The sequence below is a fragment of the Amblyomma americanum genome, chromosome 6, assembly GCF_052857255.1.
Source record: "Amblyomma americanum isolate KBUSLIRL-KWMA chromosome 6, ASM5285725v1, whole genome shotgun sequence".
In the NCBI taxonomy this organism is placed as follows: Eukaryota; Metazoa; Arthropoda; class Arachnida; order Ixodida; family Ixodidae; genus Amblyomma; species Amblyomma americanum.
This window is the reverse complement of record NC_135502.1, coordinates 123,983,177-124,046,227: the sequence shown is the minus strand read 5'-3', so window position 1 is coordinate 124,046,227 and position 63,051 is coordinate 123,983,177. Positions and strand designations below refer to the sequence as shown.

The 63,051-nt window shown below is 47.0% G+C and overlaps 1 protein-coding gene across 1 annotated transcript; it reads left to right on the top strand.

Moving 5' to 3' along the window:
* The first annotated feature begins 26,712 nt into the window (after positions 1-26,712).
* On the top strand, positions 26,713-62,074 carry LOC144094061 (ferric-chelate reductase 1-like). The gene is made up of 5 exons (XM_077627929.1): positions 26,713-26,803; positions 49,450-49,518; positions 51,908-52,138; positions 60,134-60,347; positions 61,964-62,074. The coding sequence occupies exons 3-5, from the start codon at positions 51,928-51,930 to the stop codon at positions 62,025-62,027; spliced, it is 489 nt and encodes a 162-aa protein (XP_077484055.1). The 5' UTR covers positions 26,713-26,803; positions 49,450-49,518; positions 51,908-51,927; the 3' UTR covers positions 62,028-62,074.
* The last annotated feature ends 977 nt before the right edge of the window (positions 62,075-63,051 follow it).

The window sequence follows — 63,051 nt, the reverse complement described above, 5'->3', positions numbered from 1 at the left end:
ACTGATTGTTGAGCACTACTTTGATTTTCTGCATGTTAATTTTTAGACCCACCGTTCTTATCTGTGTGTCTAACTCATTGATCAGGCTTTGCAGTTCATCCGCTGAGTGACTGATATAGCTGCGTACACCGGTACTCAATTGTTGGGAAGAAACATGGAGACTAACGAAAATGGTTAATCTTAAATTAAGGATAATGTAGCAATAAATGCAACGAAATATAGTAATTGTATCGTTAAGAGAAAGGAAGTGAGCACATTGGACCAGGGATCAAAAGGGGATTAATGAAATCCTAGTCGAAATGAAAGAAATGGGATGAGCAGGGCATGTAATGTCAGGGGAATTTAATTTAATTTATCGGTGGTTGAGGATAAAGGACTGCATTTTAAGAGAAGGCCAGCGTAGGAGGAGGCGGTGGTGGCCGGATGAAAATAGAAGCAGGGGGGGGGGGGGGGGGATAAGGTGGGCGCAGTTGGCACAGGACCGGGTTAAAGGGTGAGGCCTTTCTTCTGCAGTGGGTGTAGTCAGGTTGAGGAGGACGACAATGATGGTGAGACCAAACAATGTTTCAACCCATGACAGTACTGATAGGTGCCATCCAATTAGCGTTAAGGCCTACTGGTCCACTGTTAAAAAAGAAGTTTGGTGTTGTAGAATATAAGAAAAATAATGCTGCTTTTGATTTCAGTGCTTTTCTTGATATGTGATCTTGTCGCTCTTCTATGCTTGTGTTGTGCCATTTTTGCTTGTTATCTTTAAATGCATATTTTGTCCCACTCCACTATAAAACGCAAATGACCCGAGAGAAAAGAATAAACTAGCAAAGAAATTGTAGTTTGTTTAATTATGCAATTTTAGATTATATATTTGACAGTTGTACTGTAGCCATTTGTATTCTTTTCGCATTCCATTCGCTTCGTATTTGAAGTAGTACTAGTAGAAAACATTTATTCCAAAAAGGTAGGATAGAGAGGCGAAAATACATATTTTGGGTGGAGTCCTTATTTCAGGACCCCAATGTCCACCGTAGTTGCTCTTGCTTGGGATATCAGCTTTCGCGGCGTCGCCAAGTCAGAGCTGAGCAGGGCAGACTCCCACTGTTCCTCGGAGTGATGTTTGTCTAGTTCGGGGGGCTTCGGATCGGAGCAGCCCCAAGTTACATGATATGTTGTTGGAATTCCGCCACACCAGGGGCAGATTCTGTCATATATTTCGGGGAAGATGATGTAGTACTTGTGTAGGTTAGGAAAGGTGTTCGTATGTAGCTGTCGCCATTCCCTCGCCTCTGCCGCCGTTAGCTTACGGTGTGGTGGGGGATAGACTTGTCTTTGTGTTCGGAGAAGGAGGTGCTCGCCGTACGTAGAGGGGAGAGGGGTGAGGTGTGAGGTCGGGGAGGAGTGCACAATAACTTCCTTACAGCGACATCCACGGCGTGTTAGAACACTGACTACTGTGCACCCCACTCTGGGTGCCTCATTCCTCTATCTAATATACTCTTTCAAACATCCGTTCCGACGTGGGATTTCTGAACATAAACTTGCATATAGACGCGTGCGTGTACCAGAGTGCGCTGCAGACGAGCGTGCTCTTCTTTACTTCGTAAATATAATTACCTCGTTAAAGCAATAAAAATTACTCCGGCAAGTATTACGAGGCCTTCTAGACTTTCAACGAGGTCCGGAGATACTCGACAAGGGCGTCAAGAAACCGAAGTGCGCAACCCAGTAATCTTAACGGAAACGGAAACAACGACAACACCCAGAAGTTTGTGCCAGGGACACCTAGAGGAAATGAAAGCACAGGCAGTACACCGAGTTTCTTGAACAAGAAGCATAACGTCTGGGGCAAAGACAACCCGCTCATGACGGGCGCTCAGTCGATGCTTGAGAGTCATTTAATAGCCCGTTTGGATGCGTGTGTTCCGTTTGAGACGGACTTTCTTTCTCAAAAGACTTCAGTATAGAACAGTCACTGCAGCGGACTTGATAAGAGAGCATGTGCATTATTCCCATGATGAGGGGTAAGCATAACACCCATGGCTTAAATACGAAGCGTCGTTAATGTTGACGTCTGAGTTCTTTCGTATTTGGTTTCAAGTTAAACATTTTACATAATAATATTAAGCTGGCTGGGTTATGAAATTTCCGCCGGAGCACGTACACTTTAATTATTTGAGGTGCCACTAATATAGGACTCTTCTTAAGTCCACTCACCAGGAGAGCTGAGCCCTTTTCTAGAAAACTGATGACGCAAGGAAAGCCTGCGGTGGAAGACAGGGGAAGTTTTACAGCATGCGACCCGCAGACATAAAAGGACGAAATATGGAAAAGCGACTACTGCTGATATTTTATATCAAAGGCGGGCCTAGAGGACTCCCTCTGCCGCGAAAATGGACACCAATGTTTTAGTGCTGCAAGGATGGCGTGACTGTCTGTTCGTAACCACAAAAGAAGCGTGGACCACTTCCGGCAAGGTTTACGAGTACGCTTGTTAGTTTGGATGCGCCGAGTTATAACCATACCCAGCAATTTTGGACAAGAGAATTTTTGATTGGGAAACCGTTTATAAACGCAATGTTTTCATATAATGTGAGATTTCACTATAAAAATCAACATATCCGCAGATCACCCGACGGCAGCCTTGCCTTTGTTTTTCTATTCACGTTATTGCTGTCGTCAAAAGCGTTCCCCTTTGGCTTTCTATGGCAGTTTTTCTTCGATGCGATCGCTGGAAACAATGAGAAAAAATATTTTGCTACATATCATAATATTGGACCATCACCTTCAATATCTCCATAGTAGTGTCTTAAAATTTTGCAATGCCAAAATTTTTGCCCCAGAAAGCTGGACTTGTGAGCTATACAAAAGCAACCGCATGGAGAGATGAAACCTGTCATCGATGTCATTGGAAGACAAATGGCAAAAACTAAAGGCATCGAAATGAATCCGCAGCGAGTTCTTGCCGCTTCCGCTCGCACTTCGAAGTGAGGCTTGTGTGCAAGAGGTTATTTCGCGGTCGGAGTTGTGGTACCAAGCTCCATTTTTATGTGGCAAGGGTCCAATGAAGCAATAACGTTCCGTCCATCCCTGTCGACAGTAGTGTGCACCATTTTCAGATATGGCTTGAGAGCGTACAGGGTTAGCCTGTGCGCGTGGCCTTTATTGGCGCTGACACTGGGAGGATAATGGATTTGTTGCGCACCTAGAACAAGCACTGAAGGCGAGCTGGTAACTGACCGTTGGAGAACCACGCGCCCGGCTGGGTACACACCAGGCATTCGGCTTCGGCCGCTTTCTTACACTATGCGGTGAACTCCAGGGTTCTCGTTTTTTTCGCGACCGCAGGCTGACAGAGAAGAGAGGGCGCATCTGTTGTTGAGAGCGTGGCTTTGCTCGAGGAAGGGCTTCATTGCTCTCCGTTCAGCAATTTCTTTATTCCGCGCTTGGCCGCCTTGCTCGGCCGTATTATTTAATTACTAATTTTCGCCGAAGAGGTCACTGCTCTCTAGCGTTTGCAAGACAGAGTTCTCTGTAGGCCACATTTGCTGAGGGCATTAAACATCTCAGGCTCAACTGAATGGAAGTGTTTGCTCTCCTTATATAGCATATGGTACATTTTTGCCCGCAAAAAGCGAAGAATCAGCAAAAGCAGTTCGCGGCCGTGAACATATATTTGCTTTTTCTTCCTCAGACACAACATTAGGACTGCTTATCTAAGAATCTTTTTTTGCATACTACTGAGCAGTGTACTGGGAAGCTAAATTTCTCATTCGGCTTTAAGCTAGGATGACGACCTCAATGTTCAAGTAATGAACGGTAATCTCACAGCTGACATTACGGAATGTGCATTAGAAGCAGGCTGTACGATAGGTAGATAGGTTACGGCAACCCCTCTCAGGAGACGAAAGATCTGATTAAGAAACGCAAAAACATGAAAGGCTGTAACCCACCGAGACAATATGACTGGCCGAGCTATCGAAGCTAATTAATGATCACAAGGTAACTGATATAAGGAAGTTGAATAGGAAGAGATTCGAGCATGCTGTAAAGAGCGGAGGTAGCCTAAAAGCGGTGAAGAGGAAACTTGGCACAAACAAAAATGAGATTTACGCGTTAAAAGATAACGAGGGGCAATGCCACTAGCAATACGAATAAGATAGTTAATCTAGTTCATAAGTACTACAGAACTTTATAAAGTAACCATTGTAATCAGGACATTGATGAGAGAGGCCGTAGCGCACAACAATGAAAAATCCGGCCAGTAACGAAAGAGAAACCAATTGAAACCATAGGAGTATTGCAAAGTGGGAAAGCAGATTTTGAGAATCAGGCAACAGCGGATCTGTTCAAGGATGGAGAGGAGATAGTGGTAGAAAAACTAGCCCCCCCCCCCCCCCCCCCCTGTATACGCAATGCATCATCACCGGGAGCGTACCAGTAGTTGAAAACTTCATCTTAATTCATAATGAAGAGAACGTCACAAACTCGACAAATTACATACCGGTTAGCTTACTGGCCATTGCCTACAAGGTATTTCCGGAGATTATCGCTAAAAAACTGAGGACAGCATTTAACTTCCGTCAACCGAATTACTAGGCAGGCTTTCGTGAAGGCTGCATGACAATATATCATATTCAGGGCATCAGTAAAGTGACAGAGGAATGCGGAGTATATAACCAAACTTTGTATATCGCCTTTATAGATAAAGAGAAAGCATTTGATTCAGTCGAAAGCTAAGCAGTCATGAAGGCATTACGGAATCAGGGTGTAGACGAGCCTTACGTAAAAATACTGTAAGATGCCTATAAAGGCTGCCCAGCAACCATGGTCCTCCATAAAGTCAGGAATAAAATTCCATTAACGGAGGGTGTCAGGAAGGGAGATACTATCTCGCCAATGCTATTCACCGCCTGTTTACAGAAGGTATTCAGACGCTCATCAGCAGGATTACAACATCAACCTAGATTAGGTAGCAAAATGCAAAAATAAAACAGGCGCAAATATGACAGAAAACAAGGCATTCGAACACACATAAGTAGCAGAACAAGCACTGATGAAAGTTTGCATCACGTTATACCTCGATAATAAGAAATTCCAGAAGTTAAACCTGTGCAGTGTGTGTTGTTTTAAGACAGCGGTTCAGGTGGTCCAAAATAATCAGAAATGAACTTTTGTTGTCCGCAATAAGTACACGTATTGTATAAAATTAGGTTTTATTTAACGAAAATCTTGTCCTGTTCGTATTTATGATGTATTCGTTAGAAATGAGAGGTACAGGAATCAAATTTGTTGTGAGCCTCACCACGTAAAGGCCTAGATTATCTTTAATATCTTAATTGCTCAATTGTGAAAGGTTTGCAGTGACGAATAATGATGACTGACAGTGTTGCCCCGCGTCAGTATGCCGCATGAGAACAAATGAATGTATGGTACACTGGCATTAGGGTAGATGCAAATAAGGAAGGATGAAATTTAACGAGGTGACATTCTATAAGCAGTTTTTTTTCCTGGGGGGGGGGGGGAGGGGTTCTGGGGGGGGGGGGGGTGGAGGGGAGCTATGTGATGGCCATATATGAGATTTGTGGAAAACCTGTTTCCCCCCTGACTTTCGACTCGGCCGACGACCTTCATCATCGTGCGTCAGGACAGCACCGGCTGGGTGAGGAGGGAAGTCTCCCTCATGGGGGAAGCGAAAGCAGCGACGGGAGCGCCACCTCGAATGGTTACGCGGAATTCTGCAGAACCGGAGACAGTCTCTTCGGGATCCGGCCAGCGTCGTGAGCGGTTGCAGTCGCACGCTCTCGTCACCTTACGCGGCAGGCGCACGGGGATCCGTCGTGCCTTGCCGCTGGACTTCTGGTTCCAGGCAGCGAAGCGAGCGCGGGAAACGCACACTTTCGTCACCTTCCCCAGCAAATGCTCGGGGATAGCTTTGCCCGAATAATGCGGCGCACACGGGAAAACCCGGCCGCCATTGTCGGCGCATACAAATGCTCGGCGCCGATATTTCCGAAGTCGCGCCCCTGTCCAGCCGGTAAGTAGGAAGTCCTTCTTACGTAGCCTTCTACTTCCGAGGAATGCCTCGTTGATGTTTTGTAGCTAGCTGGCCCACTCTGCGCATTAATTGCAAGTGTAATAAATAGCATATCAGTGTTAACGCTGTGTCGTCCCTTCCCTTTGTCCCTCGATCACGAACCCCTCCGCGGTTAGCGAGCGGAAACGCTGCATCCGCGGAGTGGGGGTACGGTGGGGCAGAAGGCTGTCCACCGATATTGCCACAGATTGGAGTTGACATTTAATTGAAGAATCTTTGGCACGAACTGAGGGACAATTCATTGAAATAGAAGGAATGGGATGTGCCAGTGACGGGTGCGAAATAAATAATAGATAATAAGCATATTGCGGTTCGCTTGCAGCTTATTTATTTCACCCCAAGTCGAAGGATTAGCGAGGGCATGGTTGTTTGCTAACCAGAAAAGTGATACAGTGGGCGCTGCTTGAGATTGTGGCGACATAAGCCTATATTATCCAATCAGAGGATGTGAAAGTTTTAAACGTGTGATTAATGCAAATTGAGAAGGGAAGCAGCCCCGCCGCGGTGGCTCAGTGGTTAGGGCGCTCGACTACTGATCCGGAGTTCCCGGGTTCGAACCCGACCGCGGCGGCTGCGTTTTTATGGAAGAAAAACGCTAAGGCGCCCGTGTGCTGTGCGATGTCAGTGCACGTTAATGATCCCCAGGTGGTCGAAATTATTCCGGAGCCCTCCACTACGGCACCTCTATCTTCCTTTCTTCTGTCACTCCCTCCTTTACACTTCCCTTACGGCGCGGTTCAGGTGTCCAACGATATATGAGACAGATACTGCGCCATTTCCTTTCCCCCCAAAAACCAATTATTATTATTATTAAGGGAAGCAATCCTAGTACAGGTCCCTGCTGTGCACATATGCTACTTGTTGATGCCTTTGTGTAAACACCTGAGATACTTATAACATAGTCATAAAAACAGCGATATCAATGTTATAATTACAGGCCTAAGTCGACAAGCTCCACAGTGAGCAAACTGTTGAAGAAAATTATACGGAAGCATATCATTACGTTTGTAGAAGCTAATAACCAACACGGCATTATTAAAGTCGTATCCGTGGACCACAGAACTAAATGAAGCAGCTTATGGCTAGGCCATCGGGGGAGGGTAGATTAGATCGCGTTTCGCAATGTAAACATCATTATGAATTGGTGAGACATATTGCTGCTAATATGATAACTAATTGGTTTTGGCGATTATTTAACGCGCCATTGCCAATACGTATCTACAAATGGTCAATCCTCCGACTACAGGTGTCTGCTGTACAGGTGTCTTCTGGTCTCCCTCAAGGTACAGTCCAGGATCCAACTCTCGTTTTCTATCCTAAGTGATATCGCACAAAATGCCAACGCTACTGTTGGTATGTTTGCATACGACTGAGCCTTATATAAGGTAATAAAGAGCCCCGAAGACCAACGAGCTCTGAACAGCGCACTTGCTCAGCTATCAACCTGGGCGAGGCATGCCGGATGGTGATCAATGTGACCAAAACAGTTTGTATGGCCAGAAGAAAGGAGTCTTTCCTTTCCACTACGGCCCCGAACTCAAAAATAAAGATATTTAACGAATTTACTTATCTTGGTACATTTAATACTCAAGACCAAAAATGGGAGGCACACGTCTCATATGTTACCAGCAAAGCACTCTCCACCCTCTATTCTTTGAAACTTAAACGCGGCCTCACCATGCAAAAACACCCTGCATATAACTCACTAGTTCGATTTGTGCTCAAGTAAGGCCTAGCATCTTCGTTTCTTTATCCAAGCGCAAGGTTTACCACCAATCAGCAAGCGGGCTAAGTTCTTACGCTGAAAACTCCTTTACTAGTTTTACAACGACCTGCTGCAAATAGACAGAAGCAGGTATCTATCTCTATCATTGCCAAGGACGACTAGGCAACAGCACAAGAAGCACCTGCAAGAACACAGCTTCTATATAGGCACATTCCTATTTTTTCCATATCCAATTCGTGAATGGCACGCTTTGTCCCAATAAATTCTTCATTCCCCATCTACTACCACATTCTTAGGCGATCTTTCTAGGTTTTTATTGCCGCGAATCTTTGTACTGCATGTTTTCCCACCGTTCAGAAGTGCCGACAAGCGGCTTTTTCGCATGCAAGACGCGGCAAGATTTATCTCTATCGATCGCATCCAGGCGGAGCCGGCTCTAGGTTGTTCCATAGTGCTGCAGTAACTTTGCACGCCGTATCTCGAAAGTTCGGTATCAGCTTTAATTTGAGTGCGACCAATAGCTTCGGGCATTCCGTTGGACAACCGCCGAGCACGCTTGCTGCTTTCGCCGCCGCTGAGTCGTTCAGTCTATTCTGGGCCCAGGTCAGCCCAAATAAACAGTTTTCTTTTAGAATCACTTCTCGCTGTCTTACTCACTGCCTGGACTGCCTTTACGACTAAGTGACACCTGGCGGAGGTGCTAACCAACGCCCCTGTCGCCCTCACTCCCCATAGAGAGACATACGTAAAGAGCGGACACTCCCGTAAGGCCCTGCGGCCGAGCTACTACACAGCCGCCAGCGCCCCGGGCGGGTGGTCGGACCGCTAATTTCGTCCTCCGAGATTTTAGGATTGCTTCAGCTCCGTTTCAGTTCCGGTTTCTATAGCAATGCTTTCAATTCTAATTTACCTTTGACTATTAAAATATTCAACTACATCGTATGAGTGGAGCACAAGGGCTTTAATATTTCAGTTCTAAGCATGCCAAATATATAAACGTAATAAGCGCTCGGATCGCAGAGGATCACAGAATTTTACTGGAAATACCACCGAGCTTCTCGAAGAACCTACTCAAGCTGAATAAGTTCATGCAGGTTGGAATAATGCAATAAGAGCGGTCCTTACTATAATTTTGTGCCGTCATTACGCCGCCTCTTTCAGTTGCAGACATAGAAGGGAGTGGTTTCACACAAAGAGATTATTTTTTCCTTTTTACAATTTGAACTGTACAGAAAAAAAATACTGGATCACACACATTTTATAAAATTCATGATTATACAAAGAGCAACAAGAAAGAAGTTATGGTAAAGCCGGCGGCCCCATGTCACGAACAAAAAATATTGCACATACGCTCTGCGGGTTTGTCATCTAAAACATCACCCGTGCGAACAACGCAACAGGAGTTGTCACCAGCTAGACACAAGTAAGGGGTTAAAAAGGCACGTATAGCACGCTAGATTCCTGCACATCACCAGCTTTGAGTGATAGGTTCATAGGCTGTTCAGAAATACAAGTACAACGTATTCAATACATCACAGCAACCCAATAGTAAGCTTGCAATCTTCGTAAAAGGCGATTATTGCGATTTTTTGGTCGAAATGTAGACACCACGCAAAAAAATCCACCTTTAGCGAGCTTGCAATCCCAGAATCCTGTAGGTTGAACAGTAGGAATAAGTCTTCTTCAGCGAAGTCATCCCGGGGTCCATCGAGTTATCTGCGGTGATATGGTCCCCGCAGATGCTGCACGTGGCGTAAAGCTGGGTCGGCGACTTTTCTAAGAGGTCACCCCTCTTGGCATACTCGATCCAAGCCTTCGACCTGAAACAATTATGACGCAGTATAACGTGTAATTATTCACTTCACTGCCTGACTAAAAAAAAACATGCGCATAGTAGCCGGTTCTAACAAGAGATTGGCAGAACTGTTTTATATTTTCATTAAAGTACACAGAAAAGGCGTCAATAACCTGCTCTCACGAGGAATGCCGATGAACTTCGTCCCCAGCTTCCTTTGTCTTCGCCAGTTGTTCCGACACCATGAAACGCAACAGTAGTTCCCGTAACTTAATCCACTCCGTGTTATTTTAGTGTGGGCTTTTGTATGTACTGTAAAGATTGCTGCAGTCATCAAACGGCAAAGAGAAATATATCGCAGCAAAAAAGATAGAAAAGAAAAATAAACTCCCTAATGAGTTATTTATAATATGTTTGCAGGCAAGCATGTTAACATGTCGTTCATAAAAAATTCGGTCTAACTAGCTTCAATATCTTGCGGAAGTGAGCTGACGTAAACTAATTTTTTGTTTATAAAGAATTGACTGTTGTCAGTGGTTGTCTCTATGGTTTCCTTCCACACCGTACCTTTATGCGGTACGGCCCTACTGAAAAATGTATATAGTTTTGAACGGGCCAGAAAATAGGATTATGGCACATTTGGTTTGGCTTTATAGGATGGACGTCCCAAAGTGGCTCAGTCCATGAGGGACGCCGTAGCGGAGGGCTCCGGTTAATTTCGACTACCTGGTGTTCTTAACGGGCACTAACAATGCACAGTAGACGTAATTTTCATATTTTTCCTCCATCGAAGTGCTACCGTAGTGGGTACGTTCGAACCCACGACTTGCATGCACTGTGGGATGTAAGTGCATGGTAATTAACCACGGGTAATGATAGTTATACGGAGCCCTCCATTAAGGAGTTACTCAAAGGCTGAATCGCTTTGGAAGCTTCATCCTATAAGTTAAAAGAAATGCGCCATAATCCTATTTGTCTCCTATTCAAACCTGTACATATTTTTCAATAGGGGGACCAGTGATAAACTTTCACTCTAAAGTGATCGCACACTGCCGTAACGATTGCGTGGATCGCAGTATTCGCAACGATTTTCTTATACTCCTTCACGTGGGCACTTTCAATTGTGATCGAGCCCTCGACAGGGATCAGACTTTCAATCGCGATGGAAAATGATCGCTGATATAGTGGTCCAAGAATCGGGAGTAAGAACAGCCCTAGTGCAGCACATGTCACTAAGTAGGTGCGACACACTTAACAAAATTTGCCAAGTTGGCAGAAAATGTTCCTCGTATATTACTTTTCCCAGAAAAAAATTTTTGATTTTGGTATTATCGCTAAACAACATACCTATCAATGCCGATCACATGAAATTCTCTGAAACACATTGTATCGGATTTGACACAGATATGAGAAATTATGCCTGAATAAAACGTATTAGCAATTATTGTACTGCAGTCTAAAAGAACATTTCTTGTTAATATTTTAGGCGTCTCTCTTTTACTGCTCGTTTCCTAGCACTCTATGACAAATAAAAAGCTTATAGTAGGTTTCGAACGCGATCGGGCAGCTCGATTTCGATGCCCCGATGGCGGTCAACTATTCCTAAACGCGGCTCAAAGCTAAGCGAGTGCTTTTCACCATCGCCGAAGGCCCGACAAACGCCGATTGCTAAGCATCACAATGTAAACGACCAGCATGCCGGACCTCTCCGTTAAAGCCCCTACCGTGTGTCGCTGCGAGAACAAGCCGTCCGGGACCAAATGGAAGAAATGCTTCGCGACGACGTCATCCACCCATCGAAGAGCCCCTGGGCGGCACCCGTCTTTGAACTGGAGAAAAAAGACTGCGCACTTCGATTCTGCGTCGATAACCACCGCCTGAACAACAAAGAAGGACATCTACCCCTCCCCCGCATCGGCAACACAATGAACCGGCTCTGCTGCGCCAAATGTTTCCCATCGAGGTACCTCAAGAGCGGCTACTGGAAAATTGAGGTCGATTAAAGGGAGCGAGAGGACCGCATTCACCACCCCGGATGGCCACTTCGAGTTCAAGGTCATGCAACTTGGTCTGTGTTCCGCACCAGCGATGTTTCAGCGAGAAATGGATAATTGCTAGGAGGCCTGAAGAGGCAAATGTTTCTGGTTTATTCAGATAACATCGTTGCCTTCACATCGAACTTTGAAGAACACCTTAAAAGGCTTCGAACAATACGAGCCGCAATCAAGACCGGCCTAACCTCGAAAGCAGAGAAGTTCCACTTCGCCTGTGAAGAGCTGCTGTTTCTAGGACACATCGTTAGCAAGGAGGGAGTACGGCCAGACCCATAGAATACAGCTGCTATCGCACTGTTTCCAACGCCGGACGATAAGAAAGCCGTGCGCGGATTCCTTGGACTGTGCGCATATTACCGACAATTTGTCGAAAACTGTTCGCTCTTCGCCGAGCCCCAGGCCCAACCGACGAAGGCAGACGTGCCATTTAAATAGCAAGCGCCGCAAGCAGAAGCCTTCAAAGAGCTTCAGCGTCGTTTACAGCCACCACCGATACTGGCGCATTTTGTTGAAAACGCCGATACTGAAGTTCATACCGACGCAAGCAGCGTCGGCCTAGGCGCCGTCTTTGTTCAAAAAAAAAAGCGACGGGCTGGAGAAAGTCATCGCATATGCTAGCCGTTCCTTTTCCAAGGCCAAGGCTAACTATTCGGCAACTGAGAAGGAATGCCTAGCCATCATCTGGCCTACATCTAAATTCCGCCCCTACCTGTACGGACGACCGTTTAAGGTGGTCAGCGATGAGCACGTGCTGTGCTGGCTTGCCAGTTTGAAGGACCCCTCTGGCCGCCTCGCTCGATGGAGTCTGCGCCTCCAGGAGTTTGACGTAGCCGTCGTTTATAAGTTCGGACGCAAGCACTCTGACGCCGATTGCCTTTCACGAGCCCCTGTAGATGCGCCGTCGCCGGACGACGATGAGGACGCCTGCTTGGTACCTATCAGCTCTTTTGTACAGCAGCATCGCTCAGACCCCGATCTGAAGCGCCTCATCGAGTATCTGGAAGGCAAGGGTTCTTCGCCCCCGCCCCGTTCAAGCGAGGATTCTCTTTCTTCTCTGTACAGAATAATGTCCTCGTTAATAACTTCGTAGCGAACAAAACAGCCTTCCCCCTTGTTGTACCTGCAAGTCTCTGCGAAGAAGTTCTACAGACATCACACGACGAGCGGACAGCTGGACATCTCCGATTTTCTCGCACCCTCCTCCGCATTCAAGGCAAGTACCACTGGCCCCAACTGTCTGCCGATGTCGCACATTATGTGAAAACCTGCCGAAATTTCCAGTGACGAAAGACCCCTCCCAAGCGAACAGCAGAATTTTTTAACCCTATTTAATCCCGCTCAAGGCCCTTTCAGCAGATCTGCATGGACTTTCTTGGCCCTTTCCCGAAGTCAATGACCGACTACGTGATCCGCTACGCCGAGGAAAAAGAAGGACTGAACGGAACAGCGAGCAGAGGTCGCCAAATCATGGAGTGCATTATTCTTCGACACGGCGCCCCCGATGTGCTCATTACGGACAGAGGAACAGCGTTCACTGCAGAACGGACGCAAGTCATTTTGTGTTACAGCCAAACCAGCCACCGGAGGACAACTGCATATCATCCGCAGACCAACGGACTGTGTAGCACGTGAACAAAACCTCCGCTGACATGCTTGCCATATGTCGGTACCGAACATAAGACCTGGGAAGTCATCCTGTCTTACGTCATCTTCGTCTAAAACACCGCAGGGCTGGAGACCACCCAGATGACGCCTTTTAGGTTCGTTCAAAGCAGGGAGGCCAAGAACAGACTAGACGCCATGCCGCCCAACGTTGGAAAAGAACATGTCGTCGTCGCCGCCTATTTTCAGACCTCAGAAGAAGCCCGAAGACTTGCGCGATTGCGGATCAAAGACAAGCAGCAAGCCGACACCAGAAGCTACAGCCTACGAGGACGCAACGCGGAATACAAGCCAGGAGACCGAGCCTGGGTTTGGACAGATATTCGCCGCCGTGGATTGAGTGAAAAGCTTTTGCGCAGCTATTTCGGCCCGTACAAGGTTCTTCGTCGGCTTGGTGAAATGGACCTTATGAAGTCGGCCCTGAGGAAATGACCGCATCCCAGCGACGCCGGCTATACCTCGTCCGTATAAAGCCCAATTATGTGCGCTAAAGGACGCTGGTTTCCACTTCCCTTGTTTATTGAACACAGTCCGTTTTGTTTATAGTCATCTTATTTGTTTTTAAGTATCTGGTCGCTTCTTTGAGATGCCGCAAATCATTGCAATGTTTGTTTCCTTATGATTAAAAAGAGCCTACACGCGGCTTTATCGCTTTGTTTGTGATTGAAGACGCGACCAGATTTATCTCGATTGATAACATTCAGGCGGAGCCGTCTAGGTTGCTCCAGAATGTTCTAGTAACTTTGCACGCCTTATTTCGAAAGTTCGCTATCAGCTTTAAACTGAGCCCAAACGAAAGCAACGGGGTTTCTGTTTGACGACCGCTGAGCACGCTGGTTTTTTCCGTCGCCACCGAAGCAATCCGTCCATTATGAGCGCACATCAGCCCAATAAACAGTTTTTCCTTTAGAATAACTTCTCGGTATCTATATCACTGCCCGGACTGCCGTCACCATTGCGTGCCAGTATTAACGCGAGAGCGTTAAGGAGCTCGTAAGGCGGAAAATCTGGCGCCATGGCCACATTCTCACCTCCTCTATGGCGCGGAGGCGATGGAGCCGAAAACCACGGCAGCAACGGAGCGGCGCGGTGTTCCAATGGAAAGAGGCGCCGGACACCGGCAAACCAGTTGTGGCGGGCGCTCGCTACTCCCACGTGACTCTACGCTAGGGCCTTTTTTTTCTACTGCGTGCAAAACAAAAAAAAAAAAACAGCCGCGGTGGTGGCGGGGTCTGAAGGAAATGGCGAAGGTGCGGTGAAAGTCGTCTGTCGTCTGCTTGCGTTGCTGTGCTTGACTATTATCGCAGAAAGAACAATGCGATCTCGCAAGCGGTGGCAAAAGGTTGAAGTTAGTTGACAATCTTTGCACAACTCCACAGTTTTTCCAGCGAAACACCACGCGTACAGCACCAAAACATATTTATACGAATATAGCAAGATACATTTAAAGCGCTGCGCGCACTGCAGTCACATTATTCGGGCCAATATGAACGAAGTCGAACATATGTAGGGGTAATGAAATCTGTTATCAATACAGGAATGGTTTGCGAAGGCTTGCTAGATTGGTCTTTATACTAACTTTGAAGAATTAGGCTAGCAAAACAGTGTGGAGAATATTTTATCAATATCGGCTAATACACATGCAAATTCTCAGATTTTTCGCGGTAGCAGAAGTAAATGAGTGTCTGAAATAGATAAATCCGTCATGCTAGTAAAATTCCATACCGGATCGTTTTGCTGATATTCCTGTCTGTTTTGATGCATTTTATTCTGATATGCATCTGTGTGTACATCCCTGTCTACCGCAAATGCTTGTATTTTACAGCTGTGTATTTACTGTATTTGCTCGAACTAGGCAATGTTTTGTTTAGTAAAGGGAGGAATTTTTGCCCTACGTTTCTCTCTCTTTCTCTTTCCATGTAAATTGAACATGTGTCCAGCTAAATGTAACCACGTTTTTGACATTTGAAGTAGTGTCCTAAGCGCGTAAAATGTGTTCAGTACTGCTGAGGGTCATGTGGCCTACTCTGCAGTATCTATTCAAGGCAATACTTGAGTTTCAGTCCGTTGTGCGTATATGACATTGAAGTGACCTTCGCACTTAGCGATTTCATAGTAACAGCTTTAAGTCAGATGAGAAGCATATTTTGACTACGGCCAATGCGATGGTGTCTCCAAATTTGACCCGGGTCGTTTCCGAAATGTTGCCCATCCCACCACGGAAATTTCACCTTCATTGATTTGGACCAAAATCTATTTTCAGGCTAATTTCAACGCGCTCGATACGATGGCAGTCTCTAAATTTGACCTCGGCCGATTTGGACCAACCATAACTGAGCGTCGAACCATATTGAGCGCGCAACCTTAAGTGAGCGTGCCCGACACGACGACGACATCCAAATCTGGCCCGCGCCATTGCCAAAATGCTTTCGCTCGACCTTTGGTATAATCATGATGAAACCCTGCCTAACTTTAGTTTTTGTAGTGTACAGTCGATTAATTAGTTAAGACTGACTAGCTAGCTTTTTAAATATTAACTTCTTGTTCGAAGCAAGGTACCGTCCGAGTAATTTTTTCTTGAAGCTCTAACAGATAGCGCGAGAAATCCAAATACACAACAGTGGTGCTACTTGAGCGCAACCGATGCAGATTCGCTTATCGTATATCCCGCGCCCAGTGCAAACACAAAACTCATAGGAGACTCGTTTACCTGGAACGCCTCGTGTATTGATAAATGAAATAAAACCGTCATCCGCTCTCTGTTCCTTGGCGGCGGGCGCTTTTCGGGGCGCAAGACGCGTGCATCTCCCGACGAAGAAGAGAAAAAAAAAGGGGGGGGGGGATTGCTTCTTTTTTGCGCTCGCACACCCAAGCAACGGTGCACCGTCGGCGCCGAAGCCGCAATACGGAAGCCGCGACGCTCGCCAGCCCCATCTCTCGCTCGCAGCAAGCCGTGGGTCACGTGAGGCGAGCTCGCGCTGTGACTGGCACGTTTTGTGTGGGGCGGGGCTCCGTCGCCGCCGCTCGACGGAAACATAGAGCAGGGCCCAGCGGCACCGGCCGCCCGATTTGTGGGGGAAAGGCTGCTGTGGCTCCGTCAAGTCGTTAGTGCCCGAAAAACCACACGAGAACCAGCGGCGGAGGCCTTGCGCAGCCTGACAGAACGAAAGCTTTCCACTTCTCTTGTAAGCCAGCAGGAGAGCAGTGAGTGAGTGTGACGTCATCGTTCATCCTTGAGGAAGTGAAGTCGAAAATTTCCAATGCGCACGGGGGCCTCTAGGACAAGAGCGGAGTGATGCCGTCATGTTGATAACAGCGGGCGTTGTCGCGTGTCTCGCAATTTTTATCTAAGCAGGATCATGACTTATTCTGAATCTTGAATTATTCTTCTGGTCGTGTATTTATTGAGACGAAATCTCTATCCCTGCACCCCCCACCCCCGCCCCCACACGCCTTGAGTCTTTGTCTTGGTTGCGTCAAAGTGCACTGTCGTTTTCCTGTCTCTTCTGAACGTGCATTTTTAGTGCATTTATTTATTTATGCATACTGCCGGCCCGTATGAAGCTACATCGGGAAGAGATAAAGAATGCACAAACAAACGGTAACAATCAGCAGTATACGAAGTACTAATAAAGCTCGAGGAAGAGCTCAGCAGTAACATCTTCGCTAGGAAAAACTACTGCAAAGGCTACACCTGAATAGGGCCAGGAAGGGATTTCTAATTTTTCTATAGTGTGCGGGAAAACGTAACTTGAACAAGTCAGCATGAGCATTGGAAGGTAAAAAGTTTGATGTTGTACCGGTTTTATTCACGCATTATCACACATATTTTAATAGGATACATAGAAGTACTACTGTACGCGTATGCATCCCTGGCAGCCAGTGAAATCATAGTGCGAATATCATGTTTACTGACATTGTCATTACTCCTGAACTTTAACAGTGCATGAACTAATCTGTACAATGCAATACTGATGCACAATAACGTATTCCCTGACAAATTTCCTTACAGCAAACAAAAGAATAACACAGGAAAAAACCAGGAAGTGGAAGTAATTTACTTTTCATGTTTTATTTTGGTATTAAGGAGGTATCTATTTCTTCCTTCTAATTTGCAACATACAAACATTTAACAACAAACGCCCTACAAATCAGAATCAAATCCATCGTAGATACAAATACAGACATTGAAGCTAAGCGAGAAAAACAGAACGAAGTCTGGTTCATAAAAGTCACAGGTACAGAATCTTTTCAAATACCGTAAGAACTGCAAAAAGGTTGCAAATAAGCGCAACGTATATTTATAATACCACTCTTCTTTTTTGGCTGACTGTATTAATAATACTTCAGATGCAAGTTTATCAGGCAGAGAGGAAGCATAATAGATTCGGCATCTTTTTCAATGCTATATTCAAGTAACTATATAGTATGGTTTAAACATCCAATTAGTGATTTTTAACAGGTTATTTCATTACCTATAACAAAACTAATAATTCTCAGACACCGACATATGTTATTAACTAAAAGACTATCGCATATAAATAGGACACAAACATTACACACACAGGCGCCAGTCTTTTAATTAATGATGACACACCAAATAGCCCGGCTTTCCGCCTTGACCGACATATAGGCCGCACAAATGTAATATGTATTCCAACGAGGATTATCTCAGTCTTTGACAAAGTAGTTTTCTCTGGTGGGCAGGTGTAATGGTTTTTACACGACGCAGCTGCACAGCTATATCACGCAGCTTCGTACACATATAGTTAATTTGGCTCTGCAGTCAGAATGTGTCTTCTGAAATAACGGCCAAATCTTTCGCAGTTCTGCTGTACTCTCTCAGAGTCCATGAAGTATCGAATTCACCAGTGGGCAAATGCACCGGTGTTTCGAATTGAAGTTTCTTATGCGGGCTAGGATTACATGGTAGTTTTTGTTTCCGCCCGGTTGCCAAATGTATATTGATTCTGATAGCACCGCATTATTTTATAAATATCGCACTGAATAGAGTCTGCTGCCGTTAAAACCTGGTATGCGCTATAACTAACGCTGTTTTATCAATAAACTGAAGGAAGGAAGGAAACTTTCCAAGATTCTTCACATTAATGCTGAGTAACAAGGGGCTGAGGGGAGAGTCTGGCGGTACACCATATTCAGGTAATTAAAGTTCGCTAACCTCCCTTGCTATTTTAACATTTTGCTTCCAATTTGCGAAGTAATTTCGCAACCAAGCCCCATGCAGACCTTTCCGTTTTTCCAAGACACCGGCGATACAGGAACACTTCGCCGTCTCCGCGGCAGATTCCGTAAATACAATGGTCTGCTAGCGCGATTTTGAGAGTATCGACAGCCACGGCGTCCCTCCAAATTCGGTCCGATAGTCTGTGTTGCCCTCAGAGGATGTCAGAATTGAGTGTTTAGCGTGAAAGACGCGATTGGGCCCCGACACCCCCCGGCAAGGCAGTCACTGCCGCTGCGGCTCCCGACTACGGCTGCCCGCCCCGGCTTTTCTTCGGCGCTCGCGGGCCAGAGAGATGAGTCGCTCTGAATTTGTTACCAGCGTTTTTGGCTACAGCCGGCAGCAAGCTGGGGCAACTTTCGCTGATTTGCAGGCGCAGCAGCGGAGTACTGAGCAGGTTAGTGCCAACAGATACTAAATAAGGCGATAGTGCTATTGGCTTCTCACTGACTTGCTATAATATGTCGCTTACTGATACATTATTGTGACTACAATAATAATTATCATAATAGCGTTCCCGGTGATCCCTTCCTTAGTTTCATCCCTCACAGTGTACCTTCCAGGCAGGCAATAAATTCTCGTGTTGCTGTTACGCCTTTTCTTAGAACTGCTTATAATCACTGCACACACGCATAAAGTGTGGCAGATAGGGGCTGGAAGGGTCTAGCGGCGTCTTATAACGAGCGCGCGGCCCACACGCTTTCAACGAAGTTTGCACGGTGCATGACTCGTGGCCTCCGATGCGTATACGGGGTGGTCGCCTTATAGTGATGGAGGCTGCTACACATGCTCACTCCACCAGGTGTGAGCCCACGCTCCACCCGAATGCGAAACCACTAATAAAACTAATTACAGTGAATTGATTAGGCTACAAAAAAAAGGACTATTCACATACTCTTAATGACTACCACGGCCCTGCTGCAGATTTGAGGAATTCTCCACTCTTTCGAGAGTATGCTATGCTTCGTGCGGCTCAAATTTATATCATGAAACTACTTCAGTTCATGCATGGGGAAAAAACGCATGCCAGATTCCAACGATGCAACTACGTCCAATTATTGTTTCAGACAGAATATAACACATACTCCTAAGGTACGAATCAGCTCTGGAAAACAAACTTTTATGTAGTAGTGCATTGAAATTACAAACAAAAAAGGACATCTTGTGGATTTCAACTGTGGCACAAGGTATGATTCAAAAGAACGTGAGATAATTGCTGTGAAATGAAAACATATATTATAACCACTGAATCAGTTCTTTTGTTCATGTTTTTTTCCTTTTGGCTTGTGCGAGTGTTGATTTACGACATATGCTTCTTTACCAATTCGTGGTCTATGCATTGTGGTTTGTTAAGCTTGAGCATAACATCTTTTTATGTGTGTTGCAGGTATTTTACGGTTCATAATATGTGTGTCATTTCGCTGATTTATTGTGATACGCTCTATGGTGTAGTACGTCCTATATGCATGTGTAACAATTTGCTGATTTCTTGTAAAACGTTCTCTATACTTGTGCTTCAATTTGGCTGTGTTTATTTCTTGGAATTATGACATTGTAACCCTGTGTCATAAGATTGGCTATTCTAGTAAGTAGGTCCTTGCAGAGTGTGCATATGTGTCAGAGTTTGAGTTCATTCTATGTATTATCACCTGCGTGGTCTCAATGCGTCCTTTTTAACCAACATCTCTGCAACACGTGGCAGACGGACTACTGCTGTCGGACTGTACAGAGGGGGACTAGGGCCTTTATCACGCCTGCAGAGAGCCTTAGCCTCAGCTTGCCCTCGAAAACCGCGAAATGAAATAAAATTGAATTGAATTAAAAATTACGAATACGGTCACAATAATGTTAAAGTATGCTCCCGAACAATGCGTCTTGTGGTCTCGACAAAATTAAAACTACTTTTGCTCGTGCTGAAGCAAAGCGCCGTTAGTGGAATTATTCATTTTTTCGTTACTCAATCACTGATGGCATCGTATTGCTGCATAATTCCTCGGTGTTTGCGCTCTAACTGTGGTGTAAAATTATTTTCAATGGGTGTTGCAGATGAGTTATCATGTTGCTGCAGTTCCTCACTGAAATTTCGCTGGCATTTCTTTCCGCTAAAATATACCTTCTTTATTGATAAATATAGGCTTTGCCCTTTTCGAACGGCGTCTATTTTCTTGATATTGTATATTTTCTCGCTGCTTGAATTTTTATTTTTAGACTTAACCTTATGGACCTCATTTGCTGCCGAATATCTTAAAATGCATAAAAAAGGACAATAAAAATGACTGAAGTGAATCTGCTCTACTCATTATAGGAAAAGAAGTTTTATTTTAGACCTTCCTTACCGGGCAGCTGCTATGCATTACGCCCTTTTACAGAAAATTACCCGCTCGCAGGTGTGGAAACTTGCTTCACCACTGCTTTTCGGCAGCTTGTGAATGAAGAAGTTTTAAGGGCTGCTAGCTTTAAAAGGGGCTCTCGAAGGAGCTCTGAGTATAGTTGCGGTATGCCTCTGGTGTTAAAGGACACTGCTCAACGAGTTTCCTCCAGGAAGACTTTTGAATGCGCTTTATAAGCTGGTCTATATGTAGCGGAAATTTTAGTTTCAATGTCTTCGTGCCTTTCCCTCTCCTGTTGTCACGTTTTGTACGCGTAAAGGTCGGTGCTTCTCCGCCGACACCACTGCCGGCGCCCACGAGAATTCTCCCGGTGGCCTAGCTCCCTGACTCGCCGGCCGCGGCCACGGTAGCTGCGAGTCGTCTGAATTAATCTTATTAATAGCGATATCTTAACCGCCGCACGCAGGAGTGTTTCTGAAACGAATGATGGCGCGAGTCGCCGGAAATGGTTCCCAACATTGGTGCCTGATTGGGGGTTCTCTGCGGCGTATATAATTGTATTATTTGGTTCAGGTGTGCATGACAGCCGAATGGAGTGATTGAGCAAGATTAAGGTACTCTTCTCAGAAGGTGCTTCAGAGCCACTTTAATCTGTGGTTCTATCTCAGTCATGTCTGACGCCTGCGCTTGCGCACAGTAAGGTGGCTGTGCCCTATACAATGCCTTCGTTATCTTTAGCGTGAAGCAGAGCCGAAGCTTCTGCCTGATAATCGCTGATAACAGGCTGAATGAACTTGACATCGTGCACCCTGTGCACAATGTACTCCCGATAAAATGCGATCCGCTGCACGGCCTGCTACACATAGACGCGACATCGGCGTCCAGCTGTCACTAGGCGCGGCTTTTCGCGCTAATCATGCCCATGCTTCACAAAGCTACACTTCACATTGCTGCCTTCTAGCTGTGCGTCGCGTAGATAAATTTTCCCGCCGTTGAGAATGAAAATTTACGGTCACAACACTTCAAATGATTAACGTTCGCAAAGGTCAACGGCTGCGCCAAAGCTCGTCTGAATGCGTACCTGGGCACGGGAAAAAAAATGACAGGCAGCAAAGCGAGCGAATCACCAGGGAAACACAGAACATATGCGAGAAACAGAGGAAGTAGGCATGAAAACAGTTGCATGCTTTTCAGTGCCCCTTAACTCTGCTTTATAGCGTATTGCTTTATTTATACTTCTGCTGTGACCACCAGGCGTGTGACGAGGCATAAAAGGCCAGTAAAGTATGATGTACATTGCTGTACCCATCGGCTTACAAACTTTGAGCTGATTTTTACGCAGTTTCGTCTTTAACCACAAGGTGAAACATCCGGAAGCAGGAATAACATAGCGATGAAAGAAATAACACAGTAAACATAGCTCAGGCGCGGGAAGAACGCAGGACAAAGATGAGACGGGAGAAGCGCTAACTTTTAAAACAACGGATTTATTGCAGACCAGGAGCATATATACGCAATTGACAAAGCCGATAGAAAGATGAAAAAACTTGACAGAAGTGCCACGTGTCGTCATTCCAAGAAATCGGGCTGTTTCGTTGATAATGCCACAGACGGCCTGCTGACGCATTGATCTCCTGCCCGTTTCATCTCACAAGCTTCCCTCATTTCTCTTGTCAATTCTTTATGGTGCCGATACAAAATGACGGTCTTGTCGAACAGGGGATGTCAGGGTGATTCTGCGTCACATTTTTTTTTTTTGCAATGGATCGCCAGGTGGCCGTCTGTGGTGATGTTTCCAACTTGACTGTTGTGCTCTGCTCGTTTGCCCTATGTAGTGCCTACCATATGAAAGTGGAATTTTGTATACCACTTCCTTCCTGCAAGGCACGTGGAGATTTCTGTGTTAAATTTTGCACTGAGGTTTCCGCGTTCGGGTAGGGCAGCTCTTTCTGAGCACACTCGAAAGCTTTCTAGGAGCCGTGAATACTACTTTTACGCCAGAGCGTTGCCCTATACCTTCCTTAGATTGTGAGAGACCTTATGCAGGTAGGGAATCACGGCTACTTTTTCTTTCTTTCTTTTCTCTTCCATTTTCCTTCTCTCCTCCGCTCTCTGTTCGTCGCGTATATGTTACAGAACATTTATTCTGCGATGCAGGCCTCCGGCGACTGAAACAATGATGTATTTGGGAGAACTCGTCGCCTGCAAACGTTCCACCTGCTTTTGTACACTTTATTCCACGGCATGTCCGCATGACTTGCAGTGAGTGCTCGACAAGAAGAAAAGAACAATGCTTCTCTTTACCAACTTTGAGTGTGCAGAGCTGTAAGGCAAAGGAGGCTTGTTGGCTCTATGTTTATAAAACCAGCAGTCATGATCGTGATTGAAAAGCAGCCGCAGATCTAAAAATCTAATGCTGTCCTGCTGCTGGTTGTCATGCTCTCTGGTTCTCTGAGATACTGTGTTACAATTTACCAACCTGCCCAAGCCTATTCCATTATGAAAGGAATATTAAGGAGTTAACATCAATATTCTTGAACCAGGAAGGGGAATATTCGTTCGGGGAGATTTCGGTGGTTACTTTGGTTACGGTGTTTCACACTGTCGAAAAAAATGGGGAGGAGGGAACTATTTAAAGGCAAACGGGACAGTAAATCGTGCAAAATAAATGGTTTCTGAAGGTTCTACTTTCCGCGCCAGGGGCGCACAGCGACCAGTGACCCTGGTTCAGGAGGGAGCGCCTGGTAACCTACCAGGAAATCACCCTCCGCTATGAAACCGGTCGACTCAAATACCCACACCCGCTCAAATCCCTCATCAAACCAGAGCAGGTTTCCTTGAGGTAACTTCAAAAGGGTGCATTCCAAATTTCTTATTTCTACTTCCTTATGTGTCCCGCGGAATACAATTCCCGCTGCACAAACTGCAATCATTCTAAAGCAAACCTCAATCATATCCTATTCGACTGCCCAGAGGATTAACCACCTCTTAGCTTCCAAATCTCAAACCAGAGTCAGTGGCAGACTGCGTTGCCCAGCGCTGACACGGAGGTACAACTCAGGATAGTGGGTTGGGCTCTGGAGGTCACCAAGAATAATGGACTTCAAACCACCTAGCCCCGTCGACAGGGCCCACGCTCCTGTATAAACCTTATCCCTAAACCCTACCTTCTTTGTCATATGACAAATAAAATTTTGTTCCTCTTCCTCCTTCGCAATACGTGCACGCGCAAATACTGGCGCCCAATGATACAAATACAAATAATCTTAGGGTGCGGTTGATGAATTAAAGGATTACCGCTTTAACACGCGTAACCAATTTTTTCAAAAATGACCACACAAAATTTTGGAATTTGCGTGTGCGATAGCAAGAAATGTGCTAAAACATTCTCAGGTGATCTAAGCATAGTTAAAGGTTCAGAAAGTATTGCTCAAAAATTCAATGCATATTTTTACAGTGCATTACCTGAAACATATTTAGGAGGTATGCGAAACAGCACATTTTCCAACATCAGCAGTTAAAGTTATCAGGTATAGATTAGTGCTTTGTTTTCAGAAATTAAGACTTAAACGTCACCTGGTCCTGGTAATTTACAGAATTTCCATTGTTCTGCGCTGTGCAGAATTCATTGCTAAGTTTCTAGTCGTGATCTTTGGAAAATCTTTGGTGCTATAAAAAAATTTATCTCACTAGAAGCGCGCTCAAGTTTTTTCCTCCTTTGAGAAAGGCAACCACTTACTAGTGCAAAACTACCGCCCTATATATTTAACTCCTGCATGCAGTAAGTGTCTAGAACTCATTATTGAAAAATGTATTAACAAATTCTTAAAAAAAAAATGCTCTGTACTCAGCAGTTTTTGCATAGCTATGATAAAAAAACTCTTGATAACAGTTCTGAAACCGGCGTAGTATTTACAGATTGTAGCAAAGCATTCGACTAATTAAGTCATGTAACACCTGTCCAAAAACTAAAACACAATACTCATCTCGATATGTTAATTTCATTGATTGCCGATTCTCTCACCGATTCTCTCAGCGATTGCCGATTCTCTAAGTGTGTTTCAATTAAAAGCAGCCGCTCCAGTTGTCTTCTATTCACCTTGGATGTGCTCAGGGAAGTTTCCTGGAGTTGTTCCTGTTTCAGATGTTCATGTAGGATAATAGTACTGTAGTTACCTCAGTCCCACACATTCTATTGTTTACCAACAAGTTTGTGTTGTTTTTTTTTACCAAATTAGGTGTGCGGGTTGAACAAACTGAACTATATATACTCGAGCCTGGACAGTGCGTTTTATTTGCGCAGTGAGTTTTCCATGGCTGTTAACTACGAGACAGTTTGTTTTCTGATGACATATAAAAATAACGCGTTAAAGTTATAGTTAAAGTTCATATTCCGTTATAAACGCAAATTATGAACTCTACCGCAGGTTAGTAACTGCAATAATCTATCTATGGCAATCACAAACCATCTTGTCTTGAACTTAATTTAGACAACATATGTTCGTCCACATTCAGCAGCTATATTTTTGAAACATCAGCTTTGATTTTCCCCTTCCTTCTCCTACAAAACTACTGACATAGCCGCCGCGGTGGCGGAATGGTTATGGCGCTCGGCTTCTGGCCCGAAGGACGCGGGTTCGATGCCGGCCGCGGTGGTCGAATTTCGATGGAGGCAAAGTTCTAGAGCCCCGTGTGCTGTGCGATGTCAGTGCACGTCAAAAAACCCCCGGTGGTCGAAATTTCCGGAGACCTTCACTACGGCGTCTCTCATATCCTGAGGCGCTTTGGGACGTTAAACCCTCATAAACCAAATCAAAACTTCTTCCTTATCTATAGTCATTGCAAACCAAATTTTGCAAAAAGCAGGCGGGACGTAGGAGAGAAACAGATAAACGCAAACATACAAGTGGAAGTTGTTAAACTTGAAGGTCTGTTTCTCTTTGAAGACACATATATTTTGCGCAAACTTTTTGTTGCGAACATCGTTCACCAACTGGCCAAACAGTCTGGACTACCTAACTTCATATCTACAGTGTGGGCCCCTTTTACTCAGCAAAACATTAATAAACTTGAAAGAATTCAATATAAAAGCTGTTACGCTCGTTTTGTCACAAGTATGAAGTCTCACACTCGCATACTGAGGTCATGACTGGTAACATAAGACTGGTAACCCTTGAAATGCGAAGAAGGAAATATCACCTTGGCTTCCTCTATTTACAACGTTGCATAAGTTACCACTCGTCCCCTGAGTATACTTATGCCTCTAACATCCCGGCATACCTGTTGCCATCACACGCGCTTACTAGCGCATATTTTGCGGTCACTGCTATAAATGCTCGTTTTTTCCGCGCACAATATTCTATGCTGTGAGCACCACTGAATAATTCTTTTTCTGCCAGATCTGTTTGGTTTTCGTGATTTCTTTGCTTTTTGTACACCACAGTTTGCGTTCTTTGTTTTCCAGAGGTTTTTGCCCTGCAGTGGACATGATTATGTTGATAAGGATTATGGTGCGGGTGTGTGCCGATGGAAAAGGGCTCTAATGGAATTTACAGCTGCAGATCTTCCGTCTCACGCTATCTCGGGATGTGCACAGTGATATGTAATCTCCGCATAGCCAGTTCCCGTGCACGAGAGGTTATTAAAAGCGGGTTTTCCAGCGGGCGATACGACTCCAGATATGTGTTCATTTATCTTTGTTGAGGGAAGTTTTTACGCGAGGTATTCAAACTTTTCAGTGCAGTAGGCAGATAGCGCGCGGCAACTCTTTCTCAAGTGCAAGCGGGAAGGTGTATATATAGAGTGAGGGGCTGTTACTCCCGCCGTGGTTTGCTCCAAGAGCAGCAGAAGGAACTACTTCACGAGCGTCCCTGCTACCAGAAGTCTCGGAGACGTCATACGTGGTAAGTGGAACAAAGCTTATTCTTCACAGACCCGATACTCCCGAAAAGGCTTCGCTCTGGAAAGATGAGAAAAACCTCTTAACCTTTCATTGTTTCGAAAAGTAATTTGAGCCTGCGATTAAAGCGCTAAGGAAAAGCAATTTGCCTTTCACAAACCACTGATGTGATTTCGATCACGCGAGCATAGTCTTGTGAATCATAGAGCACCAAAACAGCCGTGAGAGTCAGAGGTCGTCCTTGCTCCTCGCATGGAGTGCAGCTTATGAAGTGCTGCTTATACCTAGTTTTCAGTTGCTTCGAGTTTTTATGCAGTTGCATATTTAATGCCGTGTTCTGACTGATGCTATACTGATTCCTTTCTTCTGTCATAATTTCGCGTCAACATGTGTATCCCCTTCCAAAGTAGACTTATTTCCATATCACGAAACATTGCTTGGCAAGCCCTGGATCTCGTCTGCGCTAATTTCCTCATTGCTCCCTTGTTCACCTTCGTGTAGCGGCGGATAGGCCCTCTACGACATCAAACCGTTTCTCTCCAAGGTGTTTCCTTTTACTGGTGCTTCAGCCTGACCCCCCACGAAATTTTTCCTTGTCTTCCCATGTGTTCCCTGATGTTTCTCCCGGGACTTACTTGATAGAGCGGCTGAATATGTGTGCGCTTCTTGCCTATCACTTCTGTCCGTCTTCTGATACTGTAGATGCTTTCTCCAGTTCAAAGTGCTCTTCGGTTCTAAGTACTGCAGCTTCAACAACGTGAAGCTCATGCTTCCCTATTAGTAGCTGGCGTCTTCATGATTTGAAGGTACATAAGCAATGACCCATCTTGGGTGAATGCCACATGATCTGCTGGGGGACTTATTCACTTCTCTAAGCTGCTTCCGACTTTAGAGGAAGTAAATTTACGCTCACTGCCCTTCACTTTTATTTTTTATGAAATGCAAATTACCTTATTTCCAAGCCTAGACACTTTGAAAGCTCGCCTACCGCCGAATTTTGTCTTCGTCGCCAGGCCTCTGTCTTTTGATGTACAAGAGGGGCCAGAAGTCTCTGACACCCCTCCCCTCGCAAATTTCCGAATCATGCGGCGTTGAATGCGGGCCTCACCTGGCGATGCACTCCTGGCGTCAAGAACTGTGCAGTTGGTGTCGACACCAAGAGGCTGCGCCAGCATGGAGTGTGGCACGGTTTGAAACTTGGAGGGGAGTCAGAGACTTTAGACCCCGCCGTAATTATGCAAACCACGACCATCATGAAAACCAGTCAACTGCAGGACAAAGGCGTCTCCCATTAACCTACAATTATCCATGTCCTGCACCAGCTGTGGTCACCCTATCCTCGAAAACTTCTTAATCTTATTCCTAGGCCTTACTTTCTGCCCCCCTGCTACGCTTTCTTTCTTTTAGAATGCATTCTCTTACCCTAAGGGCCGATCGGTTATCTTCCCTTCATATTACAGTACTTACAGATGCCGACTTTATCTTGATTTCAGTAAGCATATCATTAACTCACGGTTGTGCCCTTACCCACTCTGCTCTCTTTTTGTCTCTTAATGCCGCACCTATACCTTGTTGTAGCCTCAAATCTTTGTCCTCAATTGAATTTCAAGCCTTTACATTCGCTTCCAGATTCCTTCCAGTACTCACCTGCAGGTAGTGATGGGAGGGCTGGGATAAAAACACAAAACATTGTAAAAGCTATTAATGAAATTTTGTTCCGCGCGGCATGGAGGTTTCAAAACACTGGGCACCTTCTAGTATAGTGCTTAGCATACAGTGTCATAGATTGCTCTGTGAGAAAAGCAAAAGCCTTTATTCAGTATTACGCATAGGTTTTAAAACGATTCAGTGTTTAGCCATAACGGCATGCTAACGTGTCAGTTTATAGGAAAAGCTTAAACGACTGCGGCACGAAGTACTGACGTGCTCTATTTACTCATTGCGCCTTGTACTTTCCGTTCTAAGCGACGTGGCGCAAAGAAGATATTTAAAATGTTGAGCGGTTTCTTTCTGCATGAGCAGGCGGCTTCAGTGCGATAAAAATGATGAACCCGGAAGTTTAAGTGAGCTGCTGTTACCTCGCTGCCATTTATCTTTGCATGGAAAGACTTGCTTCCTCAAGGAAGAAAAAGCGTCCTTTTTTTCCGCGCCAGGCACTGCTAAGGCACTTCGGCTTTTCTATTGCAGAATAGCTCATTGTGCCCAACAGCAAAGAAGGGGTGAGGGAGGGGGGGGGGGGGTGATCTACAGAGAAAAGTAAGCAGTCGCCTCATTAATTGAACATTCTTTAGAAAAGTGTTCTTTATACATCTGGTCACACATTTCTCCATCTTAACTTCTCGAAGTGTATTAATTTGATTACGTCAGAGAAAAACAAGTGCGTCGACGCAGAAATCCAGCGATTTGACAAGGGACAATTCTGTATTATGATCGCCCATATGCAGCTTTCAAGTTACTCGCATTGTCTTCAACTATAAGGCAAAATTTTTCCATTCCATGCCCCGAATGTTCTGTAAAATCTCTGGAGATATATGATATACAATCCGCTCGTGATCATAAGTTCCCATGTTACTGAAAAGAATTAGCGCCGACGTAGGGAAGAGAACGTTCATCACGCCCACCCCGTGCTCGTTTGTCCAGGCATCATGTGGTGAGTAAGTGAAGATGCCGAAAGCGCGGTCAGTTTTTATGCTTCCCTCATCACCATAGCTGTCAAATCGACCACCAGGAGCCGAGGCCAGAGCGCGTGCTTTGACAGCTTAAGAGTGCGATCATTCAAAGCATCTAGGCCTTCAGCTTGTATCGGTTATAAAGACCAAAGCTGCGTCATTGGTATAGATCTCATACTTGTTCTGGAAGAGTGAAGCAATTCATTCAAGACAATGATTAGCTTGTTTGCAAGCTCCATTCTTGTCCTTTGTGCTGCCAGCTTTCGACATCGTACTCCCAGATGTTATCTTTTAGTTACATTGGGCCTTAGGGCAACGGTAGCTAGACGTCCTTGAAACGCTCCCTTGTACGGTGCCCACCTCTGGCACCTGCAAGTTTGAGTCGCGTGTGGATTCTAGGCAATGGCTGTGAGTGCTGGCGTACTGCCCCCTACATCACATGAGATCAAACGGCTGTCCTTGGGAAGCCAAAGTAGCAGACAGCATTCAATAAATTGGAGCAAGAATCCATTAAGATACCTTGTTTTCGAAGTTGATCCTTAACTGGCAAAGAATTCTGCGAAGATATTTGTTTCGAGTATTTTACCCATGATTGTAAGATTTCCTTTAGAAAAGTTTTTTTCTTGCATGTTTTTTTGCGACATCCCAAATTTCTGGCAAGTTTACATCCATAACTGCAAGGCAGAAAATATGAGGCAGAAACGTGAAGCCATTAAAAAAAAAATATATGCGCACAGGTCTTGAGCTTCAGCCCCTGCATCCTATATTGTGACCAAACTATCGCAATACAAACACGGTGTCCCAGATTGCATGTATTCTCAGCGCCCGTAATCATGTCGCAGCTGCCGCCGAGCAGCGCGTCAGCGCCCCAGCTACAGGCGAAAACCGGCCAGACGCCCCTCAGAGCCAACAGAGTGGCCACGCGTTCCTGTGCAAGAGATTAAATTATGCATCGCAGCCGGCCGTGAATGTTTCAGAGACCGGCGGAAGTTCAGACAGCACCTCCGGGCTTCCTTGGACTGGCAACTCAGCGAAGCGCTCGCGCTTTCCGACGGTTCCGGCGAAAGACGCGTCCGTGCTCTGGGCTCTCACGTGCTTGGTGCAGCCGGCGAGCCTCATTCTGCATTCCCGCTTGCATTCCGAGCGAATCTACGGCTCAGCTCACGACGCTAATTAGATAGGTTAAGGTTTTTTCCCATCTTTCGACGCAGCATTTTTTCGCCGGCTTGTTTAGCGCACTGCGACTGCGTTATTGCGTAGCTATTTAGCGCGTCCTCACCGTGTCGCAGCGCTTGTTCAGCCAAGCTTATGTGTGCACAGCATATCGCAGCCCGAAAGCTCTATAAGGGCAGTCTGCAAGGTGCAGAAACGATAGGCTTTATCACAAAATTATCAGCGGCTCCTGCACGTTAGGTGGCAGGGATCTACAGACAGGAGACTCAGACGCCGCTTGCTTCGAAAGCGCGTTTAATGTTGGAACAGAGTATGAATATTTTATTCGGCTCAGCTAGAGTGACCGAAGTCTTCATCCTACGACCATGTTGTTGTCCTTTGTTGGAGTGACATGTACCCATCGTTGGGGATTGGTACGGCACCTCTTTCTTGTTTTCTTCTTTCACACCCTCCTTTATCCCTTCTCTAACGCCGCGGTTCGGGTGCCCACCGAGATATATAAGACAGTTACTGCGTCTTTTCTTTTCCTACAAACCAATTTTCAATTTTTTAGGCTGCCTAGTGCAATAAAACAATTGTTGCTAATTTCGTGCTAATTTCGTACAATTTCGTGCTAAAATAATTGTGAATTTTCATTAAGAAACGAGTCTTCCTGGCGCAGTGATTAAATTATGTAGATAATTGCACACTGGTTTTAGGACATGTCCTGGCGCTTGTCCCGAAGGAGAGAAAAACCGGAATAGAAAGAGGAAGCCCTTATCGAGCGAGGGGAGTCTGCAGATAAGCTTTTCGCTGAGAAGCCAGCCCCAGACAGGTGAAGATAAAGTGCTCTAGTGTTTCGATTCCACCACATGCTTCACAAAGGCTCGACAGAGAGAATCCCGATTGGAACAAATATAGATTTAGTTGTGAAATTCTGCTCCGCAAAAGGGTCATAGACAACTCCTATTGCCGTGAAATACATACGCGCGCACTCCAAGGAAATGCGAAGTGTTGAAAATCCGCTGCAGCAAGGAAGGCTAATGACTCAAGGAATGCAGTAGTAGGAACCGTTGGACGCGAGCTATTGCCAGTTTGCACAGTGTTTGGAGTAAATGGCACCATAGGCCCGCAAAGGGCAGCCTTCTCTGAATAATCAGCCATCACATTAGCATCAATGCCGCAGTGTCCTGCTGTCCAGTGAAAGCGCACGTATTTAACATGTGGTCGAATGAAAAATCTTAGGGAACGGCTCAGAAGAGCGTTCCTTGAGCCTTCGAGTTTAGTCAGTACACAAAGGCTGTCAGCAAGTGTAATAACCTCACTAACGTTGCAAGGAACTTATTGTAAGGCCGAGTGAGTCGCTTGAAATTTTGCAGTGAATATAGGCGTATAATATGGGGCCCGAAAAGAATAACTGCAATCAAGGCACCTGGAATAAATGCCAATAGATGCCTTTTCCTTTTGATGACAGGTACCTTTGAAAATTCTAGTATGTGTTGGAAATTTGGCCACATAATCTTCTCTAAGCCCATTTAAAACATTTTCAGACAAATTCCTTGCATTACTTTGGAGGGTGTTGTCAAAGTGAATAACAGCATCGGTCCGCAGGTTGCGAACTTTTACTACATAATTGATTGTGACTGACATTTTTGATAGCAGAAAATTTGTAAACGCGAGCTTATACCAGGCCAAATAATGCCGAAGAACAGTCCTAAATGTGAGGTAGCCAATCCTGGAATAACCTCTGAAGCTCTAAGGAAAGCTCGCACAATGAGAAGCTGATACCTTGAAATTAAATCAGGTGTTCGCGTCTCCAAGAGCAGCACAGCATTTGCCACAGTTTTTGGTAGTCGAAGAGAGAGACGGAGAGCACGTCTCTTCAAAAGAATCAATGATTGAAGCCTGTACCTCGCACAATCAGAAAAAAGAACGCAGCCTAGTTCAAGTAGGGGCCTTAAATAAAGTTTATAAGAAAGAGGAAAGTCTCACGACGCATGCCGAGTTTTTTGTGGCTGATTCGCGCCAACCTGCCAAGGGCGCGCTCACCTTTGTAGTCCCCGGTCGAACTGCGGATTGTAGGTAATACGCAGGCATATTACGGCATACACGTGGGGTATTGTGATGCAGGAAGGAGTTGTAAAGAGGAGATGCCCGCGGGAAAACGAGGGGCGCACTCTTATGAACATTTAAAACTAAACTTAAGACGTCCAGCCAGGCTTCCAGGGCGTTGAGGTACGCTTGCCATCTCTTCGCTTCGTCTTCGCCTCTTTATTTCTTTTACCATAACACATCTAACCATTTGTCTGTTGTCAGTGCTGTAGTGTCACCAGCACAAGGTAAGGGGGTACAATGAAACGAACACTTATGGAGAATATTATGATTACAAAAAAGACTGCAGAAGGATTTATGCTTGAGTCAGGCCTGTAATATTTGCCTTTTGATAGGAGTAAGTGCCTTCAAGAGGAAAGTTTATAAAAGTTGTATCTCGCCATTGGTGCCATATATGAAAACGTTCAAGGATAACCACGGGCTTTAAAACATTTATTAGCAGCATTTTGAGTGACGGAAGGGAAAGTGATAGTGTTAATATTAAGTAACAGGCGAAGAGCAGAATTGATTTGAGAAACAAACGCGAGTCAGTGATATCTTGGGCGAAATTGAAAATGGACATGAGCAGGGCGTGGACAGCGCTTCGAAAGGGCGTCGGCCGTCAGTTATGTTTTCGGCATGTACTTCGGATCGCAGATAACCGATGGTCACATATGGTACTGAAGTGGACTTGCTTGGCATATTTCTGTTGAGGCCAGTGTGACTTCATCTCCAGCGTGTACGTAACCGACATGAGCGGCCAATGAGCAGATGAGCATATGAAAGGAAACCAAATGAAATGACAGAATATATGGCCCCAAAATCCGTACTCGTTTTCTTTTTCCACGGATGTAGCAGTAGTGTAGCCCAACCTAAAAGAAAACTAATCTCGGAAAATAAGACCGAACTCAGTGAAAAAAATTAGTAGAGCAGAGCTTACTGGCTTGATGTATTTTTTTTTCAAGCGATGTTTATTGCATCAGGGTTAAAGGTTATGAAATGAGAGATGTGAGGGATGCTTAAATAAATGAAAAAAAGGTTGGCTTATCTAACGAAATCAAGTAGTGAACGATGATGTGGACCCTGTGTCCAGGCAATATAGGAATCCGGATTGTCCGGTGAGAGACCCACTGCCACCAGGTGCCCAATTCTCGCCGGCTTGAGCGCCGGGCAAACCCACAACAGGTGGTGGATATCCACCTCACAATCTCGGATCTTGCAGACTGGACACCCTGGGTGGGGATATAATCTTGGAAATGCGGCGACTTGCGTGTGACCGCTGGAGTTAGGGCAACCCCTACCCGTATCCTCCGAAGCGCAACCTCCTCTGCACAGGTAAGACCACGGGGGAGGGTTACCGCACACGGAGGGATTAGAGCAAGTGTGCGGCGCTGGAGGTGCTCCTTTCTTGTTAAAAGGAGGGTGGTGCCATCCAGAGCGAGGAGTCGAGGCAAAGACGAGGTTGGGGCGGAAAGGTGGGTCGTAGAATCTGCGCGGCTTTGTGCGCTCAGGAGGTCCCGCGGGACCCACTCAATACGGATTTGTTGCGGGATGTGTGCCGCTAGACGATGGATGTCTTGGCAGATTTCTGGGATGCGACTGACTCGTCGTAGTAGGCGTGTGACGTGAAGGACGTCGGTGCGAATGACAATGCGGGCCGTGGGTAGCATGGGAACGGCGGCCACAGAGCAAAGTGCCTCTTGAACAGCATCTCTGCACAGGAGGAGGAAGGAGGTTCTGAGAGGCGAAACGTTGACGTTTTGTTCAGGGCAAGATTGCAAGGTCCGTAAACTGCCGTTGTTGTTTCGCAGGCCTGGATACTTGCGTCAGCGTATTAATCGGGGCCGAGAAGTCTGGAGTAGCAGGCCTATTTAAGCGTTTCACAGGCCACTGCCTGGCTATGGTGCCTCATGGTCCTTTATTGACGCTTCTACGCTCTCATGCATACTCGGCCTTCCTCCGCTTGCGGCCTTCGGTTCCATCGCGTTGCCGGCGCAATTCAGGGACTCCAGTAATTAGGTCTGTATGTACAAACTCGGCGAGCTTCACGATGCGTCTTATTAATATTGCGGCTACAGCAGTAGTTTAGGTGCACCTCACAGGAAACTGATTTCGGGAAATGAAACAAACTTAAAATTTAGGGGTTATAAATTGGATTTATGCGGTGGAAATCCCACAGCATTCTTGTTTCACTCGCGAATATATTCGAATTCTGAGTCAGTTGTTTTGAACTCCCCAAGGCATTTCAATTCTGATTCTATTCCAATTCCAACTATGCAGATACTCAGTATGTCGCATTCGTAGATCACGGCGAATCCTCATTCCAGTACCGACGCAGTGCCTAAGGTAGCCATTGCACCACAGCACCAGGAGGAGGCGTTTGGCATTGTGATACCCAGGTTGCTCTTTCTGAGCAATGTGAGAAAGAATAGCTCGGGCAAGCCACAGTTTTCCATAGGTAGTTCTCGATGAGGCTGTGTATTGTGCACAAATACCTGCTGTTGTCCGAGTCATTTTCTTCTTGGTCGTTTTCATTCTTTCTGAGTATTCTTCGTGCGATGTGTACTTACCCTCTCTGACAAGTGCACAGTAGGAGGGGGAGAGAGCCTGAGGGAGATGAGGCGGCCGGCAGATGACAACTGGAGAGAGAGAAATCCCCTGCCATGGTTGCCAAGTGGAGGGTTCATGCGGACGCCGCCGCCACCGCCACTTTACAGTTTTCTCCTTGATGGCCTTCCTAATGTTACCACACTTATGAACCTACCTCACTGCTACCAGTGTATAACACGAATGCTTGAGCATTAGCTGTGGTGGGAGGGCAAAGCATCTGTATAGTGCTTTGGTTCAAACTACTAGTCTCCTCTCTGATAGTCGAGTGCTTTTACTGCAAAAGCACGTCGCCTTGTGCACCATCACCCTTCTGGACAGCCTTGCCGGCTTTCTTAGGCGTAGGCTGCTGCAGAAGGCTGCAGCAGCGTCTTCGCGCGCTGCTGCTCGGTTACACACCAAGTGATTACTACAGTCGGACACGAGTCAATAAAAAAGCAGCTTTTTCCTGACAAAGGACGCCGTTCCAGCAAATCGTGTCAGCCGATTCTCATGAACCTGCTAGTGTGACAAAACAGGGAGTGGCAGAGGAAAGAGGATAGTGCCCTCTCTGCATTGTCACGCATCTCCGTTTACAGCCAAGCTACTCACCAAGCAAATGCAGGAGAATCGGCCTAGGCCATTGGCCTAAAGGAAGTCCTTAATCGGGGAAAAGTCGCTTTTTTCTCGACTCGTATCCGGCTATAGTGCGCAGTATCTGAGCGCGGTGTCCAGGTCTGACGCCGTCGACGCGAGAGTGAAGAATGTTAAGAGCTGTGGCTTTAAAAATCATAATATTTTAAGACAGGATTTACTGATGGTGAAGAGACTGCAAGCACCAGAAGCACCTAAAATAAATCGTCATCCAAAGCACAGCGCGAGAATCTGTTAATCATGCAGGATCTTAGGCTGCGGGTAGGGAGTTATCTGTGTTAGCATGAGCACACGTAAGCAATGTCTTCTTGGTTTCGGATCTTATCTGCATAGCGCAAGTGTTGCATTATGCAACGAAAAAAAACAGGCGATGCATAGAACTTTTGCGACTTTTGTGAGGCGCTCTCCGTGGGAACCTATGCGCTGAGACCATTTGTCTCTCAGCCAGGAATCTCGTGGAGCTGGTATTTAACAGCCGTATGTTCATCACCTTGTTTACAGGCTTTTATTTTTCAATACGGTAAGCGATGTCTTCTTCGTTAAGGGCCCATTTACAGGTCATAGACGTGAATGGCATTTGTGCGGTTTTTTCAAGCAAGTTGCTGACATATTACATTTCCTCACAGCACGTTTTTCTTAGAGTATCTATACGGCCTCTCAAAAAACAGATGACAAAAGTTCTGACTGAGACCTTATTTCGTGTACCGATAATTTGCTAGCCTCACCACGCGCTTTTACACAACAGTGTATTGAAGCGTGTGGATTGGATGTGTGTTCAGTAGGACGGAAAGTCTGGTCGGGATAATGCCACATTCTTGGACAATGCAGGCCTTGTGCTCAATGACGGGAAGGAAATAGGAAATTGGTTGTCGGGGAAACGAAATGACGCAGTATCCGTCTCACATATCTGCGGACACCTGAACCACGCCGTAAGGGAAGGGATAAAGGAGGGAGTGAAAAAAGAATGGAAGAAAAAGGTGCCGTAGTGGAGGGCTCTGGTATAATTGCGACCATCTGGGGATTTTTAACGTGCACTGACATCGCGCAGCACACGGGCGCCTTAGCGTTTCGCCTTCATTGAAACGCAGGCGCCGCAGTCGGGTTCGAACCCGGGAACTCCGGATCAGTAGACGAGCGCCGTAACCACTGAGCTACTACGGCGGGGACGCTGACCTTGTTTCGCGGTACTGATCATCATCCGCAACTTGGTGTGTTGATGTCAAAACTTACGGGCGTGAGCACACACCTGCATATGTACAGCTTTGCTTTTCTGACCGTCTTCCACGTGCCAAGGCTCGCTGCAGTGAGTGGAATTCATTCCGAAGTGTTTTAGAAACGCGCTGTGAGTTCATCACTACCCGAGCAGATGTGGAACATTGGCTGATTACGGCTATGCAAGAGTCATCGCGTAGGATCTCGGCACCAATTCTCATAATACCAGTAGATGTGCTCTTTGCACATCTATATACTTGCGATTCGGCGACAGTGCAGAAAGAAAATACCGCAGGACAAACGATTTCTTGGTTCTCCGGGCTTCTCGGCGTGCTCAAAGGCAAGTCTAGCGCTATTTGACAGCAGGCTTGATCCTCGAACACCAATCTCAAAAAGCTGACGTGTGATCCGAGCCAATCTCAAAAAGCTGACGTGTGATCCGAGCATTGCCGTCCCCTACCAAGCAGCAGCACCCTTTCCGCTCATTGGCACTTTTTCAGCACCGGAAAGCTCTTGAAGTTGCGGAAAATTTCTGCGTGCTAATTGGTTTTTGGTTTGGTTTTGGGGGGAAAAGAAATGGCGCAGTCTCTGTCTCATATATCGTTGGAGACCTGAACCGCGCCGTAAGGGAAGGGTAAAGGAGGGAGTGAAAGAAGAAAGGAAGAGAGAGGTGCCGTAGTGGAGGGCTCCGGAATAATTTCGACCACCTGGGGATCTTTAACGTGCATGAAATCGCACAGCACACTGGCGCCTTAGCGTTTTGCCTCCATAAAAACGCAGCCGCCGCGGTCGGTTTCGAACCTGGGAACTCCGGATCAGTAGCCTGGCGCCCCAACAACTGAGCCACCGCGGCGGGGCTGCGTGCTAATTGCAGCAAACACATCTGTGGATCCGGAGCATAGGTGTGCTCCTCCTAGCGTGGATCATCGTCTTGATCTTCCATTAAAACTGCATGAACTCAAAGCAGCGCTTTCTGCTTGTAAACATTGTTCTTCCTTCGGACCGGATGGAATTACCTACCGTGTGCTGCGTCACGTGAGGCCCAAGGCAGAAAAAGCCATTTAAAAGTGTTTAACCATGCTTGGGTGACTGCCCGAGATCCACATTCATGGAAAAGAAGCCACAATGTAGTTCTACTCAAACCAGCAAAATCGCCACATGACCTGACATCCTACAGATCTGTAGCAGTCGCAAGTCGCATTAGCAAAACAATGAAACACATGATATTATCGCGTCTCGAATATTTTCTGGAAAAATGCAGCGTATGCGTAAGCGCAATGACACATTTCGTAAAGACTGCTCCGCTGTCAACAGTGCAGTCGATCTGGCGTCGACGGTAGAACACGACGCTAGAAACGTCGCCACAGGTTGACCGCTGCTCTCTTCCGTGATATCAAGGGCGCATTCGACAATGTTCAACACGATGCAATCTTAGACGCCATCGAGGAATGCGGTATGGGCGGATGCCTACATCAGTGGATTGCAAGTTATCTGAGGAACCGCGCTGTCTACATGGTGACAGATGAAGGCGACACGACAGATCATCCTGCCACGCGTTGTGTCTCTCAAGGAGGACTGCTTAGTTCAATGTTATCTAATTTCGTACCAGCCAACCTATGCAAATGACTACCAAACATAGTTCCGGTATCCGTGTGCGCAGACGGCATCTGCATATGGGCATCAAGTGTCAGGCGTCCTCAAGTGCAAGCAAGATTGCAGCTTTCAGAGTCCATTGTGTCTGCGTACTTGCGTCGTCAGCATCTTGAGCTATCGCGAACTAAAAGTGTCGTGTTAGCTTTTGCACGAAAGTTGATGGCGTGGTGCCCTGTCTTAATTGACGACTAAGCCATTCCATACGAGACACACTATAAATTATCAGGTATCACTATAGAAAGTGACATGTCCTGGATGGACCTCGTCTCTTTGCCGGGAAAAAAGGGAGCAGTTTTACAAGAATTCAAGGGTTTATAGCTTGCAAATCCTGACGTCTGTCTGAGTGAACTTTACTTCGCCTGCACTAGGCGCTGGTGGTCGGTTATCTGAGATGCAGTGCACCAGTCCGTTCGGGGATAAGAAAGTGAAAATTGGTTTCTGGGAACATCAAATGGCGCAATATCTTTCTCGCATCTCGGCGGACGCCTGAACGGCGCCGTAAGGGAAGGGATAATGGAGGGAGTGAAAGAAGAAAGGAAGAAAGAGCTGCCGTAGTGCGGAGGGCTCCGGAATAATTTCGACCATCTGGGGATGTGTAACGTGCACTAACATCGCACAGCACACTTGCGCCTTTTGCGTCTTGCCTCCATCTAAACGCTGCCGCCACGGTCGGGTTTGGGTCCGGGTACTCCGGATCGGTAGCCGAGCGCTCTAACCACAGAGCCACCGCGGCGGGTCGGGGATAAGACTGACTGTCTTTCGAACATTGGAAAGCGCTCAGGCTCGTGCGTCAAGGGTGTTGTTGGGATAATCATGTGACTTCAATTTCCTGCTACTCTCTATTCTTCTACATCTTTTTATCCTCTTACCACTTCTTCCCCGTGCAGGGTAGCAAACCGATTATTCCTTCCATTAACCTCCCTGCCTTTGCTCTTCCTCCTCCTCCTCCTGCTTGGGGTAATCCTTGGAAACATTTTGCAAGGCCCACGTTTGCTCAGCCCATATAAATTTTCAACAGGAGCCACTACGGGGAAATTTGCGACGCCTTACCTGGCGTCACCATAACCCCCACCCAATATTAGTAATGCGCGTCCAGACGCAGCCTATTCGAAAGCCATCAGGACGCAGCGCACTTTTGAGCCACAGAATACGACATATTACTAGCGTTAAAATACAAAGGACAAAGTGCAGAAACAGACAGGACAGACGCTAGACTTCAACTGCCGTTTATTGCACACGTAGGAGAAGAAATCACTACGCGCATCACTGTCGCTGGTTATCGCTGACATATTGAGGAAAAAAGAAAAAGAAAAAAATAAGTTAATTCACAATAGACTGAAGCGCGTGCTCTTTGTCAGGTATGCAATTTCTTTAATCGTGAGGGCTATTGAAGGGGAGCTCACGCATTCCTCTTCTGCTTTATCGATACAGAAAGCCTCAAATATTTCCCTATCAATCTTCTTGTCGAACCGCCTCAGCACGCGAGTGCTGCGAAAAAGAGGGGGGCACTCTTCCTTCTCTATTTCGCCATCTTTCGCTGTTTTGCACTTGCGGCAATGGGCCGCCAAATGGCCACCTCCCATCAGCGCTGCGACTGTTGTTCTATGCTTCCGCAATCTTTCATTCAGGCACTGGGCTGTCTGGCCTATGTAGCACTTGCCACAAGACCGTGGTAGCAGGTAGACGACTCCAATGATGCAGTTAACAAACCGCGTGGCGTGCTTGGTTCCACAGGCTCTGGCTTCCTTGGTGGTCCATGCGGCACATCCTGGACATTTTGAACGGTGCCGAGAAAACAACGCGTACGCCGCCTTTTCCCGCCACTTTTTTGAGGCGGTGAGACAGGCTATGCATGTACGGCACACATACAGGACGTCCCTGGGAACCATCACTGCTGAGGTGTGCTGACTTACGTCCATGCCTTACCTCTTTGACAAGGCTCTCGGCGCCGGACGTGAGAGTGCTGTCTGGGAAGCGTGTACTGCTCAGACGAAGATTCTCGTGTTGAACACTGACGTTCACCTTGCGTTCGCATGATTTCTGAAGAGCGGCTCTCAAGCAGTTCAAAGCTATCCCTCTCTTAACAATTTTTGAGTGAGCCGAATTATAGCTTAGGATTAGCTTTTTTGACCAAATACATTATGTCTAACAGACCGAATGATCATTACAGCTAATGTTAAAATCAAGGTACTGCAAGCATCCCTCAATCGGAACCTCATGTGTTGATCTCAGTCCATTCACACAATCTTTAAAAATGTTAAAATCGCCCTCTACAATGCAATCTCTTTCCTCAGGCGCCACTCCTTTCAACAGTACAAGGTAATCGTAGACATATCTAAAAACGTTAGAAACAAAGGTCTTGTCAGTGCACGAAAAGATTTCTTTGTCGATACAGGCCAAAAACAGCTCACTTAAAACTAAAGCAATGCACGAATCAATGCATATACCTTGCTTCTGTACGTAGGAGTCAACGTTAAATCTAGAAGAGCAGAGGAAAGATAAAAACTCAGCAGTTCCAAGAAGTTGTCAACGGACAAAACAGAAGAATTCTGGAATGTGACTGGACCATAGGACTCGATGCTTTCCTTAACAGCGATACAGAGCTCTGCCTGAGGTATGGAGTAGAGCAGTTCCTCCACGTCAATATAAAACCTGTAACGCATATCTGCGATGTCCTCGTGTGTCGAAAGAAAATCAATAACCTCATTCGAGTTCCTTGCAAGAAAAAGATAATTCAATTGCAGCAGGTTAAGGCTCTTTTGCAGGAACTTCGAGAGTTGACCCTGCCAGCAGCCCTGCTCAGTGACAATAGCGCTCAGAGGTAACCCTTCCTTATGGGTCTTGGTTGAGAAAAACAAGGTTAGTTTGTCCCTTTTCGTACCCATAATACTTCTGGCGAGGTTATCGAGGCTCATTTCATGGCACAGAGTCAAGGCTCTTTTCTTCACCTTTGCCGGGACACTCCTAGAGCGCACAAATTTTTTTTCCACAGCTCTGCATGCTTTTTCACTTCACGTTGATGTAGGCATAACAATAAATCCCCCTTCTTTATCGGAAACGAGTAACTTGAGATCCTTTTCCTTTAGAAATTTTACTGTATATTTTACCGCCAATCTTAAGGTTGATTTCTGCGGTTTTGAGGGGAGGCATTCCACACTTTTTGAGACACGTACTCTTATCATCGCTGCTAGCGCAGCTCGCTATGTTCCTGACCATGCTTAAAGAGAAACAGGCGATTCCTCAGGTTCAATGCTAAATTTAGGTCCGAGTTTCAGCACTTCCGCGACTTCAACAGGTAGCGGTTGCTGCCCAATGCAAGTTATCTGCGCAGACTTAGTAGGCACTTTTCTACTACAATTCTTCCAGGCAATAAGGGTTGGTAGGCACTGCTTCCACAGAAAATCACAGACAAGTGAAGCCTCGCGAGTTCTTGTCCTAAGCACAACTTCCCAGCCATGCTAAGCACTCACTTGCGACGACGAGACGCCACGCAAACAATCGTGCAAGTACCTTACTTGCCGCCACAGCTCTGACCTCTTAATCTTGACGATGCGTCTTGCATGTTGAACTGAAGGAGCGCAGGGGGCAAACAAGGCTTGAACTTCCAACGGAATCAAGCGATTGTTCAGCGCGAAGGGGAGAATCCTGGCACGGCACGTTGTGATGGCTAGCAAATTCACATATGTAGTTGGGAGGTCACGTAAAAGAAAGTGGGGGAGAACAGGGCCCAGTGTACTAGAAAGGAGCGTGGTTAAAAAATAAAGTTGGGCTAGTTTGTGCTTTTGATCCACAGACTGCGACATATTACTAGCGTTAAAATACAAAGGACAAAGAGCAGAAACACACAGGACAGACGCTAGGCTTCAACTGCCGTTTATTGCACACGCAGGAGAAGAAATCACTATGCGCATCGGGGCATGCTCGATATACAAGACAAATTTGGTTAAAAACGATCGCTTGTTATCGCCGACATATAGAGTACAAAAGAAAAAAGAAAAGAAAAGTAAATTCACAATAGATTTAAGCACGTGCTCTTTATCAGGTGTGCAATTTCTTTACTCGTGAGGGCTATTGAAGGGGAGCTCACACATTTTTATCCTGCTTTATTGATACAGAAAGCCTCAAATATTTCCCTATCAATCTGCTTGTCGAACCGCCACAGCACGCGAGTGCTGCGAAAAAGAGGGGTGCACTCTTCCTCCTCTGTTTTTCCATCTTTTGTCGTTTTGCACTTGCGGCAATGGGCCGCCAAATGTCCACCTCCCATAAGCGCTGCGACTGTTGATTGCTTCCGCAATCTTTCATTCATGTACTGGCTCGTCTGGCCTATGTAGTTCAGTGTTCTTCAGTGTTCAACAACAGGCTCTCCGTCTGAGCAGTGCTGGCTTCCCAGACAGCATTATCACGTCCGTCGCCGAGAGCCTTTTCAAAGAATTAAGGCATGGACGTAAGTCAGCCCACCTCAGCAGTGATGGTTCCCAGGGACGTCCTGTATGTGTGCCATACATGCATGGCTTGTCCCATCGCGTCAAAAAGGTTCCGTTCAAAATGTCCAGGATGTGCCGCATGGTGAACACCACCAAGGAAGCCAGAGCCTGTGGAACCAAGCACACCACGCGGTTTGTTAGCTGCATCATTGGAGTGGTCTACCTGATACCACTGTCTTGTGGCAAGTGCTACATCGGCCAGACGGGCCAGTGCCTGAATGAAAGATTGCGGAAGCATAGAACAGTCGCAGCGCTGAGAGGAGGTGGCCATTTGGCGGCCCATTGCCGCAAGTGCAAAACGACGAAAGATAGCGAAATAGAGGAGGAAGAGTGCACCCCTCTTTTTTGAAACACTCGCGTGCTGAGGCGGTTCGACAAGCAGATTGATAGGGAAATATTTGAGGCTTTCTCTATCGATAAAGCAGGAGAGGAATGCGTGAGCTCCCCTTCAATAGCCCTCACGAGTAAAGAAATTGCATACCTGACAAAGAGCACGCGCTTCAATCTATTGTGAATTTACTTTTTTTTTCTTTTTTCTTTTGTACTCTATATGTCGGCGATAACCAGCGATCGTGTTAATCAAATTTGTCTTGTATATCGAGCATGCGCAGATGCGCATAGTGATTTCTTCTCCTACGTGTGCAATAAACGGCAGTTGAAGTCTAGCCTCGGTCCTGTGTGTTTCTGCTCTTTGTCCTTTGTATTTTAACGCTAGTAATATGTCGCAGTGCGTGGTTCAAAATCACCAACAGGCCCAACTTAATTCTTTAATAGCGCACTTTGATGCCTACAAATTGCATGCTCCACCATATTAGGGAGCTACCATTATAGTAATTACTAATCACAACTTGCGTGTGACTATTCCTTGAATACTAAAAAAAGACGCACATCGAGACAACGGTACTGAAGCAGTGGTCGTTTCATATATCTCCTCCGGATATGGTGACTCGGAACATGTTTTTGTTGATGGATAAGTGACGGCCACCTCTTCATCAACAGCGGTTATTGTTTCTGGCAGCGCCTTTAGCCACGGCTTCAGGCTCATGCATAGAACATCATCCACGGAAACCGCATTGGCAGGCATACGAGAGGCCATAGGCTACGTTGGTGAGCAGACGGCAAATCACTGGACTATGTTCTGGGACTCAAGGCCCGCATTGCATATCATAAAAACTTACGTGAAACCACGCACATGCGAGCAGCTAATCGGACAAATTGTACTTTTGCGAACTTAGGCGTTCCAGCACGGACACACCATGAGGCCTCAGTGTATACCCAGCCATTGCGCTATAGCGGGAAATGAGAGCGCTGATGCGGAAGCTAAGATGTCCCATGCTGATCACGCTTTCATTCAAGTGCGGTTCTCAAGATATGGCGCAGCAGAATTACTGCTCGTTCAATACAGGCTACTAAGCAACTGCGCTGGAACGATGTGAACCACGAGCAAAACCGCATCTCTTGGCTTGATGCTGGTTCGCGACCTCATCATTATCATCATCGACTGACCGCATCCATTGCAGGGTAAAGGCCTCTTTCGTCTTTAACCCTGTCCTTTGCCAGCTGCGCCCACCCCATGCCTGCAAACTTCCTAATCTCATCCGCCCACCTAACCTTCTGCCGCCCCCTGCTCCGCTCACTTTCTCTTGGAATCCACTCCGTTACCCTTAAGGACCAGCGGTTATTCGACGTTGAGGAACTCTGCCCCGTCGGTTGCGGCTTGGTGTAGCGTACACTAAAAGCAATCTACACAAGCCTGGAGTTGAAGCACCCCGAACTTCATGAACTGCAGCCTTCCAGAGGCAATCCATCACATTATTTTGTGTGCCCTCAATACAATAATGCGAGGAGGACCTTGAAAAATACTCAGATAGTTGGAGGGACGCGCTATATCTGAAGAAACTGCCCTAGGCGCCAGGTTGATCCTAACTGACGGGTGGAGTGTACGAAGGCTGTTCTCAGGTTTTTCAGTGAAATAGGCCTATAGACTCCTGTCCGTGACACTTGCCTATGCTGCGCTGTGCGCGTCTACACGGTGTACAGTAAAGACCACATGTGTGCATACGCGTTTGTGCTGGGACATGTGTCTGTATAGTTTCAACTTTTCCTGCAACAGCCGCTTGAAAGATCGCTAAGCAGAGTCGCGACTTTCATCGAAGTATCTGTTCAGAGAGCAGTGGATGTTGGTGAATGAGTATATGCTAAGCAGGATCGACCACCTGTCTGGCTGCGTTTACTCGGTGCATGTGTGTCACCCCGAATTATGATATGCGGGCACAACAAAGGCAGGATACTGGTGTGACTATGTATGACAGGTTCGCGGGATGCATCCTGGTTAAGTAAACCTAGAAGCCTGTCACTGTTTTTGTAGTTGGATGAAATAATAAAACTGCGGCTATGGCATTGTGATATAATCCAGTGGCCAGCGAAGTTAATCTGTTCGCGCCGCCGCGGGTGCAAATGCCGCCCACGTCCATAAACTGTTTTATTTATTCAAGTCAAAGCTTTACTACGCTATGTCGACGATTTTGTGTCGTCAAAACGTGTCCGCAGCCATTGTGGGGAACTAGAAAGAAAGACAGTCTAGAAAAAGTGGTTATAATCGAAGGAGGGTGATGTGAGGATGCCGCTGAAAAAATTTGGTGACGGTCCAATTAATGGTTAAATAGTCAGAGCCAAAAATGTACAAAAATTACGAGACTCCATCACAACTAAAGGGTTGAGAGGTGGAAGCTGACCATTATGTGACAATTTTCACTATACCGTGATGACTTCCGGTGGGTGGGACGTCACATCGTTCCCGTGGCTATATAAATACCCAAATTATACATCTTTCGGGGATCTCAACTATTAATTCCGCTTAAATATACATTTTTCCATCTAATTTGACCCAAATTCGACGTTTTTCCGACCATTCTGTGACAATATTTTACTATGCCGTGACGACTTCCGGTGAATGTGACATCACATTGTTTTTGTGGCTATATCGACGTACGCGCTATTTTGACGCAATTTCGACATTTTTGCCTATAATTAACTAATTACTCTAGAGTCATCAAACTTGGTTTCTAGGTTCATTTTTTCTCCTCTACCTGAGGCAGCCATTCTTTTCCTGCTATTTTTTTTTAGTTCCCTAGTTAAACGTCTGACACTCTCTGCGAACGGACAACGGACAACAGTGGGCGCGTTAAGTTAAGGAGCTCTAGCGCGCTCGAGCCGTCAGAGTGCGCTCCAAGTAAGCTAAACGACCACAACTCACTTCCGGTGCGCGTATGCAGAGAGCGCTCTACGCGCTCCGTCCTCGGAGGTGGTGCGTGGGGCCACGCGTCAGGCCTTGCTTCTACTCGCTCCCGGTATCTTGCCGTTTTTCTCGCTTGGGCGCAGTTTTTGGCACCCTTTTTGGCAGATGATGGCGTGATGGCTTCACGCTCCATGCTCGTAAACACCGGTACGTAAGTGATGTTTGCAAGCTCGTCAAGAGCCTTATTTTAATTGAAGGTGCAGGCGCAGGGTTCGTACTCGACACAAGCGCTGCGACTGCAGGGGCGGACCTGCTCATGGAGCTGGGCAGTGGAGTCACTCGAGTAGACATGCTGGGCACAGGTTCGGCGGTCATTGTGGGAAGCGCGCAAGGAGACTTAGGCATGTGTGACTCCTTTGCGCGTTTTATTTCGCTCTTTGGTCGTCGAAGAGCATTCCGTTTGCCTCCATACATCGGGCAGTTGCATTCGTCACACGGTTTTAATTTTGGCGCTCAAATTCGAAAGACTTGTGTGTTTCTTTGTAAGTTGCCAGGCTTCCGTATTTAGCCGATAAGGCTGCAGCTAAGTTGATGACATGCTGTGGGGTGCGGAATGGAGAACGTTGCGAAAAGAGGGGCACAGTGCGTTTTGGAATACATTCGAGAGGTTTCTGCTGGGGCTTTATTCATGAAGGCAGGGGATTGCTCGTTCACATGAAAGTACAACGGTCAGCTTATTCTTCAGCGATAATTACGGTGGAAGCTCTTCAGTCCCTCATAGCCTGAGTCGCTTTGGGAAGTTAAACTTCTATAAGCCAAACCAGCCCTTTAAATCTGAAACGCATCGTTTTCACTGTGTGATAGAAGGAAAAAGAAGTCGAAGAAAGCGATTTCTGCGATTGTATACGGGAACCCTGCATGCAGTGTATTTTTCTTGCTGCCGCGTTTGCCTCTGTACTGAGCAAATCACGTTTGTTTAGAGTGTCGAGTTAGGCTGCGGCGCATAAGTGGCGAAATTTTAAGGCAGCAGTGAGTGGCAAGGGGCTTATGCCAACACTATTTTAATGTCTATCTGGCTGTGCCCGAGCGCCAGTATTATGTTTGAAACCCCGTGCGCTCTTTAAAATTGAACTTCTTGTGAAACTCACTGCCAAAGCAATCTGCACAAGTACGATCAACTCTGTTGTTTGCTAGGGCTACTGAAAATAATTCAATTTCTTTATTTTTACAGAGGGCTATTTTTAGATGTGGGTGGCTGACAGTGACAGCAGTGATCATAACTACAAAAGTGAGCAGTGCCTCTTTTATATGAACATGGTCATGCTGTGTCATGGTCATGGTCATGCACAGGTTCTTCTCCTGATCTCATCATTTTCAAATCATCGGCAGGACTTAAGTGATCGAAAACAGAAGAGAAAAGAAATCTGGGCAACGATCAGCAATTGGATGTGCGACCATGGACACATGTGCACTGGTAATGACTGTGAAACAAAATTCAAAGGCTTGAAGCAAACCTACGACAAGCGCCGCCTGCACAAAAAGAAGACGGGGAGGGGAAAAAAGAGTGGACATATTTCCAGTTAATGGTCGAGTTGCTTTCTGCAAGCATGGAGTATGAAGCTCCTGTGGTGTCCAGCCAGCTCGAAATACCTACCACCTCAGCTGTCTATGCAATTGCAGGCTGCACGCTAGCTGGCGACAGCAAGGAACAAGTAGAGACATCCGCACACAACACGAAGGCGCAGACAAATGACGGACTATCTCTCCGAGAGCGCCCACCAAATGCTAGGCGACGTCAAATTCCATTCGCCGTCTTGCGTGAAATCCTCAGAAACCTGCAATCATGGCAAGACCAACAAAGACAACGGTACAAGCAGCACAAGATGCAACAACTCAAGTTGCAAATGATCAAGCGACTTACCGACAGCACTCGAGAGGAGCAGAAGCTGTCTTTTCCCCCTTTTTTTGTGTGCTTCGTCTTTTTTCTGGCAGAACTGCTGGCTGGCATTTTGATTCCTTGTGAATAACTCTATTTTGCAACAGCATGTTGTTTCCAGTGTTTTACTTCTTGCCTTTTGTTTCTAGTCACAGTGACTGCATTCTGAAAATTGCCACATATTGTTGATGTTGAACAATTTACAGTACCTGAGAATTACTGTTCAGTTCATTTTGTTTTCTAAATATATACAGGCAGTGTATTTACTTCAATAATTGCTGTTCACGGGCTTGTGTGGCCAAGAGTATTCATACAATAAAATGTTTAGAGAGAGTCGGTCTGTGTGCTGCATAAGTGTAACACTTTCACTTCGGGACTGCAAATTCGCTTACTATTGTAAACCTTCTTTACACTACATTCTCCACAGGAAGCGTGCTATTGCATTGAGCTTCATTGCAGCGCAGCTATTTGCAGGCTCTGTGACCTCATCATCGAGAGGTGTATCTGCGTCACTCTCTTCCTGCACGGCGTCGTTACCAAATGGCTCTTTACAATGTAGGATTACGTTGTGAAGAAGACATGATGCTACAATACTATTGCTGATGCTCAATGTAGGTTGCATGTCGAGATACTTGAGTCTTCTGAATTTTCCTTTGATCTGAGAAAGTGCTTGCTCAATTACGGATCTTGCTTATCCTAGAGTTTCATTGAATTTTGCCAGCTGTATTATTTTCAAGTGCCCATTATTTCGGTATGGTCGCATGATACCTACTGATAGGGGATAAGCAGAGTCGCCTAAGATGTGAAACCTCTCTGGCAAGTTGTCAGCTACTTTATCAAGGTCCGACCTGGCAAAAACTTTTGCATCATGCATTCGTCCCAGGCTGCGTGCATGATTGTGAGTGAATATCATGTTGCTGTCGCAGCAACCCTAGCTGCAAGATGACTGAATGGAATTCTTTCCTGTTGCAGTACGCATCTTGCTCCTTTTCAGGGGCCTTGATTGCAATGTTCCAGCCGTTCACAGCACAACAACCCCAGGAAAGTGCCATTTTCTGGAAAACTCCTGAGCAACTTGCAGGTTTTCAGGCCAACGAATGAGGTCTTTTGCAGCACATGCCCATACCTCTACAATGACATTTGTTAGATAGAACAACCACTTATTGACACCAAATCGATCAGCAACTCCACGAAATGATTGCTGGTTGCCCAGCAACCACATTTTCAACAGAATTTTTGTTTGCAGAGGTACGCGGGGTGTCCTCTTCAAGGTAAGCCGCTCTTTTGTGATCCTCAGCAGCACCTGCATATCAGGCAGAGTATTTAAAAGTCGATTAGTGGAGGGCAGGAATTCCTGCTCTCCAGTCCAGAGGTGGGAGCTTACAGCATCGATTGAGTGAATTTCGGAAGCAACAAAATTAGTGGATTTTAAAATGCTGGCTGACTGTAAGTGTGAAGCGTTGCCCTTTAAACGTTCAAAAGTGCGATGTCATGCATGTTTTAGTGCTTGTATAACTCGAGTTGCGGAGCACCCTTCATTTTTTTAACGTGTCACGATCGTATATACCCTAATAAAGTAACAAGAGTACATAACGAGAGGTACGTAAAGTACGTACTTCGAAGGTGCTGCGGGTGATCCGGAAGTGCTCCTTGAACTGAGTATCAGTGTATCGAGGTACCACATTTAGTACGTAGCCCTCAATACCATGGATTCTCCTATATGAGACTTCGCAGTCTGCATACAAAAGGGACGAATAACGTTCTTCACTGGTAACCAAAACAATGAAATGGTACCTTGCATGGCAACACGGGCAGCTTGCAGAACGAAGGTGAACCGCTGCTGCTGTCTGCGCCTCCGGGAATGAAGTTCGTCCAGATCATCGTCGTTCATAAAGAACTGCAGTAACTTGCGCTTGTATGCTGCCATTGTCAAAATGCGTGCAAGACAACGCGAACGGAAATGCCAGAGGCGTCAGGTGGCGCTCTCATACGTGCACGGGAATAAAATGGCATTACGTTGCGCTCCGACTCCGCTCCTAGGTGATGCGCTCGAGCCCTCCCTCTTGGAGCTTGGAGTACGCTAACTTAACGCGCCCAGTATGAGCCATTAAAGGCTTTCGCCTTAAAAAGTGGCCAAGACGATGTGGCGCCAAATTTGCAACGCCGGAAGTTTAGTACCACGTGACCTGAAGTGTGGGCGGAGCCAACGCTCAGCGTCAACTTTGAAAGTTTGGAACGAAGCGTGGTGGGAATTCGACGAATAGCACAAAGTCTCATGCAAATAGGGGAAATATAGGAAAGAAGGAGCAAATAGAGGCGACGAGTACGGAGGAGGTGTCAATGCTTTCGCATTACGCCAACGCGGGCTACCGCAGGGGTCTCGAATTTTTATCACGTCATCGGTCCAAATGACACTCAGATGTCCCTGCTACGCTTGCACCGTCCGGTGGCGATGTCGATGCTGTTCCCGCCACCCAGCTCCTGCGCTGTTGCTTGGTGCTCAAATTTTGTCTGGCGTTTTTATTGGTCCTTTGCGATCAAACGACCTCTGTGACGTCATCGCTGTCTCGAAAAATCAGGGAATTGCCTGATATTCGGTGGAGAGCTTTCGTGTAGCGATGTCGATACTGTCGCAGGCTCCCAGCTCCTCCAGTGTTGGCGGATTTTCAAATTTGGCGGCACCCTGTGATTGATCCTGGGAGACTACGCGACACTTGTGAAGTCACCACTGTCTCGACCAATCAGGGACGTTCTTTACAAGCGGCGGGTTTTGGTGGGACGACAGCTCTCATGCTATGACATTAAAATGGCTATTCCGGGGAACGCGATACTTCGCTTGAGCGGAGCTGCGGATGATATGGTTGTGCTTGGCAAAGACGGTATCGTTTAGAGAGATTCAGATTCACATGAGTGAAAGCCCTGCTTTTTGACTCATGAACGCGTGCATCTGTGTCTTCTGCACTTCAACTACAGGGGCCTGGAGGACGTTCATTTCTAAAATAGAGCTGGCACCATCACAACCTCTCCTAAACAGTGCTATGCGGGTACTGCAAAGCATTTCAGGATTGCATTGTCTCTGAATAACAACAGAGACTGCAAATGTTATAACAATCTGTTTTTCTTGATTATCTTCTTGCTTAATATTCTGCGGCGCGTACCGGCATAATCCGGCTGTAGAGACTCAGCGGAGCATAGAATGGAGCCAATGACGTACGACGAAAGAACGAAAATTGAATCGAACCTAAGTAAAATTGTTTTTTGTATCGCTCCCGTTGCGGGTGAGAATATTAATAGATTCCATTACGCAAAGAGTGAGCCTGCTTGGGCTATCGACTTTGCTGAGGAACGGCTTTGTCGGCGCATCCTTGATGTCAGATGCTGTTTTTTTTTTACCCTGAATTACAGGAAATATCTTCGCTTATCTGTGCAGATAAGAGGGCACAGGTGAGCATGGTGTGGAACGGCAGGTGGTGGATCACAGCTCTGTCGCTGATCCTATCAACGCTGGGCACGTGCCTAGCATATCCGAGCGGCGCCCCTGGCCATGCCTGCGGCGACATGCTTCCTTCACATCGGGGGTCAGAACAACATAACGGGACCTACTCTCCTTACCATCTGGCCCAAGAGAAAGTGGCGTTCCAGCCTAACGACGTCATACTGGGTACTTGAGATAAGGCTTTCCCAGCGTTCCAGCTCGAGCAGTCTTAATTAACCATCAGGGACGTTGAGATGCCTTTGCTACGGATGCTCTATGTGCTCTTCAGCAAGATATCCTGTTCGAAAGCGAGAGTGTCACCGTGGGAACACTACGTGTCACAGCTGGAATTCGCCAGCAACAGAGCACACTGCCTCAATTTACTCTTGGAGGGTATGCTCTCACGGACGAAAGTCCTGTTGATAAATTGGAAATTACAGCCCAAAAACACGTCGGATGCAGAAAGAAAAGAGGACACAAGCGCTTGTGCTTTTTGTTCTTTCCAGGTCTTTCGTATTTTTGCACTGTTTTTTCCAAGATGCTATACCAACCAGCTGAAATTCCGGTATAACTCCTGTTGATAAGTCGTATAAGAAGCGGAAATCGAATTCCGGTGATCATCAACGCTAAATGCGCACAATGCGCACTGAATGAGCAACTAGAGCCTCAGTGACATCTGTTGGAGCTACGCCACGCTTTTCAAACCATATATGGCCACTTTCAACACGAACGCGTTGTCCCCGTGCGAAGCCCTACTGTGCTAGCTGCATTATAGAGACCATCTGCACAAGAACTTTCTCTAACATTTTAGTTCTAAGCTACCGCTCTTGCCAGAAGTATCGAGGCAATAGAGTTTATTTCTTAGCCGTATAGTTGCGCCCTCATGGCAACACTAACGATAAAAAGGTATCGAAAGGCGAGAACAAGGCTTCTGCTTACCTAACATAGATTAGGAGCTGAAGGGGTGCCAGTGTGCTCCGGCACGTGGCTGAGAAGTGGAGAGTTGTGCAGAAACTTGTCTGGTCCAGGACAATCATATTGCAATGTGAAAATGCAGACGACGACCAGAGTAAAAAAAGTAAAACAAAATACAAGACTTTACTACTCCCGCGCTGGAGCATTGTTCACAAAGTGTTGTTTCTTAGTGACGCAAAATCTATCCGTCTGGTATTATGTGATGACGTCGTCACCATCCTGAAGCCCTCGCGCTAGCAGAACGAAAAAACCAGAGTAAAATCAAATTCAAAGACTCAATGGGAGACGCTCATTGGAAAAGTGCGAATGAAAAAGTACTGTAGTACAGCCAGTACTGCCGAGCAAGATTTTTCGCGTGACATATGTGATCGTACGTAATTCGTTTACCTTTCTCTGAACTCTTTCCCCCTTTCTTGATGTTTATGTTTTGCCTTTCTGTGTATTGTTTCCAGCAGTTCTCTGTTTTCGTATATTGTCACGTAGTGGTGACGGCAGTCGAAGCAGCGATGAAGACGGACGAAAGGATCTTCTAAAAGAACTGTTTATTGGGCTGACTTGCACCCAAAATGGACTGAATCACTCGGCGGCGGCGAAGCGACAAGCGTGCTCGGTGGTCGTCGAACAGAATGCCCGCCGCTGTCGGCCGTGCTCAATTTAAAGCTGATAGCGAACATTCGAGATAAAGGGCGCAAAGTTACTAGAACATTCCGGAACAACGTAGAATCAGCTTTGCCTGGCTGCGATCAATCGAGATAAATCTAGTCGCGTCTTGCGTCGCAAACAAAGCGATAAGGTGGTGTCGCGGCAGATTTGAAAAACGAATAAACACTGCAAATATTCGCGGCATTACTCCCCTCTCAAAGAAGCATCGACCCGATGCATTAAAACAAATAATGCGACTAGTAAGGGAAAAAAAAAACGGATCTTGCGAAAATAGAGCATGGAAATGCAGCGGCCTTTAGCGCGCATAATACGGCTTCAGACGGACTACATGGACAACTTCTGGTCGTACGCGGCGTCGCTGGGATGCAGTCATTGCGTCAGGGATGACTTCATAATCCAGTTCACCCAGCCGACGAAGAACCTTGTACGGGCCGAAATAGCGGCGCAAAAGCTTTTCACTCAATCCACGGCGGCGAATGGGCGTCCACACCCAGACTTGGTCTCCTGGCTTGTATTCCGCGTTGCGTCTTCGTAGGTTGTAGCGTCTGGCGTCGGACCGCTGCTGATCTTTGATCCGTAATCGGGCAAGCCTTCGAGCGTCTTCTGCGCGTTGAAGGTAGGCGGCAACGTCGACGTTCTCTTCTTCTGTAACGTTGGGCAGCATGGCGTCTAGCGTGGTCGTGGCATCCCTGCCATGGACGAGCCTAAAAGGCGTCATCTGGGTGGTCTCCTGAACTGCGGTGTTGTAGGCGAAGACGACGTAAGGCAGGATGACATCCCAGGTTTTATGTTCGGCATCGACATACATAGCGAGCATATCGGCGATGGTTTTGTTCAGGCGCTCGGTCAGTCCGTTGGTCTGCGGATGGTATGCAGTTGTCCTCCGGTGGCTGGTTTGGCTGTAGCGCAGGATGGCTTGCGTGAGTTCCGCCGTAAATGCTGTTCCTCTGTCCGTGATGAGCACATCGGGGGCGCCGTGTCGAAGAAGAATGCACTCCACGAAAAATTTGGCCACTTCTGCTGCTGTTCCGTTCGGTAGGGCTTTCGCCTCGGCGTAGCGGGTCAGGTAGTCGGTCGCTATGATGATCCACTTATTTCCAGATGTTGACGTTGGAAAAGGGCCAAGCAAGTCCATGCCAATCTGCTGAAAAGGTCTTGAGGGAGGTTCAATGGGGTTCAGAAATCCTGCTGGTCGTGTGGGAGGAGTCTTTCGTCGCTGACAATCTCGGCATGTTTTCACATAGTGTGCGACATCGGCAGACAGTCGGGGCCAGTAATACTTGTCTTGAATGCGGCGGAGGGTGCGAGTAAACCCGAGATGTCCAGCTGTCGGCTCGTCGTGTGAAGCCTGTAGAACTTCTTCGCGGAGACAAGTAGGTACAACAAGGAGGTAGGCTGTTTTGTTCGCTGTAAAGTTCTTCTTCACAAGGACCTCATTCTGCACACAGAAAGAAGACAGTCCTCGCTTGAATGAAGCGGGGGGTGAAGAAACCTTGCCTTCCAGGTACTCGATGAGGCCTTTTAGGTTGGGGTCCGAGCGTTGCTGCTGAGCAAAAGAGCTTGCGCTGATGGGTCCCAGGAAGGCGTCGTCATCGTCGTCCAGCGGCGGTGCATCGACAGTGGCTCGTGAGAGGCAATCGGCGTCAGTGTGCTTGCGTCCGGACTTGTAAACGACGGTGACGTCAAACTCCTGGAGACGCAGACTCCATCGAGCGAGTCGGCCAGAGGGATCCTTCAAATTGGCAAGCCAGCCGAGCGCGTGGTGGTCGCTGACCACCTTGAACGGCCGTCCGTAGAGGTAGGGGCGGAATTTCGACGTAGCCCAGATGATGGCAAGGCACTCCTTCTCAGTGGTCGAATAGTTAGCCTCGGCCTTGGAAAGGGAACGGCTAGCGTATGCGATGACCTTCTCCAGCCCGTCACTTTTTTGAACGAGAACGGCGCCTAGTCCCACGCTGCTTGCGTCGGTATGAACTTCAGTATCGGCGTTTTCATCAAAATGCGCAAGGATCGGTGGGGACTGTAAACGACGCTGAAGTTCCTTGAAGGCTTCTGCTTGCGGCGCTTCCCATTTAAACGGCACGTCTGCCTTCGTCAGTTGGGTCAGGGGCTCGGCGATGCGCGAAAAGTTTTTCACAAATCGTCGGTAATATGCGCATAGTCCGAGAAATCTGCGCACTGCTTTCCTATCGGCCGGCGGTTGAAACTGTTCAATAGCGGCTGTTTTCTGCGGGTCTGGGCGTACTCCTTCCTTGCTAACGATGTGGCCTAGAAACAGCAGCTCTTCGTAGGCAAAGTGGCATTTCTCTGCTTTCAAGGTTAGGCCAGACGATTTGATTGCGTCTAGTACTGTTCGAAGTCTTTTGAGGTGCTCTTCAAAGTTCGAGGCGAAGACAACGACGTCATCTAAATATACCAGACAAATCTGCCACTTCAGGCCTGCCAGCACTGTATCCATTACTCGCTGAAACGTCGCTGGTGCGGAACAGAGACCAAATGGCATCACCTTGAACTCAAACAGCCCATCCGGAGTTATGAATGCTGTCTTCTCGCGATCTCTTTCGTCGACCTCAATTTGCCAGTAGCCGCTCTTGAGGTCCATCGATGAGAAATATTTGGCGTTGCAGAGGCGGTCCAGTGTGTCATCGATGCGGGGGAGGGGGTAGACGTCCTTCTTTGTTATGTTGTTCAAGCGGCGGTAATCCACGCAGAATCGAAGTGCGCCGTCTTTCTTTCTCACTAGAACAACCGGTGCCGCCCATGGGCTGTTTGAAGGCTGGATGACGTCGTCGCGAAGCATTTCTTCGACTTGGTCCCGGATGGCTTGTCGTTCTCGCGGAGACACACGGTAGGGGCTTTGACGGAGAGGTCGGACGTGTTGATCCGTTATAATGCGATGCTTGGCAATTGGCGTCTGTCGCACCTTCGGCGATGTCGAAAAGCACTCACTGTAGTTTTGAAGCAGATTGCGGATCTGGTCTTGTCTGTTCCGGTGCAGGGCTGGGTTGATGTCGAAAGTGGGCTAGTTCTCATGGTCAGGCGGATCTTCTGCGGAGGGGTCGGAGAGGGCGAAGGAATCTCGTACGTCAGATATTTCGTCGTAGAAAGCAATCGTCGTTCCTCTGTTAATATGCCGGTATTCTTCGCTGAAGTTAGTCAGCAGTACTTCGGCCTGGCCATTGCGGAAATGTGCGATGCCTCTTGCGATGCTGATTCCTCGGTCTAGTAGCAACTGCATGTTCCCCTCGATGATGGCTTCAGTGTTTATGGCTTTCGTGGCGCCTACGGTCACGATAACGCTTGAACGGGGTGGGACGCTCACTTCTTCCTCCAGGACACTTAGGGCAACGTGATTTTCCCGAGTTTTCATCGAAGCGATGGCTTCGTCCGTCGAAAGTGTGATCAGCTTGGATCGCAGGTAGATGATCGCCTGATGCTCATTAAGGAAACCCATACCCAAGATCACTTCGCGGGAGCATTGCGGTAGCACAACAAAGGTCGCAGGATAGGTATGTCCTTTGACAGTCACTCGCGCCGTGCATCGTCCTGATGGCGTAATGAGGTGGCCCCCAGCGGTGCGAATTTATGGGCCGTCCCAAGCCGTTGTGACTTTTCTGAGCTGCGCAGCGAATGTTCCATTCATCACCGAGTAATCGGCTCCTGTGTCGACTAGAGCGGTAACTTTCCGGCCGTCGATAGTCACTTCTAGGTCGGAGGTCCTGGCTCTTGCATTGCATGTCGCTCTCGGCGTCGGGTCACGGCTTCGTCGCGTATGCGAGTCACGGGTTGGGCGTGTGGTCGAAGCTCCTCTGGGTGGCGGCGTCGATTTCAAGGTAGCTTGCGTCGTGGTCGAGGTTCTCATTGTGTGCGGCGTCGGTGCAGCGAGTGTCGGTTCTTCATGCGGCGTCGCGGGTGCAGCGTCTTCATGGGGCGTGGTCGGTGGAGGATCTTCGGCGTTTAGCTCGTGAGCAACCTCACCTCCAGAGGTTGCTGCCTTTAGTTTCCCCTACGGGGGCTGGGCGACCTTCCTCGTACTGCGGCTGCGTAGCTGCGGCGTGGCGACGCAAAGCGCGAGGTTGACGGCGATGGTGAGCGCGAAAAGCGGTTCGGCGTGTACTCTTCTCGACGCAGGTACTCGTCGATTTCGTGCGGACGTTGTCCGAAGCGTGGTCGTGGGGCGTTAACGGCAAATCCTCGAAGACCGATACGTCGGTACGGGCAGTGACGAAGAATATGGCCGGCCTCACCGCAATGGAAGCACAACGGCCGGTTGTCGGAAGTCCTCCAGGCGTCGCATTTCCTGGGGCTTGAGGGTCGGTCATTGGCTGGGCGGGCGGGGGCTGGGAGGCGGCGTTGTGGACCAAGTGGCTCATCTCGGGGAGGACGTGGGGGTTGTCGTTGGGGCTGAGCAGTCCTTACTGCAGCGGCGTAGGTCATGGCCTGGGGATCTGTGGCCGTCGGGGTGCCAAGTGCCTGTTGCACTTCTTCCCGTACCACGTCCATCAGAGTCGATGCTTGTGGCTGTGGGGAGGATGGCAGTAATCGGCGTAGCTCCTCTCGGACGATTTCGCGGATAACGTCCCGCAAGCTGTCGCTGGTGGTGGCCGGCGTGTCCGAACGGATTGCATAGGCAGAGGAAGGGCGGTTGTACTGCCGAGCTCGGACGTCGAGGGTCTTCTCAATCGTGCAGGCTTCCTGCATGAATTCCTCGACCGTTTTTGGCGGCTGACGGACGAGGCTGCCAAAGAGTTGTTCTTTGACGCCGCGCATTAAGAACTGAACTTTCTTTTCCTCGGTCATCCCGGGATCGGCGCGGCGAAATAGGCGCTTCATCTCCTCGACGTAACTGCGGACGGGCTCATTCGGAAGCTGGATCCTGGACTCGAGGAGTCGTTCGGCTCTTTCTTTCCTCACGACACTGGTAAATACCTTCAATAGTTCTCTCTTGAATAGCTCCCATGTCGTAAGGGACGACTCGTAGTTCTCGTACCACGTGCGTGCGGAGCCATCCAATGAGAAAAAAACGTGTCCAATCTTTGCCGCATCATCCCACTTGTTGAATGACGCCACGCGCTCAAATTGATCCAACCATTCTTCAGGGTCTTCGCCTAGGGATCCATTGAAAGTTGGCGGCACCCGCGGCTGCTGCAGTATGATCGGTGTCGACATCTTCGGCGAGATTGCGGTGCTCGTAGCCGCGTCTTTTCGCTGTCTTGTGCGGTCCGGCAGTTTCCCGAACTCAGGCTCCTCTCCCTGGAGACGTCGGCTGGCTCGCTGAGCTGCTGGCTCGTCCTCGGGTGCGAAGCGCTCAGGGCTGGCTTCACGACTTGAAGGGGGCGTCCGGAACATGGAAGGGTACCCCGCACCTCCACCAGATGTCACGTAGTGGTGACGGCAGTCGATGCAGCGATGAAGACGGACGAAAGGATCTTCTAAAAGAACTGTTTATTGGGCTGACTTGCACCCAAAATGGACTGAATCACTCGGCGGCGGCGAAGCGACAAGCGTGCTCGGCGGTCGTCGAACAGAATGCCCGCCGCTGTCGGCCGTGCTCAATTTAAAGCTGATAGCGAACATTCGAGATAAAGGGCGCAAAGTTACTAGAACATTCCGGAACAACGTAGAATCAGCTTTGCCTGGCTGCGATCAATCGAGATAAATCTAGTCGCGTCTTGCGTCGCAAACAAAGCGATAAGGTGGTGTCGCGGCAGATTTGAAAAACGAATAAACACTGCAAATATTCGCGGCAATATTCTTTATTCGCCGCTTACTACAGTTTCTCACATCCTGAAAGTAAACGCAGTTCATGGATCGAAGACCAAATCGGTGCTATAGCTGACCGTCAATATTGTGTTGACTCATTGTTTCGCAAGTGAAAGTGCTTTTAAGCCATTTATAATACTTAAAACACCCAAATACAATGCATTGCGCCTTCTTGGCTATTTTTCGAGGCGTCGTCTTGGCAATTTTGCAAGGCGTAGTCCACCAAACCGGTGCCACTTGCTGCTTGAAATAAACTTCTAGGCTTGATGTTAAACAAAACCTCGAACTTGCGCAGACTGCAAGCCGGCACATTTTTCTTTTCGATCTTTGTGTTATGCGCTTGTGGTTAGAGTGCCTGGCATTCTATTTCTCGCATTGTTGCTTAGCAATCGTCCCCTACTATGTCTCACATAGAGCACAGAATCTCAGGCATTGCTTCACTGCGCCTTTTATTTCAATCCTCTGTCTTTTTCTAAACGGCAGTTCTGCAGAGGTTAAAGCAGGTAATGTGGTTACTACGTTTCCAATTCTATACCAGTAAAGTTCATCAATTTCGTGCTTATCTGAAACCAAACAGATATACAACGCATCTCATTAAAGTATAATTTATAAACGGGCGCATATAGTCACTATCTTGAAGTTTTCATGGTTTCCGTAACGAGGAAACTGTCATTAAACCACCGAGATGAAAATTATCCTGTTTTGAGTGTCTAATGTCGGATGCTCACCGAGAGTCTGAGAAACCTCATTTCCCTTTTGTCGTTCTTGTTTGCCGTGCAGTGACCCTGTATTCAGAAAGCAAGAACTTCATGGGCTTCATGGTGAAAGCACTCGATGCGCAAGACAACCCAGTGGGCCAATTTGAACGCAGCGCAGTTTACAAGTCACTCGGGCGGCACTGCTCTGCCGTCACGCACGTGAACAAGAAACCGAAGACGATCGTCAACATGCTCTGGAAAGCCCCCGCCAGCACGACAGGAAGAGTGCACTTCAAGTGAGTTGTTCGCTCAAGCTGCTGCAGGAAAATGTGTTTCTTAGTCAAGGCTGCCTTACGGCTGACAATCAGACGACGTTTGGACGTCTGCTATTTTCTGTCGCTATTTTTTCTTGAGCCGTTCGTCTTGGCACACACACATAAAAAAGATGCATTTTACTTGTTTTTCCTGCTCCATTTATGTCGTAGCAAGGTACGGGGTACGAGTCTGCCATTCTTTTGTCGTTTGACCTCGTTGATATATTCCTCTTCCATTTGTTCTTCGTAAGAGAGCTGCATGCGTGTTTTTGTGTCCCCGGCCTCTACGCATGCCGTCATGCTGGGAAGCTAAAAGTGAGAAAGAAATACCTGGCCAGGAGGGCGATGATGATAGACGTCCGCCGTACGCCACGTCTCCCTCTTGGAGCTCAGGATAAAGGAGGAGTTTCCCTCAAGGCGGCTTGTCGCCCGCAGCGATGCGCGAAACCGACTGAATGAGGGTGCACTAGAGAGAAGACTTAGGAAATCGCTCGATTGTTACGGCTAGAACTCTTCTCTTCACGAGTCTTTTGAAAAAGATTTCGGGGCAGTGCGCTTCACTGATTATGCCTGACAATGATTATGAAGAATGTTGAAGAGAAGGCGGTCAGGGGCTATAGCAGTCACCGGAGGCGAGTTCACGTTTTCTGCGATAAATGATAATTCTTTTGTACTTCGTGCTCGAAAAAAAAAAGATTGCCCAGGAAATTAGGAGCCATTTAGTCAGTTAACTTCCCATCCCTTTGGTGGACAATGATCCTCTGTACGCATCGCAGAGGAGTGCGCAGGATATTCCACTTAGGACAAGAACAGGAGACATGCTCAGGACCGAACGACGAGGCGTCCCGTATATGCCAGTATTGAATTACTCGCCTACTAATTGCCCCTTGCCACCTACGACACCAGGAAAGAATTTTATTTTAAGTCTGCCTGGGGTGCACGTGGGTCTCAGTCACCCTTAAACAGAAAGAATCCAGCGTTCTCAAATTCTGTTGGTTACTATTACTGAGAGCAACTATATTCCTACTATTTGGCTATTTACTGTGCATTATGCAATAAAGCAAGAGCAAGAATAGAATGCTAAACGCAGTTCCCAAACTCGTAACTTTTTTCTGGTCACTCCCCTGCGGTGCTGCTGCTGTGCTCTCTCTCTCTCAGATGCATATTTATGGAGAGAAAAATTGATTTAAAAGTTTCCCCTCTACCCCATTTCAACTTGTGACTTCAAGAAAAACATTGACTCCGTGATCATTGTTTTGCAGTGAATGTCGTCGAGCCGCGGTTACCTGTATGAAAAAAAAAAACTGCCTGCAGTTTGTTAGCGAAAACGGTCAGCGTTGACGATATCTGCATTTCATATTTTGGCTCTTTATAGCTTCTAGAGGCTCCATTGTAAGTGAATGCATCAAATATGTCAATAGAACAACACGGTAGCGCATCGATAGAGGCCAACTTGAATTTGTCTGCAGCGTCCCTTTACAAGAGCGTGATTGGGACGGCTGCTTTAGTTGCCCTTGTGACCTCTCCTTGAGAAGTTTCTTTCCTGGGTCGCCTTTAACTGTATTCCGCATTTTTCTGTCCTTCGCTGGCCTTTTCAGGGCGACCGTCGTCCAGAACTACCGCTTATTCTACCGGGACGTGATGAGCGAGACCAAGAGTTGAATTTCGAGGCGCTGCCATCTCGCGTACAATAAACATTTGTGAACTCAGCTGTGCACAGAGTACCTTTATTCCGCTACTTAACCTTGAACCATAGACAGCACACTATACCAAGCATACCCCCATGAATACATATTAAAGTACAAGTTATTTTAGCAGTGTCTGTTGGCGCAAGGCATAACAGGGAAGTAGAGAGGAAACGGCTGGACAACTTAACGTTGGATCTACTGCGTATTTTACATACGGAAACAAGGCAAGAAACAATGCAGCAAAGCCGTGGTTATATTATAAGCGCCGACTAGGTAGGACGTAGAGGGATGAAAACCACTTTAAATTAGTGCACAAAAGTGCGGAATGAAAGCTAAGCACAGCGTAAGCATTCTGTCGTACCATCTTACCGTTTTAAGTTGCTCTTGATTCATTGTCTCTAGTTAAATAACCAAGTGGAAGCCCAGCTACTGTAGAAACGAGCAGGAAGCATCTCGCGTCATTTGAAGATGAAAAAGTCTAACAAAGGGCGCACAACAAAGGAGCTCACATTACTGCGAAAGAAAATGCAAAAAAAGTACCAGTTTTAGCGTGTCTTGAACAAAGGCTGAGTGGACAGAGATGACACATAGAAGGCACCGCGCAGAGTGCTCACTGGAACAGCACGAAGGTGCCGAAGCTTTCTCATGGAAGCCGTATCCGAATTTCGTTACTGCCATAGAGCTGTAATTAGACATTATACATCTGACATTCTCGGCCTCTCAAACTATAGCACCCTGCGCTGCTTCACGAGCGTCCAGGTGTTCTCTTTGTAGTAGATGTAATTCTTGCCTATCTCATCTTAGTGTGCTGCTGTGTTGAATACGAACTCATTAAGCCGTGTTCTTTTCGTATTGAGTTGCTCTTAACTTAACCCAATTAAACACGATAACAGTTTAATTTAATCATTTTATCGCCTCATGGAATACCTGAGCTGTCTGGGTGATAATATTCATTCTTTAACAAGAAACTAAAGTACCCAGATTGAGTGAAAACTTGA

Coding starts and splice junctions, on each gene's coding strand:
- LOC144094061 (XM_077627929.1), top strand. CDS start 51,928: ATGGTGTGGAACGGCAGGTGGTGGATCACAGCTCTGTCGCTGATCCTA. Junction 52,139..60,133: donor GCCTAACGACGTCATACTGG/GTACTTGAGATA, acceptor TTTGCCGTGCAG/TGACCCTGTATTCAGAAAGC. Junction 60,348..61,963: donor ACAGGAAGAGTGCACTTCAA/GTGAGTTGTTCG, acceptor TGGCCTTTTCAG/GGCGACCGTCGTCCAGAACT.